General features: G+C 37.4%; 4 protein-coding genes across 4 annotated transcripts; 2 read left to right on the top strand and 2 right to left on the bottom strand.

The window, feature by feature from the left end:
- Positions 1-10,351: 10,351 nt before the first annotated feature.
- LOC110445789 (replication factor C subunit 3-like) lies at positions 10,352-20,935 on the top strand. The gene is made up of 8 exons (XM_021490578.1): positions 10,352-10,481; positions 13,904-14,109; positions 14,434-14,531; positions 14,913-15,094; positions 15,498-15,634; positions 18,537-18,635; positions 19,488-19,557; positions 20,006-20,935. The coding sequence occupies exons 1-8, from the start codon at positions 10,395-10,397 to the stop codon at positions 20,192-20,194; spliced, it is 1,068 nt and encodes a 355-aa protein (XP_021346253.1). The 5' UTR covers positions 10,352-10,394; the 3' UTR covers positions 20,195-20,935.
- A 1,707-nt stretch (positions 20,936-22,642) lies between these two features.
- On the bottom strand, positions 22,643-33,294 carry LOC110445788 (death ligand signal enhancer-like). The gene is made up of 10 exons (XM_021490577.1): positions 33,162-33,294; positions 31,181-31,301; positions 30,634-30,784; positions 30,077-30,337; positions 29,332-29,622; positions 28,345-28,497; positions 27,407-27,499; positions 26,728-26,887; positions 26,390-26,509; positions 22,643-26,118 (listed from the first exon to the last, which is right to left on the bottom strand). The coding sequence occupies exons 1-10, from the start codon at positions 33,190-33,192 to the stop codon at positions 25,685-25,687; spliced, it is 1,815 nt and encodes a 604-aa protein (XP_021346252.1). The 5' UTR covers positions 33,193-33,294; the 3' UTR covers positions 22,643-25,684.
- Positions 33,295-33,380: 86 nt separating this feature from the next.
- Positions 33,381-44,651, top strand: LOC110445787 (S-acyl fatty acid synthase thioesterase, medium chain-like). Its single transcript, XM_021490576.1, has 8 exons — positions 33,381-33,527; positions 34,547-34,699; positions 34,907-35,045; positions 36,535-36,634; positions 38,194-38,272; positions 38,682-38,775; positions 39,691-39,773; positions 44,011-44,651. Exons 2-8 carry the CDS (start codon positions 34,567-34,569, stop codon positions 44,133-44,135), a joined length of 753 nt encoding a protein of 250 aa, XP_021346251.1. The 5' UTR covers positions 33,381-33,527; positions 34,547-34,566; the 3' UTR covers positions 44,136-44,651.
- A 5,257-nt stretch (positions 44,652-49,908) lies between these two features.
- Positions 49,909-51,027, bottom strand: LOC110445799. The gene has a single exon (XM_021490592.1). It carries the CDS (start codon positions 51,013-51,015, stop codon positions 49,909-49,911), a length of 1,107 nt encoding a protein of 368 aa, XP_021346267.1. The 5' UTR covers positions 51,016-51,027.
- Positions 51,028-66,050: the final 15,023 nt, after the last annotated feature.

Below are 66,050 nucleotides of genomic sequence, written 5' to 3'. Positions count from 1 at the left end.
CTCTCTCTCTCTCTCTGTCTCTCTCTGTCTCTCTCTGTTTCTCTCTATCCCCTTTCATGTTCTCACTCTAGTTGAATATGATAAAAACAACATGCCTGTGCAATAATATTTTGTTTTTAATATACTTGTTATCACGATGTTGAAAGTCTGCCATCTTCGAATTGTTAATATAAATGTTTGTAACATGTGTTGGAGAGGGCTTCATATAAGTTTAATAACTTGTGCCCAATCCTTTTGTATCAATAAAATATGTTTAAACTAAACGTAACAACAATTTTGACCTGTCCTTCCAACAAAGGAGACCATACATGACAAGTGTCACTTGTTATCAGCAACCAAGCAGCGGGTACAACATCTAGATGGAAATGGTCACCATCAAAATGTATGGTACAGCACAGAAAATAATAGCTGTACAATTATCTAGTTTTTTAAACTATGAACAACAAAAAGCTGTAATGATAAGTAGTATAATTGTTAAGTGTTCAGTCCTAGAGCAAAGTTACATACCATAGTTTCATTAACTTCATTCATCATGCCTAAAATCTACTCTTACTTGAGTATTTTCAGACATATACAGAACCGAGAATTCCATCACTCTACAGACATATGTCGTCCTTAACTCTGATGACTTCCTTAATTTCTCTGATACCTCTTTTTTACCCCTAATCAACACAAGCAGTACTTACCCATCTTTGTGTGTAAGTGTCACCAGAATAGTCATCAATGTACAGTACTCCAATCTAAAAAATCACAATAAGTATCCACTAGTACCTGCAGATCTCACGACAAAGCTGTCGTACCTTCCTCTGTAGCTCACCACTCTGGATCACAGTGACACCACCACTTACCAGTGCTGGAATTGTTCCCCAACACAACAGGGGAGGGTATCATTTGTCTGAGTGAAGGAACACAGTTGTTCTCCGACACTGCCTATAGCGCTAGCATTTGTCCAGTTCAGGTCCGAATGGTCAATAGCTGGGAGACATGCCAATCTAGAGTTGTATATAAACTACACAAACACAATTTACTGGAGGATCCGTTGTCTGACAGTTTCTGAGAGAGTTTCCATTAAACATTGCCATCATGCTCCCTCCTTGGGGACGTGTCTTAGTTTCTGTCACACACTCATAAATCCTCAGATAGGCACACAACCTCTGTAATGAATAAATAACATGATAACAAAGATCAGCAAGTAATTGATGTTTTCTGAGTCTCATTGTGTCATTCTGACAGTAAACCTCATAAAATATCATTTTTTACAAAGCAAGCTAACTGTTACTTAGCTTTTAACAATCTTCAAAACAGTAATATACTGCGACATATTTAAAGTCCAGTCTCAGCATGTAGGTATACAGTGGTCATGTGTCTTAGACATATATAAGTGTTTTTTTCTACCTAAATTTTACAGCAGCCTGTGTCTACATGAATTAGGAAAATATCGCTGTATATTTTTATTAAATTGGGAAAATATTCCTCATTTTTTCATAGGAAAAATAAAACACTTTACTGCTATGGGAAGGCGCCTATTTTTGGCTGAAAAACAAAGCAAAAAAATCACAGAGTGGCCAATTATGTTAACATTGATCATATTCTTTAATGCAGGCATAGGCATGTACTTGTGTTGGCTGCAATGTCAGATGAAGGTTAAATTTCAAATTGAATATCAATTATAATGATAATTTGGTATTTCTGCCGATGTCACTTGGAGGCATGGTGTTACTTAGTCCACTTATTCTATATCCTAACTTATACAACAGGTATCCACAGTCAGCCCACTAACATGTGACATCGTCATGGCAACCAGATTACAACAGACAATTGGTTGTGACCTTTTGAAATGTTTCCCAGTTGGGAAATCTTTGAGAATCATGTATGTCCTTTGCCAGCTACCTGAGGGACCCTGTCTCACTGTTTATTGTTGTAGAAGTCGCAGTGTCCCCAGGCGGTTCATCTTTCCTTCCTACAGAAGATCAGGAGATTTTTATAAAAGCGGGAAACAGAATTATTCAGAGTGTGGTCTTACAATGGGAGGACATCAGTAGTGGAAATTCTCACACAGACTAGCTTTAGTGGATGTAATCTCATATCAAACATCTGTGGTAGGCATCCTTAAATAACACAAATGCAGAAACAAATCAAATTGTTACTTATTTCAATCCAAAAGAGGTCCAGGTGGCCTGTATTGCTCACCTGGTTATCATCGCAAAATATTCTGATTAAATATAATACGTACTGCAAATATTTCAAATTTTATTTTGGCACTGTCTTTCCGCATCCAGAGGGCAATACCAACTGGCCAGCACTCCATCTACCATCAGCCACCCTAAGGTACCTAACTATATTCTTCCTTAATGAACAATTGATTCCTTAGTCTAAGGGACCAAAGATGCTTCATTGAGAAAGTATGGTTTAGATCTGTATATATTTGTAAATGGCTAAAGGGAAAGGATTTCAACTATTTCCTTGTTATAACAAGGGACTAAATCTACAGGGCAGTCAAAGAACTTTGGACCCATCCTGATTATGTATCTCTCTCTTCATGCACACCAAGCTTATATCGTTGGTTATACAGTAAGGTATATATCTCAACCTTTTCCATGTTGTGGCCTTGGGACTAAGACACCAAGGTCATGGCCAGACACCAACTCTAATTCTGATAGCTTGATTGTGTTAGTGGGGATCTCAACCTTTTCCATGTGTTGATCAATTGACTTACAGAAGACTTCAAATACTTGCCTCTATTGTTTAACTGAGACCTGAGTTCTCTTAACTCAAGGATGCTTCAGAGAAAAATCTCCTTATTCCTACAGAAAAAAATAAAAATGTACCTCCATTTCCATATCAGGGCTCATTCCTTTGCCCCCAGAGGCAACAGTTTGAGTAAAGGATATTCTACATCAAATTTGGACAAAACATTTTCACTCCTAAAAATAGAATGATTTCAAAGATTACCTCTATTTTCCCTATTGAATCCCATCCTCCACCCCCAGAAGGGCTTTATTGAGTCCTCTTGGCTCAAGGTCATTCTAGAGTAAATTTGAACAAAACCCTTTTATACATTATAGATACAGAACTTAAAAAAGGATTTTGAAGAGTGACCTCTATTTCCTCTGTTAGGCCTGCCCCAGGGGACTTCTCCCACTGTTTTAACAATAGTTGAGTCCCCTTGGCTCAAGGATTCTCCAGAGCAAATAAATAATTTTCCTCTTTTGTGCCCCTCCTCTCTGCCCTTAATTTGGCCTTACTCTTTGTTGAATTAAGGCCCTTTGGCCCAAGGATGCTCAGATAAAATCCCTTGGTTTAGAAATTGAATTTGTTCATACAAAAGTAAGGCCCCTTGGCCCAAAGATGCTCAATAGCAAATTTGGATAAAATCCTTTTATTCCTACAGAATATTTTTTTAAAGTTTAACCACTATTTCCCCAATTGGACCTTCACCCCCCGGGGGGACATACCCTCTGCTTATACAAAATTAGTGCCTCTTGGCCCAAATACGATCAAGACCAAATTTGTACAAAACCTACTAGACCATTCTGGACTATAGCAGTTTAAAAGGCAAATTGACAGATGTATATACTGCCATGGCAAAAGCTCATTCTGACCAGTTGAGCAAAAAATGTTTGACATGTCCTGATTTGAGTAAAAGGAGCTTTCTAAATTCAAATGGCAATGACGACTATTTTTTGCATCCAAACAAAGAAAAATCAAAGTTATTTAAACTTTATAAAAATATAATTCAATTTAAATATTCCTTATTACTTTATTCCTATAAGACAAAGTACATCTCATACATACATGTAGGTGTCCAAAGTTGGGCACTGTGAAACTAGCTATTACATGTACAAAAGTACATGCTCCTCAACACCAAAACAATTTAGCTGTTTAGAAAGCTCCCAATAAACTCATAGTAGAGAGCCATCAATACAAAACAGTCAACACGACATGTCAAAATACTTATGTCCGTTGGGAGAGGTGAATATTGGTGTCCATAGGGACCAATCAGGGATCAACTTAGTATTAATGTTAAATAGTGATTTATGTGTATTTACCAATCAATTTGTACCTTACTGTGGATGAGCATGAAGATTTATTGAATATTGACCAATCGTTCAGCAGCTCATATACTGGTGCAGGGCAGATTGATAGGTTTCCTCATCCTCCTGATGATCATCTGGCCAAACTTTACTGCTCCAATTACCAGTATTGATGTACAGTGCTATGTGTGAGGATCACACAGATGTGGCTTGGTATTTTAGGCAGCGGTTGTCTCAACCCTTCTCCTCGATCTCACAATCTATATCTCAATACCCTTTTATCCCACATCCACTTTCTCACAAACACTCTCAAATCATTCCCACACTATTATTCTAAAAAACAACAATCTTCCATGTCATTCTCTACTTTCACACCCTCATTTTCTTGTCACATACCCTCAACCTCCTTTCTCAGACACTCATCCTCCTGTCTCATACTCAACCTCCTGTCTCACATCCTCAACCTCCTGTATCACACCCTCAACCTCCTGTCTCATACACTCATCCTTCTGTCTAACACCCTCGATCAACCTCCTGTCTCATACTCATCCTTCTGTCTAACACCCTCAATCTCATGTCTCATACCCTCAACCTTCTGTCTCACACCCTCAATCTCCTGTCTCATATACCCTCAGCCTTCTGTCTAATACACTCAACTTCATGTCTCACACCCTCAATATCCTGTCTTACACCCTCATACCCTCAACCTTCTGTCTCATACACTCAACCTCCTGTCTCATACCCTCAACCTTCTGTCTCACACCCTCAATCTCATGTCTCATACCCTCAACCTTCTGTCTCATACACTCAACCTCCTGTCTCATACACTCAACCTTTTGTCTCATACACTCAACCTTCTGTCTCACATCCTCAACCTGTCTCATACACTCAACCTTCTGTCTCACATCCTCAAACTCCTGTCTCACATCCTCAACCTCCTGTCTCATACACTCAAACCTCTGTTTCATACCCTCAACATCATGTCTCATACCCTCAACCTCTTGACTCATACCCTAAACCTATTTCACACAATTATCAACCCCATTCTCATATTCTCACACTGTTAACCATAAATTCACCCTCACCCTCAAATCTCTTATCAATATCCTCAAATATTGCATCCAATCTCACACCATTAATCTCCTCCAATCAGGCCTACACTCTCAAACGTCACTATCACACAGCCTATATCAGTGGGTTTATTTAACCTAAATTGTACACAGCCTGTTCCTTTATGAAATAGGAAAGTATCACACAATTTTTATTGAAATTGGCAATATATTCGTCATGCTTTTGCCATTTTGGAAAAATAAGGCACTTTTAAGCTACGGGAAACAGTCTGTATTCGGCTGTAACACTGAGCAAAAAAAAGCACTGTAAAAATCTGTCCACTTTTCCACACCCTGACTGATCATCCATGCTCTCCAATCTCTTGACCTCCTTAAATTCTACTCACCCAACTTCATCCACTTTCCAACCCCATCCACACCAAATATCACTTAACTTATATTTATCACACCCTCCTTTCTCATTCAACTTACTGTACCTCACCTTTCTCACTCAATTTACCAGACCCTCCTTATTCACTCACTTTACCCTACTTTCTTACTCCAATTTCCACACCTTCCTTTCTCACACCACATTCTAGACTACTACATTCTTTCCCCATCCACTGTCCATACCCTTTAGTCTATTGACAAGCATAAAGGATGATGGGGTCATCAGCTAACCTAATAATGAAATCATTGACGTACGTATTGATGCGTTTCTTCAAAATCAACGTCTGAGTGTACCGGCCGTGGGTTTAGTACTATATACCGCGGGGAAACTGAAGTAGCAGGTATATATCTTGTGCAGCACCTGTTTTCGCTTCAGATTTTTGTCCAGTTCTTGTTTGACTTTGAGGAAGTGCTTTCGCCTTGAGATATGGCTGTTCGCATGTTCTCCGTACCCATGGTACCGGTTGCTTGGCGGTGAACCTATATAGCTATACTCCAATCGCGCATAACTTTCCAAATAAGGCCCGGCTTCTGTGAAATTGCAATTGACGACAACTAATTGATAATTTCACAGACCTTTTCTTGTGAGGTAAAATAACGAAACCCCTCGAACTTTTCGTCATCGGAAGAACTGTGTCTTTTAAAATCACAGTAGTTATATATACGTATGATTCATCCCACCTCGACCCCGGATCCACCTATGACGTGATTTTATTTGCTTTTTTAACCAGATAATGTAAAGTTCATAAAAAATAAAGTATGGGCCAAATGAGGGTCATATGTCAATTCATTCAAGAATCGTATAAATTACATATAATCATCCAAGTCCGTGATGTTAACTGATAATATAAATCACAATTAATGTAAAATATACTAAATATTTGACGGAACCACGGAATTCTAAGTCCGTGACGGAACCGATGAAAAACCGCACACATTGAAAATTAAGTAGATCTGTCTCGCAAACGATACCGACTATCTCCTGTTAATGTTTTATTTTACTAGGGTTCCGTCATTTGTTAGTCGGTTGGATAAGTATAATGTGACGTTTGTGAAGACGCTGTTCTTTCTATATATCAGCCTCAGAACAAAACCCTCAGCGGTAATAACCCACCTGCATTCTGGATTGAGAAATAAAAAAGCCATAAATCGAGTAGAATTGAATTTGGAGAAAATAATTTTATGAAGTAACTCTTTTAGTGAATAAAACTTGTGATCAAGACATGAAGACCCACTCATGTCAAAGGGCAAACGTGATTTTTTAGTAAAAAAAATCTTTCAACCTTGAATTATCCATCCTTAGAAAAAATAGAAGAATATAAGCGTCTTCTTCTTACAAACTACTACAATTTCGAGAAGTTTGGTGACCAATTCGAGTTAATGACCAGCAAATCAAAATCAGGTTGAAGGATTCGACCTTGAGCGACCTTGGCATGTGACAATATGACACAAACAATGAAATTGATGCAAATCTGCCGAGAGGACAGTTTAATTGGGATAAAGAATTACCTTATTGAAAAGTTCATTTTTAATACATAGACCTGGATGTCGCGCGGCAGCGTAGCGGTAAATCGTCTGTGTATCTCTTCTTTAAAGGACATGCCTAGCGATTGGCCAGGTTTTTGGTACTTGAAACTCATCAATTAGCCTACCGCGAGCCTTATATTTTGTCATGACATAAGTTGGGGTTGCAGACAGAGAGTGTGTGTATCCAGTAAGTAACGAACCATTCGATTTAGAGGATGCATTTTTTGCGGAAGAAGGGAAATAACTGTATAAGAAACAACTGGATATCAGTCAATGAAATGATTTGTAAAAACAGGCACCGTCGGTATATACTTTTACTGATTTAATGTTTGTTGTTCGTACATTTCGAGTTGATTTTGGTGGGTTATAGTAAGACACATACGTGTAGGTACATTGTGTGGGGGGGTGTATTTCGCTGGCATGTATTCAAAAATTAGTGCGTTGTGTGTGTAGGGAGCTAGGGTGTATAAATATTTTCGGATTTTGTTTAACGAAATAACAACCTTTAATCGTTCTTTTTTCTTATAGGTTGCAATTCGTTATCGCCGCTTATTATTGATAACTACGTGAAATTCAAACTATAGTCGCGCTTTTTGCTTCGTGATACCTCATCCCTAGGCCTTTCGATTGGTGTGTCCGCTGTGTCAAGCATTTATATACTTTTTTTATGCATGAATGCATGGTGATCCTGCATCAGCTAAACATATGTATACTACCTGCTACTTAATCAAAATTAACTTACGAAAGGTAACAATCGAGACAGCAGATCGATTTATTTCCTGCAATCTTCGGACCGCGATGTTCCATAAGACAGAATTAAGTCAAGGTCACAGAAGGAAAATCCCTCTATATGCCCATATAAGTCGCCTCATATGTTCACCTATGGGTATAATAATTTTCAGATGATGTTTTTTATTACAATTCGTCCATTAAAGCACGGACTTAGATAGCTTATCTAATTCTGTGATTAAAGATATTGCATCCTACATGCGGCAGCGCGATTTACCCCAAAACACCCCCAAAACACCCCAAAAAACACAAAAAAAACACCAAAAAAACACACAAAAACACCAAAAAAAACACAAATACATTTAACACTCATAGATATTTATATTTCTGCTTTCTGGCATTATGTAACATAATTATGTTTCCCGTTAATTGAATAGTTATAGCGACGCGAGTAATATCAACTATACGTATTTGAGTTACTTCCCCTGCAACAAGTTTACCTAACTAAATAAATTGATGTATATTTGAATAAATTGCTAAGTATAACGGGACGTATATATATACATGAACATTGATGTCTATTTGAATAAATTGCTAAATATAACGGGACGTATATATATATGAACATTGATGTCTATTTGAATAAATTGCTAAGTATAACGGGACGTATATATGAACATTGATGTATATTTGAATAAATTGCTAAGTATAACCGGACGTATATATATATGAACATTGATGTCTATTTGAATATATTGCTAAGTATAACGGGAAGTATATATGAACATTGATGTATATTTGAATAAATTGAATAATCAACATCGTCTTTGGCGAAGACGGAATCGTTTTCAGCAAAGATGATCTTGAGTATGAATCAAGAAAAGCAGAGCTTGAACAATATTTTGAAAAAAATCCAAAGTTTCAGCATTATTGGTTAAAGTTTCTTTAATGCAAAATCAAAGCATATGTCATGGCACCTCTTCGGGAAAAGAAAGCCAATGCTCTTTGGACCAACAACAATTCGGAGTCAATTAATAACAGATTGAAACAGGTTGCCAATTTCAAACAGCATAAATTACCTCAGCTAGTTGAAAAAATGGCCTTAGTGTCTCAAATGCAGATACTTGATTTAAGACGGGCATTACATGGAACTGGCAACTTTAGGCTAGAAGGCAAAACTACATCATTTGAGGTGGACCAGGAAATTTGGAGAGAGAAAAAAAACACAAAGAGAAAAAGACGCATATTTCAGGACCTTTTTGGCCAAAAGAAAGAATATTACCCGCGAAAGCAACTTTGCTAAGGCTTCAGGCACAGACTTATTGTGCCCAAAACCGAAGCAAAACTGTGGCAAAAAGCCACGTCAAAGGAAAAGACAAAAATCTGAAAGATCAAGAACAGTAAAAACTACCAATAGGCCAGTTCCATGAGTATTGGGTCACAAGTATCTACTGTACAGGGAATTTTGTGTTACGTCTTCATTTCATTTCCCCCATTTCTCTTATGCTACATATTAATAGATTATTGTATAGGTGAATCACAACATGATCCGCTATCTCTTCAGATATTGCTTTTCGCAAATGGACATGTTGTGTCATTCATTAGTTTAATTATATTTAATGTCATAAATTCTTCATCCCCCATTTTCCTTAGGTTATTTTATAGTGTTGTTTAAATTCCAAGTATTTAGGATATATATTTTTTCCATTATTTACGAAGATATCTCTTGGGATAAGTAAACCAGATCCGCTTAATTTGGTTTATTTTTTTCATTTTATATTATACTTGTTGATTTCGTTTTATTTTTATCATAACGTTTTCATTACACACTTCCATATAAAATTGTTTTATTTTATCAACTGATTGTTTAAAATTCTGACAACTTGTTCAAATAATATTTATTTCAACAATTCTTTTATGACAATTTCATGTTTTATGTACTGCAAATGTATTTTCACATATTTTAACAATCTTATTTTCATCGTTGTATTTGTAATCTATGTATATATATGTGTTAAAATTTGATTACCAAAATAAATGGTTATGATCAAATAATCTGACTGTAATTAGTTTTAGTTTTCATCCGTAACATCGCGATGCAAGGGAGGTAACACATATACCATACTCTCGTAATTTCGAATTGAAGGAATTGACAGTTGATGCCGAAAATCATGTTACTACATCATAATATTAACTGAATATTATTTAAGTGTCGTCTGTGGTTTTTTGTGGTCTTATCGGTGGTTTTGGGGTGTACATGAATCTACCTGCAGGTAGGCCTACTGTTAGACTCTAAATTTAAGAACTTTTAAAATTTCCTTTTAGCAAAATCAATTTTTGTATCTAGTTTGTCTTGAGAAAACTTTCACTTTCAATACTTAAAATGTATACAAAACACTTCTTATTTGACGACGTGTAACAATAAAGCTACGTTAGCCTATAGCTCAGAAAAGAACAAATCCATACGAACAGGCCCTAGGTGTCCGTAGTCACCACAACGCTTGAGTAATACTTTGGGTTTTTAGGCTTCCACCCAAACGTTTAATAGATTCCGATCTTCCCGCGAAATTGCAATCGAAGCAATACTGCCCGCCACAACATCACGATGAGTCTTTGGGTTGATAAACATCGTCCTAATTCTCTTAACAAGCTTGACTTTCACAAGGAGCAAGCGGCCCATTTAAAAAAGCTGGTTTGTATAACGCAATCAGGTATATTTTACGTCGTGATATGTATGAATTGAAAGTTACTACCATTTTGAAAGACCCATTGAAATGCATTGTCAATAGTCCAGAAGCTTTATTCAAAGTCGCATATACATGTAACATAATAACATTGGCACTGTAGTGCTATTCTTGCAACATAACATATGTAAAATTTAACAAGGATCATAGTACTTATGAATATATAAAAACAAGACAACAATTCAAATTAGATATGCCAAAAATATACAGTATATGAAATCACATTTTTGCAAAACAATTTAATAGTGAACACTTGAAAGTCACACAAGTTAAGACACTATCATAGTGTAATGTACATACATGCTAATGAAACAAAGTGTAAAAATTTACAGGATATACACTAATATAGTGTGAATTAAAAAGAGACAATGAAGTCATAGATTGAAACAGCTATAATTATGATATTGTAAAAAGTTATGATCTTTTAAATAATGCAGCTCGGGTCTAAAATAAATATCAAATATATAATAAGTATAGTCAGGTGCGTAGCTGCCACATAAGCAAATAAGCAGTTGCAGGCACATCAAAAATTCAAATATACTATTATATTTTTATTTATTTGTGTCAATTAAATGATGTGTGGTTCATTTGAAAAATATATTAAATTTAACTGAATAACCGACAGCCGACAATCAATACAACGTATCCGGAAGTTCCAACCTATAGGGTACCTGGTGCCGATTTTATTATTAGTATTTTTAAAGTTGTCAACATCGGAAATATGACTGCAAAGCCAACGGAAAACCTGCATCATCTTTGAAAAACAAGTTTATACATGACTTCTTCCAAGCACCTGTAGGTTCACATGAAACAACATCCACTTGCGACATTAACTTTGGCATCGACGAGTCTAAAATGGCTATTAGTATTAGGGCCTAGTAATGCCGGACCGACCGAACACAGTTCTGATCAGTCTGACTGTTGTTACCTGTGATATCTGGAATACAAGCGAGGCCGTTATTCGTCTTACTAAAAGTGAAGGTGGATATCGATATCCTGTCAAAAAGATGGGGAAAAGCTCACGAGTTCAAATTCCATACACGGCAACATTTTAACAAGCGATTGTCATGAAATACAACTAGGTCAACGGAGGCAGGTTGTTTTTCCGGAAAGGATGTAGTTTTGTGTATTTTTTTTCACCAATTAAAGGTCTTCTGAATAACAATTGTAGATTGATTTGTTACTAGCATTGTTGTTAAAGATTTTAGGGCGGATATATGGGCGTATAGGATCCATCTGAGTTTTACATTCACTTCGCCTGCAAATGTAATATGAAAAAGGCAAAGCCCCAAAGTCAGAAAAAAAGCCACGTATATGTAGCTTTTGCTAATCTGTGACATTATATAGGCCTTCATTTGTCCCTGTCATGAACTGATAAAGTATTTTTTTAAGAGTAGTCCTAGTCCTTTATTCAGTAGGGCTACTGGATATATATGTATACATATATCTAAACATCGATATAGGAGCTACCGTCATCTAATGTTCTGAGAAATGTTGATGATATAAAAAGGGTTTGGGGGACAACAGCAAAAAATCTGAAATTAATCTGTTCATATTGCCTCCGACATTTCAAATATCTAGTTAATTTAGATTCATCAGGAAAGAGATACGACGGAACGGATATTTTCGGGTAATTCCAACAATCGACACAATTTTGTCGGAGAGAAAAAGGAGAAAAAAGAGAGCTGTATTTCGCATTTGAAATACATTTGAATTTTTGCGATGCTTTCCAATAATAAAGTGAATGAATCAACCAAAAAATGTTGTCTGTAAATTAAATTAAAACACTCAAATATGTATCTAAAAAGCCACCAGATGGCACGATAAAAAAACATCTGGGGGGCATGCCTCCGTACCCCCCTACAATGCCTTCGCACCTTTGGTGCGACTTTCTGCATGCACATACAAAACAGCCCTGCAGATACGCGCCTGATAGTACTGAAGTATATTAAATTAAATAACAAAAGCAACAGTGAAATTAAAGAGTTGAAGTAGAAAACATTTGGTAGATTCCAAAGGGGGACAACTCACACAATATGGTGTGTGCAGATAGCACATAAGCAGACATTTTTGTTCCAGGTGCGAAGCAGCCCACAAAATGACCTATAGTTTTCAGCTTATCGAAGTTCATTTGGTAGGCTGTTCCACACCTGGGAAGCAGCAAAACGAAAAGATCTCTTACCATATGTGGAGGTGTTTACCTTTGGGATCTTTACCAGGTTATCTTGTCTCAGGTTGTAAAAAACTTATTTCCTCTCCACAAGCTTTTGTAAAATTGATAGAGAAATATCATTTAAAATTTTAAAAACATCTGGAACTATGTAAAGCTGATTACAGTTACTGAGTTAGCATATCTGGTAATCAGTGTCTAACTCTAAGGTCTGAAGTGAAATTGTCATTTAATTTCATTTACTCAACTGAACATTAATACGAAACTCAGTCGCATAGCTGTCAAACCTCCCTCACAGGGAAGGAGACTAACTCATTTTGGCCATTACCAAGCTTCCTCGAAACTTCCTCATCCAAGTCCAAACTCGCGCAAACTTGCACAAACTCAAAATCTACATTGATTCTGTGGTAAATTGTTCTCCTAGTTACTGCAGGGTGTGTAATGATCATAACAGGTGTGTCTGAATTAAATTAATGCTTCGTGAAAGAGTAATTGAGCAAAGCGGTTTTAGTCTCTTCACACACTTTATTCCTTTTAAGCGACATCAAAAATATGTTATTCATGAATATAATACACCTGTATACCAAATTTCAATTTGATATTTGAAAAATTGTCTGAGTTCCTGTTTCATTAAATGACTATGGTCACTCCAGATAACAGACCGATATGTTCTGTTTGATATATGAGATGTAAAAATCTTTAGGAACCTTTTAAATCTTAAGTCACACCACTGATATTTCTAACACTTTAGTTTCAAATGTATTAGGACGTGATATTAATTGCTCAAATTTTAAAACATGTTCACATCATGTATGAAAAATATCCACAGTATTAAGATTGTGAAAATTTCCAGTAGAATATTTGAATACAAAAAAATGTGTATTTGAATACCAAAATCTATTATTCCTTTCAGCTTTGATCTTCACAGGCATTAATTACTAAGTGTTTACTTTCACAATTACCCGTACACTGATGCACTAAAGGTCAGGGCACAAGCAGGTACATTGAACAGCATCGAAACAGGTCCTCCAACAATATGTAGTTTGATTTATATATATAATTAAATGACAGTTGTTTTCATGAAAACAAGAAACATTATTTTGACCACTTGACCATTTCAATGAATAGATATCAGTGACAATGTACAAATTTGTATATGTATGATTAAAGTCATAAATTTGCAACCATTTCACATTACAGGTAAACAGTGGGGATTTCCCACACCTGATTGTGTATGGACCCTCTGGGGTGGGCAAGAAGACACGGATCATGTGCCTCCTGCGCGAGCTGTATGGGTCAGGGGTTGAAAAGTTACGCATAGAGCAACACAACTTCACCACACCCAGTAAAAAAAAGATGGACATATCTACAATCTCTAGTAACTACCACATCGAGGTCAACCCAAGGTCAGTGGCTTTATAGCCCATAGTGGTAGGGGTCAGAAATCTATATTGTATCACTTGTAGAGGTCAATGCAAGGCCAGGGCCCACTTGTATAAAACATCTCAAAGTTAAGGAAAATCTCAAGCAATGTATTGCCTATTGGAAATCTTAGACTTGAGGAAATCTCAAAAGTGTAGATGTTTTATTTAAGTGGGCCCAGTAGTACTAGTTATTAACAAATAGTTGGAAGGGGCATAACAAGTCTATGTATATAATGTATCATATAATGTATGGCGTGTCTATTTTTGAGATTACATGTCTGGTATTATTGTGTGCTGTATTTACAGTGATGTAGGAAACAATGACAGAGTAGTCATACAGGAGCTCATTAAAACTGTAGCACAGACAAACCAGCTTGAGACTTCATCACAGAAAAGCTTTAAAGGTAAGTCTCATCAATATTACATGGACAAACAAGCTCATTTTAGTTCAAATTTCTGATCTTACTAAGTGTAATACAAGCTGAATGGACATTTGCACTGTTCCTACATAAATTTGCTAAATATGGCATTATTTTTTATTGAAATTGGGACAAAATTTGTTATTTTTTTCTTCATTTTGGGAAAACACGTTATTGTTAGGGAACAGCCTGTATTTTTCTGTAAAACTAAGCAATACATATCACTGTGTAGCTGTCAAGACTTTCTAAAGATCTAAAGGGAATCACTTTCAGAAAACTCCTTGTGTATTCATCTTAGAATTTCAATGATGTCATTGACCTTTGTGTTGTTTGTATAGTAAAAGTGGTCCTTTATTTGTACTGTAGTGGTCATTCTGACAGAAGTTGACCGTCTCAGTGTGGACGCCCAACATGCCCTGCGCAGAACTATGGAGAAGTATATGGCTACCTGTCGCCTGATTCTCTGTTGTAACTCTACCTCCAAGGTTATCCCCGCCATCCGCAGCAGGTGCCTAGGGGTCAGGGTGGCAGCTCCCTCGATAGAACAGGTAAATATCAGTCTGGATGTAGCTAGTGGATAAAAGGGTGACAACACCCTGTATAGAACAGGTAAATATCAGTCTGGATGTAGCTAGTGGATGAAGGGGTGACAACACCCTGTAAAGAACAGGTAAATATCAGTCTGGATGTAGCTATACTAGTGGATGAAGGGGTGACAACACCTTGTATAGAACAGGTAAATATCAATCTGGATGTAGCTAGTGGATGAAGGGTTGACAACACCCTGTATATAGAACAACAGATAATTAAAAAATGTGTGAAGATCAGTGCATAAACTCCCTCTGTAGAACAGGTAAATACATGTAAATCAAAATGAATGCATTCATTAGCATTGTGAAATAATGCAATCTTTTGTCAACATACTTACCATGTATTCTTTCTCTATTCCAGATAGGTCAGATCCTTCAGAGTGTTTGTAAGAAAGAGGGACTAAGCTTGCCGCTGGAGCTAGCTACAAAAATTGCTAAAAAAAGTAACAGAAACCTGCGTCGTGCCCTGCTGATGTGTGAGGCTTGCAGAGTTCAACAGTAAGTAACATATTACTGAGATTAATTTCAAGAATAAATAGCATGTAATGAAGATGAATTTCAAGAATACCTCACATGTAACTCAGGTGGAGGTCAACAATAAGTAACCTGTAACTCAGATGTAATTGAACAATAAGTCACATGTAACACAGGTGGAGGTCCACAGTAAGTCACATGTAACACAGGTGGAGGTCAACAGTAAGTAACCTGTAACTCAGATGTAATTGAACAATAAGTCACATGTAACACAGGTGGAGGTCAACAATAAGTCACATGTAACACAGGCGGAGGTCAACAGTAAGTAACCTGTAACTCAGATGTAATTGAACAATAAGTCACATGTAACACAGGTGGAGGTCAACAGTAAGTAACCTGTAACTCAGATGTAATTGAACAATAAGTCACATGTAACACAGGTGGAGGTCCACAGTAAGTCACATGTAACACGGGTGGAGGTCAACAATAAGTCACATGTAACACAGGTCGAGGTCAACAGTAAGTCACATGTAACACAGGTGGATGTCAACAGTAAGTCACATGTAACACAGGTGGAGGTCAACAATAAGTCACATGTAACACAGGTCGAGGTCAACAGTAAGTCACATGTAACACAGGTGGAGGGTAACAGTAAGTCACATGTAACACAGGTTGAGGTCAACAGTAAGTCTCCTGTAACACAGGTGGAGGGCAACAGTAAGTCTCCTGTAACACAGGTGGAGGTTAACAGTAAGTCACATGTAACACAGGTTGAGGTCAACAGTAAGTCTCCTGTAACACAGGTGGAGGTCAACAGTAAGTCTTCTGTAACACAGGTGGAGGTTATCAGTAAGTCTCCTGTAACACAGGTGGAGGTCAACAGTAAGTCTCATGTAACACAGGTGGAGGTCAACAGTAAGTCACATGTAACACAGGTGGATGTCAACAGTAAGTCACATGTAACACAGGTGGAGGTGAACAATAAGTCACATGTACCACAGGTGGAGGTCCACAGTAAGTCACATGTAACACGGGTGGAGGTCAACAATAAGTCACATGTAACACAGGTCGAGGTCAACAGTAAGTCACATGTAACACAGGTGGAGGTCAACAGTAAGTAACCTGTAACTCAGATGTAATTGAACAATAAGTCACATGTAACATAGGTAGAGGTCCACAGTAAGTCACATGTAACACAGGTGGAGGTCATCAGTAAGTCACATGTAACACAGGTGGAGGTTAACAGTTCAGGTGGAGGTCAACAGTCAGTCACATGTAACACAGGTGGAGGTCAACAATCAGTCACATGTAACACAGGTGGAGGTCAACAATCAGTCACATGTAACACAGGTGGAGGTCAACAATAAGTCACATGTACCACAGGTGGAGGTTAACAGTAAGTCTTGTGTAACACAGGTGGAGCTCAACAATAAGTCACATGTAACACAGGTGGAGGTCAACAATAAGTCACATGTAACACAGGTCGAGGTCAACAGTAAGTCACATGTAACACAGGTGGATGTCAACAGTAAGTCACATGTAACACAGGTGGAGGTTAACAGTAAGTCACATGTAACACAGGTTGAGGTCAACAGTAAGTCTCCTGTAACACAGGTGGAGGTCAACAGTCAGTCACATGTAAGTCAGGTGGAGGTTAACAGTAAGTCACATGTAACATAGGTGGAGGTCAACAGTAAGTCTCGTGTAACACAGGAGGAGGTCAACAGTAAGTCTCCTGTAACACAGGTGGAGGTCAACAGTCAGTCACATGTAAGTCAGGTGGAGGTTAACAGTAAGTCACATGTAACACAGGTGGAGGTCAACAGTAAGTCTTGTGTAACACAGGTGGAGGTCAACAGTTAGTCTTGTGTAACACAGGTGGAGGTCAACAGTCAGTCACATGTAACACAGGCGGAGGTTAACAGTAAGTCTTGTGTAACACAGGTGGAGCTCAACAATAAGTCACATGTAACACAGGTGGAGGTCAACAGTTAGTCTTGTGTAACACAGGTGGAGCTCAACAATATGTCACATGTAACTCAGGTGGAGGTTAACAGTAAGTCTTGTGTAACACAGATGGAGGTCAACAGTAAGTCACATGTAACACAGGGGGAGGTCAACAGTAAGTCTTGTGTAACACAGGTGGAGGTCAACAGTAAGTCTCCTGTAACACAGGTGGAGGTCAACAGTAAGTCTTGTGTAACACAGGTGGAGGTCAACAGTAAGTCTTGTGTAACACAGGTGGAGGTCAACAGTAAGTCACATGTAACACAGGTGGAGGTCAACAGTAAGTCTTGTGTAACACAGGTGGAGGTCAACAGTAAGTCTCGTGTAACACAGGTGGAGGTCAACAGTAAGTCACATGTAACACAGGTGGAGGTCAACAGTAAGTCTTGTGTAACACAGGTGGAGGTCAACAGTAAGTCACATGTAACACAGGTGGAGGTTAACAGTAAGTCTTGTGTAACACAGGTGGAGCTCAACAATAAGTCACATGTAACTCAGGTGGAGGTTAACAGTAAGTCTTGTGTAACAGAGGTGGAGCTCAACAATAAGTCACATGTAACACAGGTGGAGGTTAACAGTTAGTCTTGTGTAACACAGGTGGAGGTCAACAGTCAGTCACATGTAACACAGGTGGAGGTTAACAGTAAGTCTTGTGTAACACAGGTGGAGCTCAACAATAAGTCACATGTAACACAGGTGGAGGTTAACAGTTAGTCTTGTGTAACACAGGTGGAGGTCAACAATAAGTCACATGTAACACAGGTCGAGGTCAACAGTAAGTCACATGTAACACAGGTGCAGCTTACAGTAACGTATATGTGCAAGTCTATAACTCCAATGTAGTCCGAACATGTAGCTAATGATCAGGTGTATCTTGTCTTATGTGTAACTAAAGTGAGACCCTATGATATACTTAAAGGTACCCTTTCCGACCTGACCAGGAAGTGACAGAGCCTGATTGGGAACTGTATCTGAAAGAGACGGCAAATCTCATTGTCGAGCAACAGTCACCAAAAAGGTAAGACACTAAAAATTATCACAGTCACCTCTCAATCAGTCACCTCAAACCTACTTGAGTTGTTGATTCCAATGAAGCAGTAAATGCTGGTAAAGCAGATATGGGAAACAGAGCTCTTTTTTTTTAAATTTTCATGTGTAAAAGATAAAGGTATTTATAGGGTTTGTTTGGAGAACAATTTTATCATCATAAGCATTGGTGTTCCGCCTTTATCTGTGTGCTCAGGATATGGAAATTACCCTATCTTCCAATCAAATTCCAGGTCTCATGATCTTCAAGATCACCGGTCAATGACAAATGTTATTCCGATTGTTTTTGCCCAGAGGAATACCATTAAAATTATGTAGAACAATATTTTGAAAACAATCTTCTGTGTGTGCGCTCATTAACATTTAAAATGGTTCACAATGTCACCTGTCGTAAGCAGACATTCTTTTTCTCCCTCAAAAAAACCAGTCCAAAATGGAAAAATCCATGCTGAAGTTGTTCTCTTTTCGATTACTCTAAACTGACAACCTGTAATAAGGAATTGTCATGTTACTGGTAGATGGTATAAAATAGTATAAAGATGATATGTTTATCTTGAAGTTGTGAAATTACTTCAAATTGAGGTGATAAATATGAAAGCAGAGAAAGCTTCAGTAGACTAAGTTTGTGTTGTGTCGAGTTACTGAGTACGCTGAGTATGCTGAGTATGCTGAGTACGCTGAGTATGCTGAGTATGCTGAGTACGCTGAGTACGCTGAGTATGCTGAGTATGCTGAGCTGAGTATGCTGAGTATGCTGAGTACGCTGAGTATGCTGAGAGGTGTTACCTGTCTATAATTTTGTATCTTCAATTATTGTTACCAGATTACTGGAGGTGCGGGCACGTCTGTATGAACTGATCACACACTGTATACCAGCTGACGTTATAATGAGGGTAAGCTAAGGAAAGATGCTTCCTATCAGATAGTTCATGTTCTACGGGTTAACTGACATCCTGGCACTTACACTGTTTTCTGTGTATAAACCAGATCTCTTTTGACATCAGTTATTCCCCTTAGAATACTGAATAGTGTCACTGTTGTCTTGTCTTCTATATACCTGTATCACATATAGGCTAAAACAAAACCTACAAGGATAGTGAAGTAATCAAACTTGATGGATCACATATTTTGCTGTAAGTTGAAATTGTATGTTTACCATTCTACTGTTTAGGTTGTACACTAATTTGAAGTTGTCTTTGAGACATATTTCATTTAGAATGTTCATATCACCTCACGCTGCACTCATTTATAATAAATAGCACTTAACTTACTCATTGACATCATTATTGTTTGATTCATCACCTTATCCAGGTCTTCAGTTCTATTGATGTGTGATTTCAGGGCCTACTACAAGAGCTGGTGAAGAATTGTGATGGAGAACTTAAATTGGAAGTAGTGCAATCTGCAGCATACTATGAACACAGACTACAGACTGGGCAGAAGGCCATCTACCATCTAGAGGCATTTGTGGCCAAGTTCATGGCCATCTACAAACGTTTCTTTGAGGAAGGCATTGCGGACCTGTTCTGATTTAACCTGTAAATGACCATATGGAGACCATTTTTGAGGAAGGCTTTGCAGGTGTGTTCTGATGAATAATATATACTGCCTCCTGCAAATGTTTCTTTCAGGAAGACATTGCATATCAGTTCTGACAAGTGCTATTCATCACAGTTTCACAGACAATATCTGTTGAGTCATTCATGATAACACATACCTGTTACTGTGGTAACCATTACGTGCCGCGTTTTGTTAGAATGTGGTATTTCAATTAGGGTTTATTGTGAGATTGTTAACAAGTTTGTTATTACATCATTTAAATGCTACCTGTTGCAATTAGTGATGGTTTCCAGGACTACTGCCATTGTTACAGGTTCTAGTGAGAGTTTACACCAACTCCACGTTTAATTACCGCGGCATTGTGAGGATCGGCGAATGAGGTGCAGAGTTTGGTCACCATTATGTTGATACAATTGGCCATGGTGAAGGATTGTTGACCAAAAAGCAGTGTTCTGTTGTTTTATATATCTTTTGTATTCATTGTGCTACTGCTTTCTTCAGGACAATGTGTTTTGATGCAGTCATTTAGTTGATGACAAAGGGACTGGCTGTTAGAGACCTCGTTGTGTGAATGATACTTGTGGACAGTGCATGTTAAACTGGGATTCCATGTCATCTTATGGAATTAAGCATCTATTCATGAAATGTGCTATTTGAAATATAAATTATTTCAAAATTGAATATTAAAAATGTATAAAATAAATTTAATATATGTACATGTAGTTCTTTTTGCATATATACTTAACCTTTGAATACTGTTGTATAGAGTTCAAAAACAAATAAGTATATATAACGGGAGATGCCAGAGAGAGCTCTATGTAAGATTGATCCATCAGTAAATGCACCTTGTGGTAACTTTGATCAAACTTCATACTACTGTGTATGACAGTGTTCTTTGAGAGTGAAGTTGTTGGACGAGCTCTTTACTAGCACAGCTCTGTGTAACAAGAACTTACACTTGAAATTTGAGAAAAATCTGAAAAAGTGATAACTTGAATGATCAAAATCCAATATGGCTATCTGTGGCAATTTTATTTTTCTGATCAGACTCAATTTGAAACAATCAACTTAGCACCAATGAAAATCAACTAAAGATCTGTCTAGTACTTTTTCACAAATACAGTGTACATGTTGTAAAAGCAAACTTGAACTGTCGAAATTCACGATGGCTATCTTATTTTCCCAATCGGGTTCGGAAATTAAACGTTCACTTCCTGAATAATGTTGCTGTCAAAGTTTAACTCTCAAGGATCAAGACTGTCGCCTATTGGCCATCTTAGTTTCCATCGGGAACGTTCACATACATGTGACATTTCAGAACGATCCTTCCAGTGCCTTCTGAGAAATAGTGGTAACAATTTGTTAAGACAGACCACAGATGAAGTTATTTTGAATATCCCATCATCAGAAGATGGTGGGCTACAAATCTTTTCCGAAATTATAATGGAGTAGTTGTGACCTTATGTGGAGGAGGCTCGGTTCATTTTATCTGAAATGAAATGAAATGTTAAGATGAATTTTATTTTATAGGCTAAAAGTATTTTATAAGCAAGTTCCCAGTAGTTCAGCAATCGGATCTTCAAAAGGAAAAGTTCCTGTATTAAATTGACAGTTTAATATGTTTGTAAAAGTTAATGGCAGATGTTTTGTTGAACTGCCATATTCTGAGGTTTTGTGAGGCCAGGTGTTTTCATCTTAATACAAGAGATCCCAGAGGGATCTTGGCGCCGACCTTTGTCCCATCTTCATTAGTTCTTTGTCAGTTCGATCTTTTCTCTTCTTCCCTCTAATCTGTTTGATCGAGTCATGTTAACAGTAAATGCACCTCGAGGTAACTTTTGATCTAAACTTAATACTGATGTGTATGAAAGCCAACCTTCAAAGAGTTGTCATTTCACATATTTACTAGTACAGTACTTAATATGAAAGAAATAGAATTGATCATTGCAATATGAGAAAGATGTTTTGTTCTTCTTTTAATCCATTTTGTTTTTATGATCAGTCTCAAAATATAACATACACAACGAGGGATCAAGGGGAACCTACATTTAAAATTTGAGAAAGATCTCAAAAATTGCCCTGCACAGCTAAGGACCATGGGGAACCTACAAATAAAATTTGAGAAAGATCCCTCTGGTACTTCTTGAGAAATAGCGATAACAAACTTTCAATATCAAAATCTAAGATGACTGCCTGTCGGCCATGTTGTTTATCCGATCAGTCTCTAAAATTGCCCTGCACAGCTAAGGACCAAGGGGAACCTACATATAAAATTTGAGAAAGATCCCTATGGTACTTTTTGAGAAATACTGATAACAAGAATTGTTTAAGGACGGACGGACCACGGACGCAGGGTTTTTGAATAGCCCACCATCAGATGATGGTGGGCTAAAAAGAAATAAAAGAAATACACAAAACTTACAGTTTAAGTTTTTAATAATGTTGAAGCATAACAAACAAAATCCAAAACAATTCATTTCAATTCTTAACTAAATAGGTTCCTCACACTCTGGACTACAAATGTATTCCATTCTTGTTTAAAAGCACCCCTCCCACTTTAGATAGTGATAACATAACAGGTTTTACAAACCCTCACACTTTTGACAAAACCAGTCTCTCTCTCGACTAAACCTCTATCTCTCTCTCTCTCGACTAAACCAGTCCCTCTCTCTCTCTACTACATCTCTTCTGCTCTGCAGAGTGATTACAAGAATGGTCTCTTTGACCATGAGCCTCTCACTCTTAACAAAACAAGTCTCTTCCACTGTAAAAATTAAGTAAAATGTAAGTCCCTGAATACAGACTGATCGGGATATTGGATTTAAATGCTCCAAATACAGATATAATATGCATGCCATGGTGAAGAATACAGAATTATTTTTTTTAACATATTTTTTATTTAACTCAATAAAACACAATAATGATATGGTGCATTAAATACAACTTTTCAATTATAATTTCTGCTGTAATTATGTCAAAGATACCATAACCTTAAGTAAACACTTGTTCCGACCTAATCCAAGAGACAACTTATTGGGACTTTAGCAAATTACGCTGTGAGAATAAGCACACATGTACAGCTAACACATTATTGACCAGTCATTTCAAAGGAATTTGTAACACTGCAAAAATATAATATTGTAATTCATGATCACAAGAAGCCTTTCAACAATCATTCTGATACTTTCTACAAAGAGCGTAGTAGCAGTATATGTGAATACTTGCAAGCATGTAGAAAATAGGTTCTTATGAAAACCTTACATATTTTATATACATAATATTTACATTCATTTATGCAAAACATCAGTGTAAATGCGACTTTGCTTTTTTCAGGTTTAACCTACAGAAAAACTATTTGCTTCAAGGCTGATTTATGATTAATGATGTTGCTTGAACAATCAGATGAAGATGAAATTGTAGGTATTCCTCTTACAAAACTGAGGTTATTTTTTTTTTAACTTTTAACCATCAATTTGATGTAAAGAAATTGGTGCCCAACACTATATTCACATTAAGAACCTGTGAATGTGCACCACTGATTGAAAATTCTGGATCTGCACCTAACAATGACTTAATACAACACAATAATGATATACAGTGAAGTCCATAGGCACAAGACAGAAATGGTGGGTGTTTAGCAGTCATTTAAATTTAAGATTAATAGAATCTTCCCCTACCTTGCTTGAGGGTGTGACAGAAATCTCCTACCCGAGGGTGATGTTTTTTTGGTTGTCTAACCCGAGGGTTAGACTACCAAAAAAATCACCCCGAGGGTTGGAGATTTCTGTTAGACCCTCAAGGTAGAGGATGATTCTTTTTCTCCCATCCTATTATTTCCGTCACAGCTCCACCGACAGTAGTCTGCCATATTTGTAAACAAAAACACATGTGGGGTATGCCTATCGTCATTCACTTTTGATGACGTCACAATTTACCGATGACATATTTTAATGGCGTCACAATTAAACATGTGCGAATCGGCACGAGGCTATCTCCCCCTAGGGGGTGACAAGCTGATCTTTCCCGTCTAAAACGGGAGACAAACCTGTGAAGGGTGGGAGAAAATCTTGTGATCATACTATCCATTAATTATAAGTTATCTTGCTCATTCCACTGCAGTGATCTGTCTTAAATGAGAAGTATAGGTTCCCATCAGGAGTTTTGGTTTTGACAGGTATAAGGGAAAATCATAAAGAAAATTCTTAGCAAAGATATGACTGAAGGCAAATAACAAAATTGTTCTTAAAGAATACAAGCACATTACTATGAATGCCATACCAAGCTCCACATTGCTATGGAGTCGATTAACAATGTACACATCGCTATGGAGTCGATAAACAATGTACACATCACTATGTAGGCCACATACAATGTAAACATTGTCAGTCTTCGTTTCTTAATCACTCTTTTAGAGGTCTATCAAATATTTCCTTTTCTATCGAAATTGAAAAGAAAATGTGTGTCTCCTCTGATCTTTCTTCAAGTGATCACAATAAACATAACCACAAAATAAGACTTATTTTTTCTGATGGTTTAAAAAACAAAAGTCTCAATGTGTTGTCGACAAGAAGACGGACACTCTTTTACATCTTATCTACATATTGAAACCAATCACTTACATCCGGTTTAAGTAATTGTTAATTAGCAGTAATATATTACCGATACAGCTAACAGCAGTATTTTCTCATCTACACATTCATATCATTTTGGTCTTATATAATAATATTGACAGGATGGCACTTTTAAAGGTATATTCTATGGATTTCTCAAAAATATGTAGACTACAAAACAGTAACAATGTTAGTAAGATTGACTTTAAAGTTTGTTAATATGATTGTGTTCCCTATTGGAACACATGTTTATAGACAATCAGTAACAATGTTCCATTTTAGTTCTTGGGCTTATTTGCCTGTGAAATATATATATATAGTTAATCCACAACTCTTAATGTTGTTGACTCATGATTTGCTCTCAACCATTTAGAACAATTGAACATTTCATTTCTTTGTGATAGAACTAAGTTGTACCTAAACCAGTAGTACCGTATGTATTAGGCAAAAAGTACAGAATATCAAAATAACTGTAATCCCATCAGTGTTTTGGTCAGTTTTAAGACGCAATATGAACAATCATTTAATAATATCTATTCTTTAATATCAAATAATCAAATATGAAGCGGTCAAATGAAGGTTAAACTGTTTGAAAAATTGTGTACAGTTCTGCCAAATAAACAGCCTGCCCACCTTAGGGCTAGAAGCTTAATTGCTGTGTTATATGTTATGGAGTACTGCTTGGTTTATGTATAACTTTCCTGCAACACAAAGTGGTCTGCCCTATGTTCATGAAAAGTCATCAATGTTCATACACACAACTTATTGAACTTAACATACATAGAGTGATATGTTGATAAATGACATTCGAATGAAACAGAAGAATTAGGTGTCTAATGTTCCCATGACATTAAGAGCAGGTAACAGACCTCACATCAGGCATAGTATTGTTTCTTTGTAACAAGGCAGAAAAGTGAGTTTTGTCATTTATCACATTTTCCTCCCACATATCATCAATGTCTGCCCAAAAGGGGCCACCAGCTTCACTAGAATCACTGGCTCCTAGAGTAAAGAATACTTTATCCTTTCTGAAAGCTGGTTTCTTGGACTTTCCAAATTTAGGCTCCAGGACTGACATTGAGGCTACATCGAGCTGTAACACATCATTTTTCACATCTAGATCTTCTAGGTGTTTGCGTACATAGTCGGTGAGGGAGGGAGAGGAGAAAGATGATGGAACCTGTACAACAGGCTGTACCTTCACCGCTGGTGGCTTTTCCTGGATGGACATGGGGACTCGTACCTCTAGCTGTGGCTCCTCAACAAAGTCATACATGTATTGTTCTGTGTGATGGAGAAAAAAGACCATTTTACCAAAGGATTCCCCAACACCATTGCTAGGATCAGTTTTATCATTCCTTCTCTACCCAAAGCTTGACAGCTGTACCTGTTCATAACCAGTTTTTTACATGACAAATTTTAGTGTTAGTTCAAACAATACTTTTACAAATAAACAACAAACTTTAAATAGATGAATGAAGTTTACTATTGAAAAAGATTCAGTTCATTTTTAGCTTTTTAATCTTTTCATCGACAAAGCAAATAAACAACTTGCCTTTCCAGTTGGGAAAGGTTGGGCGACGTGGACCCTCAAGACGGTAGAGAGCACTCTCATTTCCTGCATTGGCAGCTTTCCTATATAAGGTCATGGCCGTGACTTGATCCTCTGGTAGTCCTGTTAACCAACAAACGTTTATTTTTATTTTTATGAAATACTTTACCTTTGCCGAAGTAATAGAGAATGTCTCCTAAATAAGAGGTCTATTAGATTTCCGTTTCTTTAAATTCCTTCACATTAACATTGAATGTTTAGAAGTTGATAGCAAAATATCTCTATTTTACTATAAATGAGGTAGGAAAAGCAAGACGCAATAACAAAAATTAAAATCCTACCTCCTAGTCCATGTTCATGGAAGAATGCTAGATTGTAGATGGCACCATCATGTCCCTTGGTAGCAGCCTGGCTGTACAGGTCTGCCGCACGGCACTTGTTCTCCTCCACTCCAAGTCCCTGCTCGTAGCACAGAGCCAGGAAGTACTCTCCATCAGAGTCCTGTAACAGTAGAGACTTCCTTACAACTAGTACTAAACATAATGCTATTTCATCTCAATGCTAAACATACTATTCCAGCCAAATGCTAAAAACCTAGAAATACACTTTAAGATCTGAGAGCCAAACAAATGCATCACAATTATTATTGGAGTCAAATATTGACATTACAAAATGGGGCCCAGTCACTGCTAAATATAGACGCACTATGTTTGACATAAATTAAACAATAGCATTACCCTTGCAACAGCACTGAACATAAGCAGTATGCCATTAGGTCCCTGGATTTCCTAACTACCTGTCTCAGACTTAAACTAATGAGATTTGTGTGTAGTAACTGACAGGAAATCATCTTTTTGTCAAGCCAGAGGGGTCATCACAGACAGGTGGTCAGAAAGAAACCTCAGCAGTATAAGGGTGAAAAGGAAGTGGAAATGAATGAATGTCAAACTCCATCTTCTTGTTTTTTAATAGGCATGGAATAGTATAATTAACTACTGCTAATGAAGGGAGGTAACTCACATCCTGGCCAGCAGCAGCTCTGAAGTAGGCGACAGCCTTGTCCAGACAGGACTGTTTCTGCCCCATGATGTGTACTCCCATGTAGGTCTGGGCCTGGAACATCAACAAGGTAAATCATCCATTGTACATGTTATATAAAAAAATAACAATTTAAAACACGCCCACCAAAGAAAGAGAAAATGAATTGAACTCTGTGTCAAGCGAGTGGCTGTAGGCTGCATTTCACTATCTAGTCAAGCCTCATTAGTCAAGCCACCACCGAGCACTGGGGCAACCACACTGAAGGTGTCTAGACACTGCAATAGCTGTACTTGTGGGGCCAGATACTGGGATATTAAGTCTGGTGGGTGGTGCATACTGGAACAACTACACTGACTATCCAAAAATGTCATTGTACACCAAATCTGGTTACTCAAGGTGAAATAGTATAGAAGATATGCACGGACAAACTTTTTCAAAAGTAAAGGTCAAAGGTTAATTCATAGGTCACAGTGACCTAATTTTTGCACTCTGTCGTCCCAAGGTGTCCTTTTACACCAAATCTGGTTACTCCAGGGGAAATAGTATAGAAGATATGCCCCGGACAAAAAAAATCAAAAGTAAAGGTCAAAGGTCCCAGTGACCTAAATCTTTCACTCTGCCATCCCAAGATGTCCTTTTACACCAAAACTGGTTACTCGAGGTGAAAAAGTATAGAAGATATATGCCACAGACAAACTTCTTGGACAGAAGGACGGACAGAGTGCAAACCTATAGTTCCCTCGGGAACCGATGGGGGACTAAAAAGTAGATGATAGAGTGTTTCAACTGGATATCCCTAAACATGTATACCGGTAATTAAAGATATGAAGTCTGTCTACTTGAATTATTCTTTTAACATATGTCAAGCCCGACACACTGGTTCTTGTTTTGTGTGGTAGTGAGAGACCGGGTCCTACCTGTGCCAGTCCAAGCTCTGCAGCCTTCTCCATGAGTTGAAGACCGTATTTAGGCGATGTCAGTCCTTCTTCCTCCCCAAGATAGAGTAGGGCTAGGTTGTACATGGCCTGAGGGTGGTTCTCCTTCACTGCTCGCTCGTACAGTTTAACAGCCTGCATACACATTTGTACAGTTAATGTGATAGGGAATGTAGATTTTCAATTTCAGTGATAATGTTAAACTAACCTGAACACTATTGGGCTAATTAAGCACAGATGTAAAGCATTAATAAATGTTTCTGGGCTAAAAAAAAAGAAGATGTTGATTTTCCAAAATGTGTTGCAAATATTCACAGCTGATTAATGGAGTCATTATTTCTCTTTTGAACAAACTACCTTTTAAAAGTAAAAATTTAAACTTGTTGAAACAACATATACTGCTTTAGTTTGAATCCTTACAGCTATGACTGCTACAATTGTTTATTTCTTTTATTCTGTACTCAGTCATCAGATGTAAATTTACACTGCAAGCATATGTTGTCTAGACCCAACTCACAAACAGCCAATCAGGTCAATGTCAGATTAAACATAGATTATCGGGAACTATTATAGTGCATTATTTGAGACATTAAAACCATTCATTTAAGCTGTATATATCATATTTAGAGATATAGTTATTTTGAGTAATAATCCCTGCTAATTTGCAGATGTATGCATTCAGCGTGAAATTATTAACTTCAAATATTTCGGATTTGCCCAAATGTACAAATACCTACACACATCTGTACACAGCTAAACAACTGACACAACACAGAAGATAATGTCATCAACAACAGTACATTCGTAATTCAGTGACACCTGAAAAACATGCAATTTAAATGTAACCCAAAAACAAACAAAACATTTTCCAACACAACAATGACATCATTAACACATTATGATATGAAAAATAGATCTTTCATATCGAACTAAAATTTAGAGTAGTATCATAACCTCAGAAATATTCACCTGTTTCATGTTTTTCTTTACCCCACGCCCTGTCTCGTAACACAGACCCAGATTGAAGCTTGCCTTGCCGTACGCTGAGCTACTAGCTTCTGCCCAGTGATTGGCAGCCTCGGTCAGCTGACCTGCCAAAGCTTTCTTAAGCCCAGCAATATTTTGTCCAACGGCTGCATATGTACGACAAACTGTTTCAAACTCCTTCATTACTGTTTCTAAAGGATCAAAGGAAGACCCTCTTGTGGTCTTGTCTTTTTCCTCCTCCACAACCCCAGCATCTTTCTTCACAGCCACATCCTAAGAGGATATCAGCACGAAGATTACAATACACCACAGAAGATAGCAGAGGTCATGAATATAGGATATGTACCGTAAAGGTACAGGTAGGAAAACAATGGGCTATATGAATAGACATTTGAGAAAAAAGTTTATTGAGATTGGGAAAGTTTTGTTATTAGAAGTTAAATATCACTGGAACAGAAACAGATTCCACCAATGCTTTGATTATAATTCTAAACTCTCCATGAACCTATTTTCCTTTGCTTGATTCACCTTTAAGTTAAGTGCACCTCTAAAAGTAAAGCTACAATTCAAATTGCAAGGTATTGATATTTATTATGTATTATTAAAAGTAAACATTTTTGTAACTCTTACTACCTGTTACTTATTACATGTACCTGATTATAACACATGGATAGACTTTGATCAATGCAAAGATTCACCTTGCCATTGCCTGACAAGCACTACATACCTTGGTGTCTTGAGTACTAAAATTCAATAATGGCCCATATCTTTCATACAGGTCTGGCACGGGGCTCGTACGCTTTCCATCTGAAGGAGGGGTTTCATTTGTTTCAAGGATAGATTTCTTACACAGGCAAGGTTGGGGCAGCACACTTGATATCTTGAAGAGCAGACATTGGGAGTGCTTATCTTTGTCCTTCGATTTCTCCCATCTGTCTATCAGTAGGTGGTACCTGGTAAGCTGTAGACCAACCACCACAATCGTCCCCTAGTGACACCAACAAACACCATGGTAATAACAAACAGCACAGTAACATCAACAATCATCACAGAAACATAAAGCCAATTTACATATGGGGAATAAAAGTTAACATACAACTACTTATAATACTGTACTTGAAAAATACTTTAAAATATTTTTTAAATATCTTGTTCTTTGATCAGAAAAAGAAGGTATATAAAAGCTTCAGTTGAATTTATGTTAAGTCCAGAATGTATGATTATCTCCCTTTCCCATTCTTGGGGAAAACAAATGATCCAGTAAAAATGTGTGATGACACTCACCCATCCAAAGGCCTCACATGATCCTGGTCCACAAAAGAGTGTCCAGAAATTAGGTGTGTGTCGGTAGCCTTTCTCTTTGTCAGTCCCCGACTCCTGTTGCCATTGATTGTCATCATGGGAACTTTCCTGATGGTTTGTCCCAGCTCCTAGCCTGTAACATCATTGTTTCTTTCTTTATTTAGGGTATATGTATTAAATATGCAACTGAACACTGTTGTTTGGACAGGTATGCTTAAAGATTGGCCATCCACCCATTTACAGTATATTTCACCAACTTAAAAACTACACAAAAAGGTATAATTTTGCTGTTGCCGACTCAGAAAGAGGGCTTCTCTTTTAGCTCACTGGAAGCTGAACATTACACAAGAAGACTAATTGTAACCAAGACTAATTGTAACCAAGGTCAACAATTAACAGTAACCTCTTCCTTCTAGCATTTAATTTGCTCTGATAGATTATGAACTTGTGTGTATGAATATATATGTATACAATAATAATCTACTTCCTAGCAGAACAACACTCTTTTTAACAACAGGTTGACATGTACCGGTATTGGGCTTTGTACTGCTGGCGTCGGCTCTCTGCACATTTCTTTGCTTCGTCTAATTCGTCTTCTTTACAAACACCAGAAGCTGAGGCTCTGGGACCATGCAGGTGGTGACGGAGGGCTGCAGTAAAAAGTAACAAAATGTTAAAATACAGTGTATATATGTCAAAGGTATCTAATTCAAAATTAAACATAAAAAACCAGTCAAGTTTTAAAATTTTAATCATCCCACAAGTTAAATTGTCCTCATTTAATTTTTTGTGCAAGTATATAATTACCATAGGGATAACAATTTATTTAAACTTTTAGCCACTTTTTAATAACTTAAAACTCCAACATACATAACAGAAAAGGGGCAACAGTTTGAACTTATACGTACAAATTAAAGTTCTGTATATATAACTGCCAAAAAAGCTACAAGGAGGAGCCTACTAGTACTTCTTTAGACGAATATTATACTCTATAAACCAAATCTGAGAGCAGAAATGGCACGTTGTTACTACCACAAAGTGGATTGAATAAAGTGAAGGCACAAAACTTCCGAATGTGATAACTGCATCTGTGAGCTTTTCAAAGCGAAAGCAGTTGTGCAGAAAATATTTGCCTATCAACAAAGTTAGCAGAGATACTTTTATATATACATCAGCTGACCTCCACAAAATTTGGATAGAAAATATAATAGACAAACAACATGGTTAGACACAAACTTTGTTTGTTTGGTAAAATAGATTATTTACTAGTCCCTCATCAATGTAACTAGTCCACGATTTCCTGATAAGGAAACAACAAAATATCAAAAGTAAAGACTGTAGGGGACTTAAAATAACTACTGCCATAATAATGATATGGTGAAATTTTAGGAAAATTTTGACAATATATCTTAATCTCCCTCCCATCCCCTAACTCCATATTGCAGTGGGGCTAATATCTAAGAATATTGTTCAGGTCCATCAGAAATTAAACAAGTCCACAAGATCAAGAAAGCTGGTGGACCTGCGGTCCACCACCTATTAAAAGTTATTGTCAACCCCTGCGTGACGTCAGTATAAAAAATAAAAATGAAACATGAAACCAAATATACATGAACAAAAAATGTGCAATAATTTGGAAATTGGAGAAGTTGTTAATTGGATTGATTTATTTAGATCTAAGGGACCCCATTGGAGTTAAGCCACAAGTTGGCTTTCTGGGTCATCCCAGGTAAAGGCCTAAATTAATCTTATCCAATCCAGTTTTATGGCATAAATAACTTATAAATATATAACATCTGTAATAATATTTATATTTATGTCCAATCTGCAAAATGTGATATGTGTATGATCTGCCTTTTACCTGAATAAATAGTATTATTAATATCATTATTGTTGTTCTATTGGGTAATATGCCCCTATATTATGACTGTATTATCTAGATCTAGGTCGAAGAACTTTTTACTGTGTACACAAACCCCTATATAAGTATATACTTAGAAGCTTGGATACTTGCCAATTGGTATTTGTTCAATCTGAACAAATCTGTGCAGATGACAACAACTGTATTGTAATTTGCACACACACATAAATGTAGTATAGGATTGTTAAATGGAGTAAAGTTGTGTCTAGCTGTTACAGTAGTCGTGTACATGTACGTATTTCTGTGTGGAAATGAAGCGCAAATGTGCAAGAATATCATAGTGCTGTTGCAGTAGAACTTGGGACTTCCAAGGCCATCATTTAACATTCTAGCAATAGAACCAATTTTTAGTATCCATTTTAAACAGTAATGAAATAGTTCGTCTAGACTTCAAAAACATATTTTAAAACCAAAGGATTAGATATAAGGGAAGTAAATAGCATGGCCATCCAGGTCACCTTGGATGTTTTGTTATGTTTTTTACTCGAGTGTGACACACCTTACTTCAAGATGAAAATATCCTTAAAAAAAACGTTTAAGAAATTCATCCTCTTTTTCTGGAATAAAACACAAACCAAAGTTTACTTACCTCTGGGAATTCCACTGAGCCACCTCCACATTGCTACATATTTCGTGTAAACATCACAAAATTTTATAACAATTTGTTTGGCATCCGCTTCACCGGAACACCACGTGACCTCTTTTCGTTGTTCTCGTGCAGGATCATCCCACTTCGACGAATACTGAATGAGTTCCGAATAGAAAAAAATAGGGAATTCCTATTACGTCAAATCGAAAATAGATTAAAGGGAGCTCACTCCATTACTTCAAATGTGGCCCATAGATCAATGTCTGTCACTTGACATGAACCTGTCAGCACTGTCTAGGCCAACAATATGAGTGCACAGGTGTAGGAACAGTGACACGGATAGACGTCTTCACTACATATTGCAAGGTAAATGGTGGACAAATGGTGCTGTTATGCTTTTGTTTTAGTCAAGCCGAAACAAATATTGTCACGGGTGTTTTATTTTCGGTTTGTTGCTTTTGTACTTATGTATTTTAGCGTTAATTTAAATGTTGCCTGTTTGATTACATAACAATGGTAGAAATATGCCGGTATTATCATATTTTTTTTTTAACTATTACGACATATTTTCGATATACATTTCCCATAAACTCATTATACGTTTCAGTATCAATATAAGCTGGTAAGGTGTCTTTGAAGGTGGTAATTTGCATGTTATATATATAGCAGTCCTTATACACTCATACACAACTTAAACGGGGAAAGGTATGGTGTGTTGGCACAGTTACTGTTAACCTTTATGATCAGCAATGCTGTGTATAACATATACAGTGTAATGCATCTAGGGAAGGCGAACTGTTGTGTGCTTAATTGTGTCTAATAAATTCCACTGCTCCTCTTTTTACATAGTTATGGTCCTGTACTCATTTTTGAAACATTGTTTTATTTATGGTGTTTTAAAATAAGGACAATAGGTAACAATTCTTATACATCATTACAATTGTTTTTAAACAAAAGGTTAAGCCATGTTGGAGCACCTTGTCTTATACCCTCATTTAAAAAAGTAAGGCACAGCTTATTTTTTCATCATAACACATTATAGAAATATTAAATTGTGGGTGTGTATAGAATAGTGTGGCATCACCAATTAAAACTAACTATTTAAATACTCCCATGGAATTGTTGAGAGTATGCGAGTATAGAAATACAAAGGTCCTGACATTTTACTCTGCAGTTTAATGGATGTTATATGGCCAGTGATGGGAGATTTGTTTCCATCCCTGCATTCATCTTGATAATAGTTTGGTAAATTTTGATTGGTTCTATTACAGGTGACATGGTTTTTCATGTTGTTCCTTTGCATTGTACCTTTCCTGTTGTATTTAATAGTGAGAAAATAAGCATATGGAAATTGATATTGAAGCCAATTTTCATATTTATTTTAGATATTTTTCCTGTATCAAAGATGGCAAACAAAGTCTTGAACTGTAGATTTCCCAGACCAACAGCCTCCTGTCAGCTGTTCTGTTTCCCCTGGGCAGGCGGAGGATCCAACTTCTATGCAAACTGGGGAAACATGCTCCCAGAGTCTATTGAAGGTGACTATTTTGGTTGTAACAGTCAGCTCCAGCTTCAGAAACTTTACATAGACACAATGTATGAGCAAGAGTTAACTGTAGATAAGTCTTGTCAAGAACCATAAGCTTGAAAAAAAGACCCCATTAGTATATTTGAAATATATATATATATATATATATTGATGTAGGATTAGCTGAATGTTGTAGTGTTGAGTGTATCTGTTACAGTGACTGGCCTTACACTGCCAGGACGAGAAGGAAGATTTAAGGAACCTTGCTGTCACTCTCTGGACACAGTGCAAAAGGAAATCATTTCAGCCCTTATACCAAAGTGTAAGGAGCGGCCCTTTGCTTTTTGGGGACACAGGTCTGTACATATTTACATGATCATATATACTATCCAACCTTAAATGGACTGTAAAAATAGATTTTGCCAATAACTGAACACATTTCCTTAATCAGTATGAAAATATGCATGTGTAAATATATTGACTTATCGTGAACTAATGTAGCAGTATTGACTCGCAAAAAAATATGTATTGACTCACCATGGCATATGTGTTGTACAATTAATAGTATTGACTTACAATGGACTATGTGTTGTAGCAGTATTGATCCCTCACAACGAACTATGTGTTGTAGCAGTATTGACTCACAATGAACTATGTGTTGTAGCAGTATTGACTCACCATGAACTATGTGTTGTAGCAGTATTGACTCACAATGGACTAGGTGTTGTAGCAGTATTGACTCACAACGAACTATGTGTTGTAGCTGTATTGACTCACGATGAACTTTGTGTCTTAGCAGTATTGGCTCACAATGAACTATGTGTCTTAGCAGTATTGACTCACAATGAACTAGGTGTTGTAGCAGTATTGACTCACAATGGACTATGTGTTGTAGTAGTATTGGCTCACAACGAACTATGTGTTGTAGCAGTATTGACTCACAATGGACTATGTGTTGTAGCAGTATTGACTCACAATGGACTATGTGTCGTAGCAGTATTGACTCACAAAGAACTATGTGTCTAAGCAATATTGACTCGCAACGAACTATATGTGTAAGCAGTATTGACTCACAATAGACTATATGTTGTAGCAGTATTGACTCACAATGGACTATGTGTTGTAGCAGTATTGACTCACAATGAATTATGTGTCTAAGCAGTATTGACTCACAATGAACTATGTGTCGTAGCAGTATACAGTCAGTGTTAACTATATGTATTGCAGCAGCATGCCATCAAAGATATTTCCACAATAAATATTGAACACAAATCATAACTTTTCCTACACATTGAAAACACTTGAAGAATTAAAATGCATACATTATCATACAATGAAAGTTTTCAATATTGAAAACTTAAACATCTCCGTTTTAACACTTTTCACCATGCTTGAAACATAATGTCATAATTGACTTTGATAGTGAAAGGAATGGCACTCTTGTCAGATTTTGCTTGATAATCTTTACCACAATATTAACTCATTCACCCCTGAAGATTCATAATGAACTATTCCAACCATTGAATTGGAAGAGTTCAAATGTGTCTTCAGGGGTGAATGAGTTAAGTTCCTCTTGGAATCAGTCAGTTTTACTTATTGAAGTAATATTGTTGTTTAGTCCATGGATTGGATATATTCTAGCAAGCTTTTAGCTAAAAGTTTTGTTTTGTTTTGTTTAGGAGTGTTTAACACCCTATCAACAGCTATGGTCATTTAAGGACGGCCTCCCCTGTGTGCAAGATGCATGCATGTAGTGTATGCGTGTGTGTTTTGGGAGGCTGCAATATGTCTAGCTAAAAGAGAAGTACTTTTGAATACATATATGTTTTATATCAAATGTTTTAGTCTTGGAGCAATGATGTGTTTTGAAGTAGCAAGAATTCTGAAGAGCGAGTACAACCTTGAGCCAGAGCGCTTGTTTGTGTCTGGAGTCTCTGCTCCCCATGTAAGTATGAGCTTAAACGTGTCTGTGTGATTTCGTTTAGAGTCTCCACTCCCCATGTAAGTTTGAGCTTAAATGTGTCTGTATGATTTCGTTTAGAGTCTCCACTCCCCATGTAAGTATGAGCTTAAACGTGTCTGTGTGATTTCGTTTAGAGTCTCCACTCCCCATGTAAGTTTGAGCTTAAACATGTCTGTTTGATTTTGTCTAGAGTCTTACCCCCCAAGTAAGTATGAGCTTAAACGTGTCTGTGTGATTTCGTTTAGAGTCTCCACTCTCCATGTAAGTTTGAGCTTAAATGTGTCTGTATGATTTAGTTTCGAGTCTCCACTCCCCATGTAAGTTTGAGCTTAAACGTGTCTGTATGATTTTGTCTAGAGTCTTACCCCCCATGTAAGTATGAGCTTAAACGTGTCTGTGTGATTTCGTTTAGAGTCTCCACTCTCCATGTAAGTTTGAGCTTAAATGTGTCTGTATGATTTAGTTTCGAGTCTCCACTCCCCATGTAAGTTTGAGCTTAAACGTGTCTGTATGATTTTGTCTAGAGTCTCTGCTCCCCATGTAAGTTTGAGCTTAAATGTGTCTGTATGATTTTGTCTAGAGTCTCCACTCCCCAAGTAAGTTTTAGCTTAAACGTGTCTGTATGATTTTGTCTAGAGTCTTACCCCCCATGTAAGTATGAGCATAAACGTGTCTGTGTGATTTCGTTTAGAGTCTCCTCTCTCCATGTAAGTTTGAGCTTAAATGTGTCTGTATGATTTTGTCTAGAGTCTAAGCTCCCCATGTAAGTATGAGCTTTAACGTGTCTGTGTGATTTCGTTTAGAGTCTCTACTCTCCATGTAAGTTTGAGCTTAAATGTGTCTGTATGATTTTGTTTAGAGTCTCCACTCCCCATGTAAGTTTGAGCTTAAACGTGTCTGTATGATTTTGTCCAGAGTTTCCACTCCCCAAGTAAGTTTGAGCTTAAACGTGTCTGTATGATTTTGTCTAGAGACTCCACTCCCCATGTAAGTTTGAGCTGAAATGGGTCTGTATGATTTTGTCTACAGTCTCTGCTCCCCATGTAAGTTTGAGCTGAAATGTGTCTGTAGGATTTTGTCTAGAGTCTCCACTCCCCATTTAAGTTTGAGCTTAAACGTGTCTGTATGATTTTGTCCAGATTTTCCACTCCCCAAGTAAGTTTGAGCTTAAACGTGTCTGTATGATTTTGTCCAGAGTTTCCACTCCCCATGTAAGTTTGAGCTGAAATGTGCCTGTATGATTTTGTCTAGAGTCTCTGCTCCCCATGTAAGTTTGAGCTTAAATGTGTCTGTATGATTTTGTCTAAAGTCTAAGCTCCCCATGTAAGTATGAGCTTTAACGTGTCTGTGTGATTTCGTTTAGAGTCTCTGATCCTTCTTTAGTATGAAGTTATGCCTGTGTGTTTGTAGAGATCACAGTCTAACATGTAACTAAGCTACGCCATACTATAACATAGAGAGATGGCAGGTAACAACACTATCTTGGGCACAAAGCCATCTATAACCTAGGCTTTCATGATTATCATTTGTTATTCTTACAGTCAGAAGAAAGAAAAAAGAATAAAGTGTATGTGAGAAATCTCAATGATGCAGAATTCAAAGATTTTCTCAGGAAACTGGGTAAGTTTAAAGTTTGAAATGGTATAACTGACTTGATGTATTATCACATCCATCACCTTGTCTGTCTGCCTTTTTGTCTGTCTGTCTGTCTGTCTGTCTGTCTGTCTGTATCTCAGCCATACTCTTGATCCTGAGAAATGTCATTATTTGGACTAATTTGAAATTTGAGATGGCACCAGGGCTGAGAATTTTTCACTTTTTATCAGGTTCCAGCAGGGCAAATCTTACCAAATGGTTACAGTATCCATGTACTAGTAGCTTAAAAGTGCTGGTGTGTGACATATTTTCTTTATATCCTCCAAGAAATAAATATTTTCTTTATATCCACCAAGAAATAAGTTTGTAACCTTCTATAAATGTGATCCACATTGGGTACTTATTTGATCCCCGTTTCTTCTCCAAACATTAGGTGGAACTCCAGATGAAATTCTGAAAAGCGAGGAGCTCATGGCTCTGTTTCTACCTCCCTTGAGAGCAGACTACGAACTAGTAGACCAATTTGAGTAAGTGTAAATTATCTGCTATGCTTTCTGCAGCTTCCTTTTAGTTCCTGCCCTCTTCCTTTTCACAATTTCATTCCTTTCCTACATTTCAATCAAACACCTCCTCTAAATACCCTGCAAACTGCTTCTATCTTCCTTTCCAGCCATCCTGAAAACCTCCCATTAAGGCATACCTCTCCCTATTTTCTCTTATGGAACTCTATCCCAGCAATTGTACATCTACAACTCTCTCATTCCTGTCCTACAAATACCCTGCATTTCTCTCCAAATCTCCTCTTTTATTAGTTATCTGAAACTATCCCACCCTTGATCCACTAATACCTTTCTTCCTCTTCTAATAGCAAACACTCTGGCCCATTTTAAAATTCTCTTATTCTGGACCACTTGATATCATCCTAACTTTGCAATCTGATAAATTTCTTATTTTGGACAACTTGATACTATGCCTTTCCCTCCTTATATCTTCCTAGCCTGCCCATTCTAAAATTCTCAATTCTGGACCACTTGATACCATGTCTTAATTACCTCCAAATACTCTCCAATCCTGTATATCCTAAAATTCCCTTATTCTTGACCACCTGATACTATACCTTTCTCTTCTAATATCCACCAATCCTGCCCATCTTAAGATTCTTCGTTCTAGAACACTTGATACCATGCATTTCCCTAATATCCTCCTATTCTGCCAATCTTCTTTACCATCTGATACCATTCCTTTTCTTCCTAGTATCATCTTATTTCAGCCCGTCTTCCAGCTAAATTGTTCCTCTCATTTATTTACTCTTATATCTTCTATTCCAATATAATTACACTCACATCTGTTTCTAATTACCTGAATTAAAATCTTTTAATTCCTAAATACTATAAGGATAAAAGGGAATGTTTTGTGTCTAATAAAGTATCTTGGTTTTGCAGCTATGACCTTGTTGGAGATAAACCTCTGACCTGCCCAATAGATATAACAGATGGAGAGTATGATATCAAGCACAACCTAAAAGGTAGGCCTTCAAACTTAACACACAATATTGACCAACAAACGTTACCTACAAAATAGGCTACCAAACACAGTTTATAGTGTAGGCCAATAAACACAGGCTACAAGTAAGGCTATCAAACACAGCTTATAGTGTAGGTCAATAAACACAGGCTACAAGTAAGGCTATCAAACACAGCTTATAGTGTAGATCAATTAACACGGGCTACTAGTGAGGCTATCAAACACAGCTTATAGTGTAGGCCAATAAACACAGGCTACAAGTAAGGCTATAAAACACAGCTTACAGTGTAGGTCAATAAACACAGGCTACAAGGAAGGCTATCAAACACAGCTTATAGCGTAGGCCAAATAACACAGGCTACAAGGCTATCAAACACAGCTTAAAGTGGAGGTCAATAAACACAGGCTACAAGGAAGGCTATCAAACACAGCTTCTAGTGTAGGCCAATAAACACAGGCTACAAGTAAGTCTATCAAACACAGCTTATAGTGTAGGTCAATAAACACAAGCTACAAGTAAGGCTATCAAACACAGCTTACTGTGTAGGCCAATAAACACAGGCTACAAGTAAAGCTATCAAACACAGCTTATAGTGTAGGGCAATAAACACAGGCTACAAGTAAGGCCATCACACACAGCTTATAGAGTAGGCCAATAAACACAGGCTTCAAGTAAGGCTATCAAACACAGCTTACTGTGTAGGCCAATAAACACAGGCTAAAAGTAAGGCTATCAAACACAGCTCACAGTGTAGGTAAATAAACACAGGCTACAAGTAAGGCCATCAAACACAGCTTACAGTGTAGGCCAATAAACACAGGCTACTAGTGAGGCTATCAAACGCAGCTTATAGTGTAGGCCAATAACCACAGGCTACAAGTAAGGCTATCAAAGACAGCTTATAGTGTAGGCCAATAACCACAGGCTACAAGTAAGGCTATCAAACACAGCTTATAGTGTAGGCCAAATAACACAGGCTACAAGGCTATCAAACACAGCTTATAGTGTAGGTCAATAAACACAGGCTACAAGTAAGGCTATCAAACACAGCTTACAGTGTAGGTCAATAAACACAGACTACAAGTAAGGCTATCAAACACAGCTTACAGTGTAGGTCAATAAACACAGGCTACAAGTAAGGCTATCAAACACAGCTTATAGTGTAGGCCAATAAACACAGGCTACAAGTAAGGCTATCAAACACAGCTTAAAGTGTAGGCCAAATAACACAGGCTACAAGATAGGCTATCAAACACAGACTGCAAGGTAGCTCTTCATACAGACCATTGAACATAACCTTCATGGTAGGCTATCAAACACAGACTACAAAGTAGCTCTTCAAACAGACCATCATACTGAACCTATGTGGTAGGCTATCAAACACAGACTACAAGGTAGCTCTCCCAACATGGTCTTTAATATAGACCATCAAAATTAATCTACAAGATAGGTAGGCCAACAAAAACAACCTACAATGTTGGTGTAGTCGATTTCAAATTTAAACCTACCTCACTACATGCAAGTAATAGCTCGGAAATTACCCGAAAGAAGTTTTTGGTCTGTCAAAAACAATGAGATCCATCTAGTCATCCTAAGTTTGGGGTCAGGTTCTATGTTGCACTGACAACTTGTCAGGCCAATCCGCACCAGGACGTTTTTCTAGCTGTGTGGCAATAAAGTTTTGTTTTTTCCCAGGTGACATGGCTGATGTTTAAGTATTTAAGCGAAGCTTTTAATGTGTTCTTATGGCTTTTGCTTCCCTGGATGAATTAACCTCATTGGAGTTCGCAATATAACAGCTTCTTGGCAGCCGGCGACTGGCGTGTGAACCTCATGTCTTGCCAGCAAAGCTATGACACAAAAATGATGGTGGGTATGCTTGGCAACCTAGTACAGTTTAATATACTTATCAGGTTATAGGAATTGGTCTGCCCACTTTTCTGAGGCAGTTGGTATGGAAGTCGCTCAGTTGTTTCGCATGACGCTGATAGACCGTCCATGATGTGCAGCCATGCAGCAGAGAAGTGAAAACTATAGCTTTGATCCTTGTTTCTAAGCTGTTCCGCTACACCTGTTCTTGTGGAGTTTTCCAAAGGCAACACCCGTGTTCGACATTAACTTTTAAATTTGTATGACAACGTTTCTAGAAAGTGTGCTGTTATTTAAGGTAAACATGTCCACACAATTCAGTCGTTGCCCGTTGATGCTAATGTTGGGTTCAACGTATCTCTTTTCTAGATGTTTTATGCATCCATCTTTGTACTGATCTCGAGTCTCCAATAACCAATCAACACTGCATGTCTGCGTCGAAGGCACCATCGAGGACACAGCCATTAGCAAAGAAGAAGTCCCTGTCATAACTTTGGTTTTTGGTTTAAGCATTCTGAGGTTTAAGAGTGAGCCATCGAATACCGATGACTGTGTCTGGTGTTTTGAAAACATCAATCATCATGACAGAACACATTTAACTGCCGGGTTGAAGCAAGGACACAGCCCTGCTTCACTCCGTTTGAGACAGGAAATTAATCAGTTTCTTCATTGTCACAGACTCTTGCAAATATGTCATCATAAAGCTGTTGCAGAATCTCATTCTTTACGGACATCATACTTCGCCATGATTCTTCAATGGCAATATTTGCAAACAGGTTCCTTGGTCTGCTAGCCATGTGCAGGGTACATGTCACATTCTGTTTCTGATACTTCTATTGTAGCTGTCTAGCAGTAAACACCATATAGATAACCATGACTTTTCCCCAGAAGCCTTTATGATTCTCTTGTAAGAGACCATACTCAAGCTTCTAGTCGGATTCTTGCCTGCGACGGACAGGGTAGTTATAATATGTTGTTCGTTGCAGTCCTAGCGATTTTCTTTACGCTTGTAGATGTGTATGATGTAGACATATTTGCAGCCAAGCCATGCTGCCTTATGCTTCATTTGCTAGGTCAGAGCCGTACCACTTTCTTTGTAAACTGAAGCTCAGAAGAAGTAACAACCAGTTGCAGATTATGACTTTCTGTAACTGTTCTAAGTTGGTATGGCGCCTAGAGGGACGCCAATCGGAACTTGAGGTAGCGAACTAAGGGCTGTATCATAGACGGAAATACGGCGTTGGTCAGTCCATCTTTCGGCGTCACACCTGACATTCGTGACATGTACTTCCAGCCCGACCTTTTTTTCTGACGATGAAATTCGAGTGGAGCTAGGGTGCATTGTAGGGAAGCGGCAGATAGTGGTTGTAACTTGCTGCCATCTTCTGCACTGTTCTGGAGTAGAACACTGTTGCTATATCTCGGTGACGCTTTGGAATGATACAACCGTTCACGTCTTCATATAATATGTCACTGACTTCATCCGGAATCGTCTTGATGGGAGCATATAATCTGATACTGGTAATGAGTTCATGTACACGTGAAATGGAGTCTTTCCGTCGTACTGCAACCGTTCACTCGTTTAGTGGGGCCAGATAACTTGCCAAACAGTGTTAATTTTTTAAGAGCTCACCTGCATCGCACTCGATGTTGAGCCACTCCTGCCAACACACAAGACCATATCACACAAGCTACAATGCAGGTCTATCGACACAACACACAACAAAACCATCAAACACAATCTACAATGTACAATGTAGGTCAATTTACACAACAACCAACAAGGTTTTAAAACACAAGCTACAATTTAGGCCTGTAAACACAACATACGACATAGTCCATAAAGGTAGACTTTACAACAACATTTAACATAGGTAATAAATCCTACAAGGTAGGCAGTTATGAATCACAACCATATGTTACCATGTTGATTTCACTTTACCATTACAAGGGAAATAACTGCTGAAATATTAAATGATGAACTACTCTAACATTCGTTATATTCGCTTAACCCTTTCAACCCTATGTAACTTTAGTAGACTCTACCATGCATTGATATGGATGAGTCCATTATGGTCTACAGTGGTGAAAAGGTAAATTATGAAATGAAAGGGAAATAAAAGGTTTTCAACAATTACGACCCCAAAACTAAAAGAGATATATAGGAGTCCGGTTTCTGCGCCTCCCAAAATAATGGAGACTTCCAGAGACCTAGTTCTTCCAGGAGTCGTTCAGAATAGTCTCCAAAATAATGTAGTGGTTTTTCAATTATTATTATCAAACACCTATTTTCATTGTGAACACTATTGCTAGTATCGATTTTGACATTTCATATTGGTGATCTATCTGTTCTTTTTCTTTTCTTCAGCTTGGGCAGATTTGACCAAAGGAAAAGTGACCACTAAAATGTTACCCGGAGGTCATTTTTACCTGAAAGAGAAGGAGAACATGATGAGGATTCTGGAAAATATATCATCGTACTACTTTGAATAGCATAGGCATTATATACTTATACTTATGGAAGTGTAACACTGGGTATGGCTGGTATAAAAGGATGTATTGACAAGTTTGACATGCATATTGAAAATGTAAAATATGTTGAAGGTTGTACATGTAAAATTGTTATTACTGTATAAGGGTTTAAATGTTAATTAACATTGGGTCGTACATTTAGAATGGACATGGCGGGTATGACACGTTGGAAATGCTTACTGAATATGGCTGGAATTACGGGCTTACTTGCATATTGGACATGACATTATGTCGGAGGCTGTACAATTTATGTGACTGTATAATAATAGGTTCTACATGCTTACTGAACATCACTAGTGTGGCAGGTTGTACATTTAGATATTACCGGTATGATAGGTTGTTCGCGTATACTGGGAAAGTCTTGTATGATAGATGTTTATTTTGGAATTGACCAGAATGATTGGTTGTATTTATTGACCACAGTGAGCATTGCTAAAGCTTCCAATTCTCATTAATAAATATTTTTCATCAATTTGACTGAATTTTTGTTTATTTTATATGAGACCAGTCGGGTACGCCAACAAATTTGAAAAATGTTGATACAAACATAACATGTAGGTAAATATCATTGTGCTGTATTCGTCGTCCGTCATTTTTCTCTGTAGATAAACATAATTTATTTATTTCATCGTTACATGTTCTGATACAGACCTTAACGTACACCAATAACTAGGATGTCTCCCAGGTTTTTGTGTTTTCATTTCAGCTATGAAATACTGTTTGGTTTTGTAGTATTAGCTCAGTGGAAAGCTGTTTTCTGTTTTACCTAATCACCACTAGAAAGTCTGGAAGACTCGTTTAGAAACGGACATTAACTTACTCCTGCAATATCAGATGGATAAATCTGACAGCAGATACTATATCACCCTTACACATACTTGGTAGCATATTAACTCACTTCTAGAGCATTTGACAGACACGCATGAACAAGACATGAACTCATCTCTAGAACTTTTGATAGACACTTGGTACCAGATTCTGCCATAACCCTAGACCTTGTTTTATCTCGCACATGGTTACAGAACTGATGACCATAACATTTCTGCGGCACAGACCGAGACCGCATAGGTAGAAATCAAAGCCAACGTAGTTTATTTGTCATATTGTCATGTCTATATTCAGATAACCTTGAACAGACTATCCAATCAAATTACGGTTGAAAACATTCAACTTATATTAACAGATTTTTCTTTTCACATTGATGAATATCGAATCAAACTTTGGTAAAACCTCTTTTGTATCTAGGAAATTATCAAAATCCCTTATTTGACCAACTGTGAGGTGTAATATCTACATATTGTGTAATACTGAATATTAGAAAATTAAAAAGTTTCGCAAGAACAACTGCAGTAAAACAAATATTTGTCAAAAAAGATGCACCATAATCGATGTATTTGGGGGGGGGGGGGGGGGGGGGGGGGGGGGCGGACTGTTGATAGTTCAATTCCTTTGCAAAACAGTGATTCTTGTGCACGATGCACGATATTTTGGCACTTATTACGCTTTTAATTTCCTATTCTCAAATGTTACATTTAAGTGATAACTACCCTTCAAAGTTGATAAAACAAGTGATTTCTTAACCACAATGAAGGAGAACAATATTCCCCCCAAGGTTGTTTCTTTTGAGTTTATTATTCATCGCTGTGAACAAACATCAAATACATTATTTTGAAAATTAGTTTTATGTTTTGATAGGCCATATTTTCAGGTAAATAACTGGATTTATTATTTAATCAATTATTCATGAAAGAAAAAGAAACGTTTCTTCATGTGGGAGAATATTTATGAAACTCGTTATTAAAACTATTGATATGTCATATATGAAATAAAATAATTAAGTAAAATAATATGATATCGTTTCATAGATATCATTTGTAAAACAAATTTGTCAATCAATATTTTGCGGTTCTTCACTTTACAAAAACATGATATACCTTCCGTCATCTTTTTATCAGCTGAAAGTCTTCGTTAAGTTTGTACGCTGAAACACTCGGCCTAGGCACTATGCAATTACCAATAGTATTACTTCCTCTTCTACCTGCATAGCACGTGTCCACACAAACACCTGATTGAAACTCATTTGAAATCGTTGAAAGACAAGAAGCGAGATCCGATGACATTCAATAGCTTTATTATTTTTTTTCCGTTGTTCATTGTAGTTGATATTAGCATATTTTGGTAATAAAATTTCACAATTTGTAAACGTAACGTACCATTAGGTGAATATGATTATAAAATGCATTACGTCAATATATTAGAACAATATATTCATTATAAAATAAGTACATTTTAAAACAATACAATGTATATACATTATAAAATAAGTGTAATATGTGATAACAATATAAACATGCTTGAATAAGGTTGGACAATATATACAGTATATAATATGGAGAGATTTCGTCGATTCGTTATTAAACATTTAGAAATAATGGGTATAAGTGCTTGATGAAAACATTTAAAATTTCAAAGTGACCAATGACAGAAGTTGAAATTTAATATCGATGAAAATAAAACATTATGCTATGAAACGGATCCGTTTTGATTTAATAGTCATAACAGTTACACAGTGACGCCCGACAACAAAATATGTTGTTATACTTCTTATATATCAGAATACCGACAATACTGCTGGTACTTCACGGAATCTACATACAAGTAAACGAGAAAATTACCTATGTCATTACAGCTGGTATATCAGTGTCTACATCATCCATCACGGCTGGTCTATCAATGTCTACCTCAGCCATAACAGCTGGTATATCAGGGTTTATTTCAGCCATCACAGCTGGAATATCAGTGTTTATTTCAGCAATCACAGCTGGTATATCAGTTTCTACATCATCCATCCCGGCTGGTATATCAATGTATACATCAGACACAACAGCTGGGATATCAGTGTTTATTTCAGCCGTCACAGCTGGTATATCGGTGTCTACATCAGACAGAACAGCTGGTATATCAGGGTTTATTTCAGCCATCACAGATGGTATATCAGTGTTTGCATCAGACATAACAACTGGTATATCAATGTATACATCAGACACAAAAGCTGGTATATCAGTTTCTACATCATCCATCGCGGCTGGTATATCAATGTCTACATCAGACATAACAGCTGGTATATAAGTGTCTACATCAGACATAACAGCTGGTATATCAGTGTTTATTTCAGCCATCACAGCTGGTATATCATTGTATACATCAGACACAAAAGCTGGTATATCAGTGTTTACATCAGACATAACTGGTATATCAGTGTTTATTTCAGCCATCACAGATGGTATATCAGTGTTTATTTCAGACATCACAGCTGGTATATCAGTGTCTACATCAGACATAACAGCTGGGATATCAATGTCTACATCAGACATCACAGCTGTTATATCAGTGTCTACATCAGACATAATAGCTGGTATATCAGTGTCTACATCATCCATCACAGCTGGTATATCAGTGCTTATTTCAGCAATCACAGCTGGTATATCGGTGTTTATTTCAGCCATCACAGCAGGTATATCAATGTCTACATCAGACATCACAGCTGTTATATCAGTGTCTACATCAGACATCACAGCTGGTATATCAGTGTCTACATCAGCCATCACAGCTGGTATATCAGTGTCTACATCAGACATAATAGCTGGTATATCAGTGTCTACATCAGACATAACAGCTGGTATATCAGTGTCTACATCGGACATAATAGCTAGTATATCAGTGTCTACATCATACATAACAGCTGGTATATCAGTGTCTACATCAATGTCACCAAATCCAAAGTATTTCATGTCAACGACAAGTTCAAAAAGACCTCTGTCGTAGCAGATGGTACAAGACGATATCGTCATCTATGACAACAAGAACTCAAGTTTCTGCATGAATGGGATAACAAAACCTTCATTATACCAGCTGTTACAACACAATGTTTACATCAATGTCAACAAGACCTCATATATTCAATCGTCGTTACAGTTATGTCATCACAAGCTATACGTAATGATTGGACATTACAAGGTATAGTTTATGACAAAATAACGTACGACGTTACAGCTGGCACATTGTAATGTCTACATCAATGACAACAGGACATTCACCATTACAGTTGTTATAGTAGTGCCTTTATCAATGACAACAAGACATTCACCATTACAGTTGTTATAGTAGTGTCTACATCAATGACAACATGACCTCAGACATAACAACATGTACATCTCGGGGTTTATTTCAATAACGCCCAGACTATAGTTATTATAACTGTTTATCACAGTGCCAATACCTACATCAGTGACAACAGACCTCAGTTATTATATCTGGTGTATCACAGTGCCAATACCTACAGCAGTAACAATAGACCACAGTTATTATATCTGGTGTATCACAGTGCCTATACCTACATCAGTGACAACATACCACAGTTATTATATCTGGTGTATCACAGTGCCAATACCTACATCAGTGACAACAGACCATAGTTATTATATCTGGTGTATCACAGTGCCAATACCTACAGCAGTGACAACAGACCACAGTTATTATATCTGGTGTATTACAGTGCCAATACCTACATCAGTGACAACAGACCACAGTTATTATATCTGGTATATCACAGTGCCAATACCTACAGCAGTGACAACAGACCACAGTTATTATAGCTGGTGTATCACAGTGCCTATACCTACATCAGTGACAACAGACCACAGTTATTATATCTGTTGTATCACAGTGCCAATATCTACATCAGTGACAACAGACCACAGTTATTATAGCTGTTGTATCACAGTGCCAATACCTACATCACTGACAACAGCCCACAGTTATTATAGCTTGTGGATCACAGTGCCAATACCTACATCAGTTACAACAGCCCACAGTTATTATAGCTTGGGTATCACAGTGCCAATACCTACATCAGTTACAACAGCCCACAGTTATTATAGCTGGTGTATCACAGTACCTATACCTACATCAGTGACAACAGCCCCCAGTTATTATATCTGGTCTATCACAGTGCCAATACCTACATCAGTTACAACAGCCCACAGTTATTATAGCTGGTATATCACAGTGCCATTACCTACATCAGTGACAACAGCCCAGAGTTATTATAGCTTGTGTATCACAGTCCCAATACCTACAGCAGTGACAACAGCCCACAGTTATTATATCTGGTCTATCACAGTACCAATACCTACATCAGTGACAACAGACCATAGTTATTATAGCTGGTGTATCACGGTGCCTATACCTACATCAGTGACAACAGACCACAGTTATTATATCTGGTCTATCACAGTGCCAATACCTACAGCAGTGACAACAGCCCACAGGTATTATAGCTTGTGTATCACAGTGCCAATACCAACATCAGTGACAACAGCCCACAGTTACTATAGCTGGTGTATCACAGTGCCAATTCCTACATCAGTGACAACAGACCATAGTTATTATAGCTGGTGTATCACAGGGCCAATACCTACATCAGTGACAACAGCCCACAGTTATTATAGCTGATATATCACAAGACCTTCGTCATTATACATGTTACTGGTTTATCACAGTTCCCCTGCCTGCATCAGTGACAACTAACTACCAACAGGGTTCAACAATTATACGGCTGCAATTAGTCAATGTGCTCAAAATATAATCTGTATGATACAGTTCAACATAGTCTTTGTCACAATAACCAAGGATCGTAAAAGATATTACACTATAAATAGAAGGTCGTATCTGGTCATAAGTATGTGTAACATGGTTGGATCTGTGCATCTGACCATGGGTAGACGTTCTGGAAGTTTTCCTGAAGTGAAGCACTACTACAAAACGCCTGAGGAAATGTTGGTAAAGGAGTCGTGTCACATGGAGTCCCGTTGCTACCAGAAAATGTCTGTCCTGGGAATGTCTGTTCGATAAAGAGTCTGTCCTCAAGGGACTGGCTGTCCGTTACATCCCCTATTCTGCTATCACCAATAGGAATTAACGGATTTTGAGCGGATGTATATCCGTCTGCAAACATTGATGAGTTTTGAAAGTTTCCAGTTTGTTGTGAAAGAAAGTTTGCGATCCAATCTGAACTCTGGCCGGGAATTCCCGGTGACACTGACGCACTACTGGACATACCGTCGGAGCTGTCAGAGAATGAACGAGGACTACAGTTATCGAGGCTGTGGTCACAACGAGGCATGGAGAAATTGTCCCGAATGGAGTCAGTCCATGGTCCGGCGAGGAGTTCCTGTAGCTCGGTTTGTCCGAGTATTGAATCCAGCGTGTCAGCCGGAAATTCATGATTTGTCACGTCTGAGCATAACTGTAAGTCTGTATGTGTGTTCTCTGTGGCCTGTAAGACTTGGTCAGGATCTATTCCCTCTAAACTAGACGCGGGTTCAATAAAAAATGATGGAGGCAAGTTGCGTTTTCGTAGCGGAACTTTAGTAGTTGAAGTAGGTTTTGTCGTTTGGTCGGTACAACACTTTTCGTGTAATGTTTTAGGGTCAAACAATGCCTGGAGGGACTTGATCTGTAGTCCTATTTGCGTTGTTTCCTTTCGCGAGCATTTCGTTTGGCCTCCATTACACAATGCGCCCTGTATGTCGACTTGCCTGCCCTCTGAGTGAGAAGTAGATGAGTTTCCGCACCGCTTTAGCTGCTTTTGTAAATATTTTCTGTGGTTCACTTTTCTTTTTGACCGGGAAGGTTTGTCCAAAGCAAGTTTGATGTTGCTAGACGCCATGTCCACAAAACTGAGTAAGTTCGAAGTTTCGGAATCGTGAGGTCGTGAGCTAACTGCATTCCTTGGCTCCCCCACTTCCGGTAAGAAAGGCAGAGACATTACGCTAGTCATTTTGAGTTTACACTGAAGCTCACAGGTTTAAAATACTATATCATATGAGCGTGTCCAAATTCCATACTACAACACACACTTGTACCAAACAGTAAGTTTCGTTGATATCAAACGTCATCGAACTTCAATATAAATTTAAGATGAATTGTGTCTCAAACACATTGCCTGGGCTTCTGACTGCTGGAGAGACTCAAGTCCTTCGAAGCATAACGAGGCACGACCACGTCCAATCGTCCTGGATGTTCACACATCACATCATTGTCTCACCAGTTTACAAGTAAAACAATGTCAACCAAATTGTCAAATACAAATCTCATATCCATGCACGGTAGCGGTAAGGTTTAACTACCCGTCAATTCAATGTGCTGCTGTGAGGTACACAATACGCCGCCATGTTGCTGTATATCCGTTAAAGAATTTCGATGGGAACACGAATCAATGTGGATATTTACCTGGGTTTAGGCGGTGTTTAGTGCTGCATTCATGAGCACACGTTTGTCGACTGAGGTGTTCATTTGGTGTACCGCGACTTAATCCCTGTCACTGCTCTGACGCGCTCTTCATTAACGACCGCCACATCCCCAGCTCCTCCGTCAGGGAGGGGCCTCTAGGGGTACATCAAGTCCGATCTAGAACAATACCAATATCAATAAACAAAATACCATATTAGATGAACAAAGAATTGCTTCAATATAGACATACAATTTTTCTAAAAAGAGGTTCTTTGGTAGAAGGTCGAAGTAAAGTGAGATACACATTCGATTGTCCAAACATTATAGATATGTTTTAGCATAACTATTGAGAATACTTATAACTTTTTTCTCGCACTGGTTTATTCAAGAATAAATGATACCATTGTATACAATTCCAGTCGTTCCCCTTGTGAGGCCCCGTATGATGATGAGCGTATCGCAAGCGACCCTCCCCGTCCTTACCTTTCAGGTTTTACGGTCCATGGCAGTACCTGAATGGCTAGAGCTAGCACTAGGACAAAACTCATATAAAGTGTTGACTCGTTGTTCTCCCGTACAGGTGCGTCTTTACCTTGCGAGATGTTCACCTCATAAAACTCTCCAATTTATCAGGCTTAAAAATCGTTTAAACCTTCGTGTCTTATAGTGTCTCCTGCTGTATTCACAGGCTCAGTCAATATGTCTATTTGTTGGTCTTTGGGAAAACTTTTAGAATAGGATAATTAATTCAGTTATATTTTTCAGCCTTCCCTTTGAATTAAACACTCGTCATTGACTCGATCGTCAGTTTACAGTCAACGTCGAGGAAGTGTTCACTATAGATATACAAAGGACAGCGGTAAGGCAGCTTAGACTATTTCTGGAATAAACGCATCATTTGGTTGTTTTAGGAGCGTCTCTCCATGAATATTTGTAAAAAGAGAATGACAAATCCCGTGTTACTTTCACCTGTTTTATTATGTTCTGTTTATCCAGCATTTTCTCGTCTGTATCCTGCCGGTATCATGAGTGAACAAGCAACACCTGGAACTAAGCAGAAAACTAATGTAAGGGTATAAAACTATTATAAATATTTTACCCAAAAAGGACATTTCATTTTATTGAGAACTATATCTTAGACGATAGACACATTGCCAAAGATTTGTGGTCCTGGTATAGGAATACAATAGTCATTTAAATGATTTAATGTTAACAAAGTCCTGATTTAACGAGACATTGACATCGTTTGTGAAGAACAAAAATCGCATGTAGAGAGACAATTGAAATATGAAATGAGATTTAAGTGGTTAACGATACCAACGTCTTGATAAAGCGAAACAATATGATGATTAAGCGAAAGGCAAAACTCTATAATTTGGAGGCATTGAAATTCTTTATTGAGAGGTCCTGATTAAGGGTGAAATAAGCTTGCTTACAGAGGAACAGGGTACTGATATCGAGAGGCATTGAAATCAGTAAGTGATAGAAACAAAGTCGTGATGCAAAGGGATAAACAAAATCTTGATGTAAATAGCATTGTTAATGGTCAAGTGAAAAAAATTGAATTGTTTTTATGGTAACAGGTTCCTGATGTAGAGTGACACAGATATGTTAAACTGAGAAACCAAGCACTGGTGCAGAGAAAGAAACCAAGCCCTGGTGCAGAGAAAGAAACCAAGCCCTGGTCAGAGAATCATGTTAATGGTTGACAGAAAAACGAAGTCCTCGTGAAAATTATAACTAGAAAATACGAAGAAATTAAGCACAACTATGAAAAACAATTGTAGATGCAGAAAAACAAACAAGGCCCTTTTTTATTGCACCAATTTACCCATTCATAACCCATCTGTGTTACTAAAGGTCTAAGTTGTCTTACCTGATCTTAAACATATGTAGAAAACAGCGAAAATATAAGGGTACCCATAAAACCCCTTATAACGTTACAAATTTACACTTTTGACAACAAGATATAATTTATGATGAGTTGTAAACATTGGACTAGTATTAAACGTAAATCCTATCAGAATAAAGCTGCAAGAGTCAGGATGTAGATAATGACATTGAGATAGTTTTTTGAAAACAAATTCCTGATGTACTGGGACATTGAAGTTATTAAGGGGGAAAAACTCAGATGTATTGAGAGAGCGAGATAGTTTTATAAGGAAACAAAGTATTTATAAACAGAGATATGAAAATGTGAAGTCAGAAACAGAGACATTATTTTGTGCATTGAACTAGTTAATAAAGTAAGTCCTCATGTCTAGCGACATTGGAACCAGTGAAAAACCAAAGATTTTGTTTATGAAGATAATTTACAGAAAAAAGGTCTTGGTGTGTAAGAAACATCGGAAGTGCTTAGTGAGAAACAACGTACAGAGGAGGAGACAATGGACTCGTTTAGTGGAAAAACTGAAGTCTTGATGAAGAAAGACCTTGACACTGTTCAGAGAGAAACAGCGTCCTGATTGAGACACAAGACATCTTTAATTGATATTTAGTGCGACTTTTAAAATGATAGGAAAGAAGCAAAATTCTAACGCATGGAGAGGCTGAATTTATTTGGTGAAAACGTTGTCCTAATGTAGGGAGAAATTGAAACCGTTTGATAAGTATGAAGTCCAAAAATAGTTTAACAGCTGAGTGAGAAACAAGGTCCTTATGTATGACAATCAGGGCTCTAATTTCGGGAACTCTTAGATTCTTTATAGAACGGCTGTCTGTTCTCTTATATTAATCTTTGTCTATTCAAGCATTAATTTTCGACTGACGGATCGCCTATCATGTTGTCCGTCCTCTGGTACTGTTAATATGTCGGTGGCACTGACCCTTCTTTCTCCGTTTAACCTCGTATAGGGTTCTGTCTTTCTCCATTGAACGTATTAACATGTTTAGTTCCCGACGCCTCGGTACCATTGTCTATTTTTACCTACAGGTCGATAAAACCAACTTTAAGTATCCTGAATCACTGCTTAAAAATTTAAACACCGAGTAAAATGGCCGTTTATACAATTTTGTATCAAATGATGTAGCCCGAACTTCCCACACTCTTCAATAATCTTACGTTAAATACGATTTAATCCCGCGCCGACCATAACAGGTAGCCGCGCACCAGTAGACGGTAAGTGGCGGGTGTTGTGTATAGATGGTTTTAAATATAATGGAAAAGTTATGTTTATTTGAATGAAATGGTCATTTTATGTTTTATGAATCACGTATACGGCCGAAGTATAAAAAACACGCACCGACTTGACGCAACTAAATTCAATTACACCTGTAAAAATCTACTGCGCATGTCCGATCTACATTTACCCGTCGTAAAAAGAGCGCTCTAAAAAGAGACATAAATGTGTTATTCCCCCATGTGGTAGTGTGAATGGCCTAGAGTGGGAGACCTCCGCCCGGTTTAATCCCCAGGTTAGTATGATACCCGTGAAACAATTTATGGGTCCGAGGGGGTCACTAACGTGAACAGACAAGCAGGACGGGGTGACGGGCGTGAGAATACAATAGGTCATCTTCTCGTCCGGACGGGCGTCCGTCCGTCCGTCATTTTTCTAACATTCATACCAGCGATTAGCACATAACGCACAATTAATAAGTCGAATGCCTTAGTCAAGTGGTATCATTTGTGGGAGTTAGTGAGGCATGGACTGTCAAATATTGCAAAATTAGTTTTGAGTAAAAAAAAAACACGAATTAAAATTTTATTTTAATCAAATTTAATTCAAAATATACATGTAATCTCTTCTAAAATCATGTTCAGCAACAAATCAGAACCGATCATGAAAAAGAAATACCCATGCGTTAATGAATGAATCCAAACAACTAAAGTTTGTGAACTCAAATGAATGGGGTTATTTAAAATAAAATTGTCAGTCTTTGAATTCAAATGTTATTTGTAAAATCAAATACATGTTTTAGAATTTCAAAGTATTTTTGCTTATTTCAAAAGTATTTTGTAAATTAAATAGATCTTAATAAGATCCAAAGATATTAATACATACAAAATTACCATATGCATCGTTTGTCATGCCATAGTGAGCACTGTATGACTTTGTGCCTTACTTTTTAATAAGAAAGCACTATAAAGTCAACAATTACGTCCTTTACCTGTCTTAGAATTCTAACGGGGACTAATGGTACTGAAGTGGGCAGAACGAGGCCTAGTGGATAGAAGGTTACTAAAAGGTTACTAAACTTGCAGTATCTTCAACCAGTTGAAGGAGGCAAATGCAAATACAAGGAAGAAGACACTCAGTGTGTAAGGATGAACGCAAGACACACACGTGTCAGCACTGTAAACATTTATAATTGATACAGTATGCCAGGAATGAATGACGCTGCATCATACTGCTGTTTCGTGTCCTCTATGACTCATCGGTTACGTTATTTACTTATGCCCCCATTTCACTAGGCTACGACAGGCGGCGTCGGTGTCGGTTAGCCACCATCCGACAGCATCCGACAGGAACGTAGATTGACCGAATATCAACCAAGCACTGGCCGAAGGGTGACGTCGAGAAACCCCAACTGACGCAGAGTGACCGAGAGAACATTTTCTGACCCCGGCAAATTTTGAGCATGCATAAAAATCGGCTGCGACAGGCCAAGATAGCATTTTGACCGAGTACTAACCCTCATCAACCGAACTTCACCGCAAGGTGACGTAAGTCTAACCGAATAGCAACCCCCATCGACCTAACACAAACCCTGAGAAACCCTGCCTGTCCGAGTGTTTTATCAGACTCGGTCAACAGTGCGTTTCTCTGCGTTGGTGTTACGTCACAGTCGGTTGCTCTGAGTCGACATTCGGTCACATTCAGTCAGCAAACAATGTCAGGGACCGTCATGCACTGCCTGGCGGGGTTAGACATGGGTCGCCATTCGGTCATGCTGCGTCAGCCTGCGCCAGTGTTACGTCAATATTCGGTCAGCTTGGGTTGTAGTTTGGTCAATGTCGGTTGCTATAAATACGGGTGCGCCACATACGATTGGCTAGTGATACATTTGTTTTCCAAAGCATCATGCCACCAAAGAAATCAAGAAAAACGTTAAGACAGGCAATAAAGAAGACGAAGGGCAAAGCCGTGATGCAGCCCGGAGACACTCCAACAGGAGACGACGAGCACCAGGTAGAGGTCCAGCCAGTTGTTGAAAGTGTGGGCCAGGTGATAACCATCGTTGGGCAAGGGAAGCATCCAAGAGGTCGTGGTCGTGTTGGAGGGAGCAGAGGGTGTGGACGTGGACGTGGCAATAAAGATATTGTAGCCGAGGCCATGGAGGAGGCAGACGTTGGTGCTGAGAAGGAGGACGAGTATTTTAATGGTGCAACTTCTTCAGAAGATGACACGGAGGTTCCAGCCCAGAAGAAAAAGAAGACCGCAGAGGTGGTGCTCACTCCCGAACAAGAGCAAGCCGTCTGTGACTGGCTCCGAGAGTTCCCACAAGTCTGGAACACGCGCCATGAAAGCTACAGGAAGACACCTGAGAAGGACCTCTTGTGGGAAGAGCAGGGCCAGAAGATGGGGTTGACGGGCAGCCATCTCAAACAATGGTACAGGAGCACTAGGTCCAAGTTTGGTCCTCCTCTGGAACTGCAGGGCCACCTCTTTCCATTCATCGGGGGTGACGGGGCACTGGACCTCCTCTTCTGCAAATTCATCGATGATGGCCTGACAGACATCTGGCAGAAAGCTGGCGATGGTGTGTCTGGACACTCTGAAGCTGTACTGCAAACTTGGGTAGTTGTCCCCAGTAGCCAGGTGCCGGAGTACCACAGCCAACTTCAGCCCTGGTTCCAGAGGTCGTCTGAACTTGGTGTCCTTCTTCTGGAGGCGAGGCGTCAGCCGGTTGAGCAGGAATTGGAACATGTCTGGAGGCATGCGCAGGTAGTTAGTAAACGACTGTACATCCTCGTTCCGGAGCTTGACCATAAGGTTGTTGTACTGGCCAGCTGAGACTCGCTCATCTTCTGTTAACCAGGTCCTCACCCAGAACCGCTTCTTGCTATATCTTCTTCGGGCCCTTTGCCTCCTTCTTTCCTGCAGGACCTCGGCCTGGGCACGGATGTAGGCATGATGCTGAACAATCAGATCAGCCTGGAAAAGTCCTAGTACTTGCTCATTCATACTGTCCCTGGACTGGACTAGATTGGACCACCCTAGGCCTGAAATCACACTATTTTAAATCAACGAAGATCGCAGCCATCAACATGTCTGACCCTCTGTGACCCTCCATGGCGTAACATCGACGCAACTGCGTCGCACACTAACAAACATCGACGTATGTCTGTCCTATGTGCATCCAAGTGCATCGCAACTCTGACACTCATCATCGCACCATCAACGCAGCTATTGCCGCACACCGACCGACACCGGCCCATTTTGACCGAATACTGACGTAACTCTGACCGATATGAATCGTAGATGTGCCATTTGTGTTCGAAAATGTTCGAAAATGCTCGAACAGTTTTGCGACAGCCCAAAATTTACTGACCGACCCTGATTGACACTGACGCAACGCAAGTGAAATGGGGGCATAGGGGTCAAACAGATTGAATTAGAATTGATCTAAATCACTGTTTCCAACTATTTAGCCCCTGGCAACAGCTGTAGGATGCAGTGTATTTTATTGACATACTGTATTAATTACCAGATTACATACGGACAGTCACATGTGTGTACCTTACGTTCATATTCAAGGGCTCGTCGTTGATGTTAGGGGTTAAAAAGGTAGACATCTGATTTGGTCCAAAGTACTATTAGAACAGAAGGAGAGCCGAGTAAAATCCCTTACTTATGTAAATTTCAAAAATCAACGGAAAACTGAGTTTTTAAAAGTAAATTATGAGTAAAGTTAAAGAATAACATCTTAAATTATCCTCATTCTTATTTGTGAGAAATACGACCTAGATCTAGAGTGAATTATCCGCTTCAGTACCATTTGTCTTCTGTAGGCTTCTCTAGTTGTTTTTTCAAACAATAGAAGAAGTGAGTTCCAGTCTACCATTTAACTAAATTATCTGGCATGCACTCTAGCTAGTTGTGTCAACAAGACTACCACCTAATAGCATCATTTTGACTAAATCCATCAAAAAATCGAATCGTTCCTTATTCGTGAAGTGTTGGTGTGCTATCCTCAGTTCCTTTGCAGGTAGACTTTAATTTCGAATTGTGTCCCTTTACTTTTACGTTTTTTGTTTACCTTTTTATTTCTTTTTTCTTTTTCTTTTGTTGCATACTCTTTGCAAGTAATACTATGATCAAATCTGGGTTGTAATATTCCGCGAGGTTTGGTAGTTGTCATTTAAAGGCCCTGTATTCTAACTGTTGGGGTGGCACGACCACTAATCGGCTGGCTTTACTACCGGGTTTTGTTTGGATCTGCGTAAATATAAACACATAAAACGCCACAAATTGACACTTTTTCTCTCACACAGCGACACCTTAAAAACATTTCCTTTACAAAACCAATCAATTCACGAAATCCCCAGATTGTGAGGAGAACACTTTACCCACGGTTTCTAAAGAGCTATGCTATTGTTGTGTTATATATTTTTCTAGTTTCCGGAAATTTGTGATTTTATGTGTCGAACGTGTTAAAACGGATGCATACACATTCGTCTCGGCCCTATAGATTTGAGCTCAAACAGAAAACGAGCATTAAACGTCCTCACCGATTTCTCGTATTACCGGGGTGTATTGAGATTTAACGTAAAGTGTGATATTCAGTCGGGGGTACCCATGAGAAAGGTTAGTCATTGTCGTTAATGGCTCATCTAACTCCATAAACGCCGTTACACTGTCAAAAGACACGAAATATTCTCACGAAAAGTCTAAATTCAGAAAAATAGCAAACTATTTGCAGAAAACAGGAGGACATGGATGAGGTACATACAAAGTTAAACCTGAATTAGTATAAATATAAAAAGTAAACAACAACTAGTAAAACTCTCCACTACTATAGAGACAAAAATATCTAGAGAGAATATCTCGTATTAGTAAATCCCTGATCTAGTGTAAATAGGGAATATATATTATAAACCGTTTATTAGAAAACATAATCCGAACGTCTCTAATAAATCAAACCCTTAATCCAGGAATAACTACACAAAACACTTTATAAATATAAACAATGAATCATTATAAGGGATCATAGAGAGAATATATCTGAGGTAAAGTAAAAACTTAGACAAGAGGAGAAATACAAAGGATAAATTGTCCTCATTAAATAAATGATGTGTACGAAATCATTATCATCATAAATATGTCTTATTGTCAGTGAATACTTTCAGAATATCATAACCGAACGGTTACAGACAAACTACATGGAGACAAAATTAACAACCAGGGTGTAATGGACAGACATTAATCATTTCGTTCAGTCCTAAGGATAATGGACAGACATTTATCAGTTTGTTCAATCCTGGTTGTAATGGACAGACATTAATTAGTTTGTTCAATCCTGGGGGTAATGGACAGACATTAATCAGTTCGTTCAATCCTGGTTGTAATGGACAGACATTGATCAGTTTGTTCAATCCTGGGGGTAATGGACAGACATTAATCAGTTCCTTTAATCCTGGGGTTAATGGGCAGACATTGATCAGTTTGTTCAATCCTGGTGGTAATGGACAGACATTGATCAGTTTGTTCAATCCTGGTTGTAATGGACAGACATTAATCAGTTCGTTCAATCCTGGGGTAATGGACAAACATTAATCAGTTTGTTCAATCCTGGTTGTAATGGTCAGACATTAATCAGTTCGTTCAATCCTGGGGGAATGGACAAACATTAATCAGTTTGTTCAATCCTAGGGGTGATGGACAGACATTAATGAGTTTGTTCAATCCTAGGGGTAATGGAGAGACATTAATCAGTGCGTTCAATCCTGGGGATAAGGGACAGACATTAATCAGTGCGTTCAATCCTGGGGATAAGGGACAGACATTAATCAGTGCGTTGAATCCTAGGGGTGATGGACAGACATTAATGAGTTTGTTCAATCCTAGGGGTAATGGAGAGACATTAATCAGTGCGTTCAATCCTGGGGATAAGGGACAGACATTAATCAGTGCGTTCAATCCTGGAGGTAATGGACAGACATTGATCAGGTTGTTCAATCCTGGTTGTAATGGCCAGACATTAATTAGTTTGTTCAATACTGGGGGTAATGGACACACATTAATCAGTTCGTTCAATCCTGGGGGTAATGGACAGACATTGATCAGGTTGTTCAATCCTGGTTGTAATGGTCAGACATTAATCAGTTCGTTCAATCCTGGAGTAATGGACAGACATGAATCAGTATGTTCAATCCTAGGGGTAATGGAGAGACATTAATCAGTGCGTTCAATCCTAGGGGTAATGGACAGACATTAATCAGTGCGTTCAATCCTGGGGGTAATGGACAGACATTAATCAGTGCGTTCAATCCTGGGGATAATGGACAGACATTAATCAGTTCGTTCAATCCTGGGGGTAATGGACAGACATTAATCAGTTCGTTCAATCCTGGGGATAATGGACAGACATTAATCAGTTCGTTCAATCCTGGGGATAATGGACAGACATTAATCAGTGCGTTCAATCCTGGGGATAATGGAAAGACATTAATCAGTGCGTTCAATCCTGGGGCTAATGGACAGACATTAATCAGTTCGTTCAATCCTGGGGGTAATGGACATTCGGCGACCATTGTAAAAATGTGTATTTCTGTGTATTTCTTGCGCTTCACGACAAGCTACATTTTTAATTGTAGCAAGTTCATTTTTGCTGTACGACTTTATTATGTTCAATAAAATAAAATAAATATGCAACAAAGTGGAAAATTATGTATTTTTGGTATTTTTTATATATATATTTAGTGTAACTGAAGCACTTTTGATTTTTGACCCCGAAATAGTGAAAAATGGACACGGACCCCCCATTTTTATGACTGTTTTAGAAAGACAAATCTATTTTCTTTTGATCCACTAAATATTTAAAAAAAAAAGTTTGATAGCTGATTTTTTTACATCAAACGTTGAATCTGCAAACATTGGTAAACAAATAAGCATTTTGTCATAAAGTTGTGAGATATTGTATGAATTTGTCCTGCAAATGATCAAACAGCAAAATTCACTTAAAATCACATAGTATGTCAAATTGGTATCTTTGACCGATCAAAGCAAAAAAAACAGCACATGAACATATATAAATAAAAATATTTAAAACTCTGTTTAAAACTCTACATCCTAATATTCTGTGCTTATTGAAAGGGAAAATATCCGTTTAAAAAAACCCAATTATAGTTGTACATTCATTCTCTTAAATGTTAGAGGTTTTGGTATGGTGATGATGTGTGTCACAACATGTAGTTATCAGACACTACACGGTTTTTTCTAAGCCTTTTATGTTTTAATGATAGTTGCATAATTTAACATATCATTCATTTTGATAAAATAGCACTTAATCGTCCCTTCTGCTCAACTTTTTTTTCTGTGAAAGAAGCATTCGTCACGTTTTGAATTGAGATACTGATACGACACTACAATCATTAGACACAGACAAATATTACAATTTAGATTAACTAAAAAATATCTTAAGAATAGCAAATATCAATCTTTGAATGCTTTTTTGCCATAAAAATCGGTCAATATTAATGAAACGTTTGCGACTTGCAGCTTTTAGGCAAATCAGTATTGTACCTAAATTGGTCTTGACATACTTTTAACTTCGCTTGCTTAATGTTATTCAAGAGTCCGATATTACTTAGATTTCATAATGAAATTTTATCACATAAGCATTTTTTTTAATCATTTAAGATTTTTTGTTTGGTAATGAAGATATCCATTGCAGGAAAAAAGATTCTGCTGCAATTATGTATTTTTGTTTTTGTTTTGTAAATTAACTCTAAAATGGAGACCCCGAGCAGTGAAGCGCCCCCTGGGGAAGATGGACAAATCCCCCAGTAGCCCGATGGACACTTGGTACACACGCCTACATGGTTAAAACAGACATAAACGCGTTAAATTGTGGCACTTAAATTGTCCTCCCACCATAAAGTCTACTTAGTCAGGGGAGATTACTCGCGCACTTTATCGGAGTTTGATGGCCGAAGCTCGGTGCGGTAAAATCAAACGGTTGTAAAATATAATCCAGTCATTAAATCCAACTATCAAATAAAATAAAACTTTTGTATAAATCAACAATTTACTATCGTCCAGAAAAATGAGTAATTTTATTTTTAAATTATCGGTGGGAACCTGAATGTAGCTGTCTTCAATAAGGTACCCAAGAACACAGTGATATAGGAAACTGAATAGAGATATTTAAGTTTTCGCTGATAAATGGCTTGGTATGTAATGTGTTACGTGTTTTTAAACTTTAAGCCATGCTAAGCGAAATTCCTGTGAGTGTTACTTTAAATGTGAATAGAAATAAAACGGTTTTATCTTTCTACACATATTGTTGAATATTTCCCAGATTTATCAGTGTAGTATACCCTGTACTAGCTGACCTAGCTACGTGGAGCTCAGTTTGTGTATCGTTAATGTTTAAATCTCACTTATGTTTATTAATAATGACCATCGGTGATATTTCAACTTTAATACCTTTTTTTTCAGTTTGATGTTCATTGTTTTGTTGGTGGATAACTTTCCCTGTGTTAATAGCAACCTGGTTACCCCGACATTACCATTTTAATATGTAGGGAATCTTTATTTGCCAAAGTTAAGTTATTTAAAATAAAGAGCAGCATAAAGGCAACGATTAGAAAAAACCTCAAAACAACCTTTTTGTAATAATTGATAGCCCACACTGCATTAACAAATATCAATAATTGTATAAAAAGATTTGTCGACAAAAATATTTTCTGTAATAAAGAACACATCACATTCAGACATTAATAATAATACTGCAATTAGTCAACCTCAACAAAGTTTTTTTTGTAATAATTGATAGCATACACTGTATAGAAATATCAATATTTTCGACCAAAACATTATCTATAATTGAACACATTAAAATCACGCATTAATACTCCAATTTGTCGACCTCAAAAAAGTCTTTTTTTGTAATGATTGATGACATATAAAAATACCATTAACTTTATAAAATGATTTGTCACCCGATTTTTTCTTATAATAAAACACATCAAACTCATAATTATACATTAATTTGTCAACCTCTATAATATAATGAATCAAAACAGAAATTTATAGAACAATTTGTCATCACAGAAAAAAAACGTTAGCATACAAAAATAACACAATAATTTTATACAACCATTTGTCAATCCAAGTAACTCCTTTTTATAGTTGTACACATCAAAATCACGTATTTATACAATGATTTGCAGAAATATAAAGTAATCCATCAAAATCATTCATAAAACAATTTGTCAATCCGAGAATAACATTATCTATAACGTATCCTAAAGATTGAAAAATACTCTATACAACAATTTTTTAACCCATATTCTAAAATAATACACATCAAAATTGTACATTTATAATTTACAACTTAAAAAATCAATAATAAATCAGGTATTTATGCAAAGATTGTGTTCAACTTAAAAAAAGAATGTGTTCAACTTAAAAAAAAGAATGTGTTCAACTTAAAAAAAAAAGAATGTGTTCAACTTAAAAAAAAGAATGTGTTCAACTTAAAAAAACAACCAATGAGCCGATCAGCCAATAAAACATCGCATGCACGAAATATAGTTTTGTTTGTTTAAATTGCGAAACTTGTAATAAAGCATACTACACAATATTATTATTCTGAGTTATATCAGAATGTTTACCTGAGTTATATCAGAATGTTTACCTGAGTTATATCAGTATGTTTACCTGAGTTTTATCAGTATGTTTACCTGAGTTTTATCAGTATGTTTACCTGAGTTTTATCAGTATGTTTACCTGAGTTTTATCAGTATGTTTACCTGAGGCATAACAGTATGTTTACCTGAATGATATCAGTATGTTTACCTGGGTTATATCAGTATGTTTACCTGAGTTATATCAGTATGTTTACCTGGGGTATATCAGTATGTTAACCTGAGTTATATCAGAATGTTTACCTGAGTTATATCAGAATGTTTACCTCAGGTAAACATACTGATATAACTCAGGTAAACATTCTGATATAACTCAGGTAAACATACTGATATCATTCAGGTAAACATACTGTTATACCTCAGGCAAACATACTGATAAAACTCAGGTAAACATACTGAGTTTTATCAGTATGTTTACCTGAGGTATATCAGTATGTTTACCTGAGGTAAACATTCTGATATAACTCAGGTAAACATTCTGATAAAACTCAGGTAAACATACTGAGTTTTATCAGTATGTTTACCTGAGTTATATCAGTATGTTTACCTGAGTTTTATCAGTATGTTTACCTGAGGTATAACAGTATGTTTACCTGAATTATATCAGTATGTTTACCTGAGTTATATCAGTATGTTTACCTGAGGTAAACATTCTGATATACCTAAGGTAAACATACTGATATAACTCAAGTAAACATACTGTTATAACTCAGGTAAACATACTGAGTTTTATCAGTATGTTTACCTGAGCTATAGCAGTATGTTTACCTGAGGTTTAACAGTATGTTTACCTGATATAACTCAGGTAAACATTATGATATAACTCAGGTAAACATACTGAGTTTTATCAGTATGTTTACCTGAGGGATAACAGTATGTTTACCTGAGGTTTAACAGTATGTTTACCTGAGCTATAGCAGTATGTTTACCTGAGGTATATTAGTATGTTTACCTGAGGTATTTCAGTATGTTTACCTGAGGTATTTCAGTATGTTTACCTGAGGTATAACAGTATGTTTACCTGAGTTATAACAGTATGTTTACCTGAGTTATAACAGTATGTTTACCTGAGGTATAACAGTATGTTTACCTGAGTTATATCAGGTAAACATACTGTTATACCTCAGGTAAACATACTGATATACATCAGGTAAACATACTGTTATACCTCAGGTAAACGTACTGATATAAAGCAGGTAAACATTCTGATATAACTCAGGTAAACATTCTGAGTTATATCAGAATGTTTACCTGAGTTATATCAGTATGTTTACCTGAGTTATATCAGTATGTTTACCTGAGGTGTATCAGAATGTTTACCTGAGTTATATCAGTATGTTTACCTTAGGTATATCAGAATGTTTACCTGAGTTATATCAGAATGTTTACCTGTTTTATATCAGTACGTTTACCTGAGGTATAACAGTATGTTTACCTGAGGTATATCAGTATGTTTACCTGAGGTATAACAGTATGTTTACCTGAGTTATATCAGAATGTTTACCTGAGTTATATCAGAATGTTTACCTGAGTTACAACAGTATGTTTACCTGAGTTATATCAGTATGTTTACCTGAGGTATAACAGTAATGGTCAACTCACTACAAGTGACAATAATTATCACTTCAATATCTACATTGTGACTTTATGATATCCGTCTTTAAGATGACAATGTTGGTCATCTCACTACCTAAAGCTTGACATTTCATACAGTATGACAACAAAGATAATCTCACTTCTCAACCACATGACATTAATCTATAGTA

The sequence above is a fragment of the Mizuhopecten yessoensis genome, unplaced genomic scaffold (assembly GCF_002113885.1).
Source record: "Mizuhopecten yessoensis strain PY_sf001 unplaced genomic scaffold, ASM211388v2 scaffold2369, whole genome shotgun sequence".
In the NCBI taxonomy this organism is placed as follows: Eukaryota; Metazoa; Mollusca; class Bivalvia; order Pectinida; family Pectinidae; genus Mizuhopecten; species Mizuhopecten yessoensis.
Note: the sequence above shows the minus strand (reverse complement) of the source record. Positions and strands in the feature narration are given on the sequence as shown.

Bases quoted from the DNA above. Each gene is read 5' to 3' on its own strand.
- LOC110445787 (XM_021490576.1), top strand. From the start codon at position 34,567: ATGGCAAACAAAGTCTTGAACTGTAGATTTCCCAGACCAACAGCCTCC. The intron at 38,776-39,690 runs GTAAGTGTAAAT...TTGGTTTTGCAG, and splicing joins GAACTAGTAGACCAATTTGA to CTATGACCTTGTTGGAGATA. The intron at 39,774-44,010 runs GTAGGCCTTCAA...TCTTTTCTTCAG, and splicing joins TATCAAGCACAACCTAAAAG to CTTGGGCAGATTTGACCAAA.
- LOC110445788 (XM_021490577.1), bottom strand. From the start codon at position 33,192: ATGTGGAGGTGGCTCAGTGGAATTCCCAGAG. The intron at 31,302-33,161 runs GTAAGTAAACTT...TTTTTACTGCAG, and splicing joins GCTCAGTGGAATTCCCAGAG to CCCTCCGTCACCACCTGCAT. The intron at 30,338-30,633 runs GTGAGTGTCATC...TGGTGTCACTAG, and splicing joins CATGTGAGGCCTTTGGATGG to GGGACGATTGTGGTGGTTGG.
- LOC110445799 (XM_021490592.1), bottom strand. From the start codon at position 51,015: ATGACTAGCGTAATGTCTCTGCCTTTCTTACCGGAAGTGGGGGAGCCA.
- LOC110445789 (XM_021490578.1), top strand. From the start codon at position 10,395: ATGAGTCTTTGGGTTGATAAACATCGTCCTAATTCTCTTAACAAGCTT. The intron at 15,095-15,497 runs GTAAATATCAGT...TCTCTATTCCAG, and splicing joins CAGCTCCCTCGATAGAACAG to ATAGGTCAGATCCTTCAGAG. The intron at 18,636-19,487 runs GTAAGACACTAA...TATTGTTACCAG, and splicing joins GAGCAACAGTCACCAAAAAG to ATTACTGGAGGTGCGGGCAC.